Below are 67,820 nucleotides of genomic sequence, written 5' to 3' on the forward strand. Positions count from 1 at the left end.
AGCTCATTCTTGGTGGTGGAGATATCGGAGATGGTTGTCAACGACAATCTGGAAACCTTAGATTGGAGTGGGGGTGAAACTAGACTTTTTTAGAAGGCTTGGGGGGGAGGTGTCAATGCAAAAAATACGAAGGTTGTGTAAACCTTTGACTTAAGGAAAAAAATCAGTTTTTAAACCTGAGAAATTTGTCATCAGGGAGAAATTGTTAGTTTTTAAAACTAAGATAAAAAATAATTTTTTTAAATAAAATATCTAAATAATAATTTTATTCTCGTTAGTAACAGTGAAATTTAATAGACAGATGAATATTTAAATTTTTGATAATTAACAGATAGAAAGTTTTATACTATACCTTGGATGGGAAATAGTCATTTGGCTTAAAATTATTCAAATGTGCCATTTTCAAGTTGTTTTCCATCAATATCAACTCCATAAATTCTCATTAATCATCAAATTCAATGGCAAGATCCCCATTCAAAAAATTAAGATAAACGAAGAAAAAACAAGATCTTGACTCAAAATTTAAACCCAACAAATCAATTTTAAAATCCACCTTAATCACATCACTCTCTCAATAACTAATTACTATTTTTATCCTCCTAAATATTGGCTAACAAAATTTTAGTATCCCAAGAAAAATATAATAAAATAAATAAGCAATTTTACAATAGTACCCTCTATCCACTCCTCTCTCTTAGTAATGAGTATCACTGTCTCTTTATTGCCAAAAAGGATTCAAAATCTGATTTAACTCCCAAGTATAAATGAGCCCTTTAGAGAAGATTGTGTGCAGAAGTTCTAGTGTACTGAGCTAATGATCATGGAAGCTCAGCGAAGAAAAAGATACGGAAACTGAAAGATCTTCTCTTAACCCAACTGGGAAAAGAGAAAACTTCAGACTTTTTATTTTTTTTCACTCTTTCCGTAGTCAAAGGGTTGAAAAACAGTGAGTAAATCAGAAATAGCAAGAATTTGGTTGGTCCATTTGCTTTATAAGTTGTTCGATAAAAAGTTGAACCAAAATAGGAAGGTGGTTAGGGGTATTTTCTTTTGTTTTAGTAGTTTGAGTGGGTTACGAAGTTGAAAAGAGAGAGAAAGATTGAATTTTTATTTTTTTTTATTTGATTGAAAGGGAGGGAAGTGGAAGGCTTTTTGGTTTGAATTTGAGAAGGTGAGTTGAATCTTCTACTGTTGGTTGTGGAAATTTTGATCTATGAAATTATGACGACCTTTTTAGTTTTTACTTGCACTTTAAATTTTGTATGCTGCTTTGTCTCTAATTGTTGTTTTTGTGTTTTTAGTGAGATTTAAACCTTATTTTATAGTAATCCTTTTATGACATTTCTGAATCTTTCAGTGTCATCTTTTTGTCTTGTAATGCAGAGTTCTTCACGAGGTTGTGTCAGATTTTCTTTTCAAAATAAATCTTAAGAACCCCCCAAATGTTCATCCATTTTTCACTTTAAGGTTTCGATTCTTTGTTTAATATTATATTTTGCTCCAGACTGTTCTCATCAGTTCTCTCCTTGCAACCTGTAAAGATTCCACAGATCTCTCAGTCCTTTAAACACCACCTGTTTCTTTTGATTCAGTTTTTGAAACACATTTTGTTTTCATTTCTCTTGTTGCTTTCTTTTAAGCCCCGGCCTCTTATTTCTCAGGAACTCCACTTGTCACATTGTTTCAGTGCTTCACATTTTTTTATCCCCTCTAGTTTTGTTTCAGTGCTTCAAACTCTACATAAACAGAGGGAATAATAATGTTTCGTGAAATATTTTAACGTCTTCTTTTGTTTCTCTTGTAATCAAGTTCATCTTCTTCAGTGGCAATAGATATGGGCAAAGCTACAAGGTGGCTAAAGGGCTTGCTGGGGATGAAAAAGAAGAAAGAAAAAGACCATTTAGAGAACTCATTTTCAGATTCAAATTCAAGTTTCAGTGACAACAAGAAGGAGAAGAAAAGGTTCAGTTTTGGCAAGTCATTGAAAGACACAAGTGTGAATTCTCAGATTCCTCTCAACATTGCAGCTAATATTCCAGCCAGAGACATGGAATGGCTCAGGTCGTACATTACCGATTCAGAAAGTGAGCAGAACAAGCATGCAATTGCTGTCGCAGCAGCCACTGCAGCTGCCGCCGACGCAGCAGTGGCTGCGGCACAGGCAGCCGTGGCGGTTGTGAGGCTGACTAGTAATGGTAACAGGTCTCTTTTGAGTATAGGGAAAGAGACGTGGGCTGCTGTGAAAATTCAGACTGTGTTTAGGGGCTATTTGGTATGTGGGATTTTTCTTCTGATTCATTTTCTTGCTATTTTCTGCTCAAATTTGATTCCAAAAATAAATTTTTTCAAGTTAGTAATTTTATATTTCCAATGTTTCTTTTAAGTAAGGTATGTTTGTGTTACAGTGCATATAGTTATGGTAGTTTAGCTGATTTTGCTTAATTTTCTGCCATTAACGTACGGTAACTAACATTCAAATGGTAATGGAACAGTAAAAATGTGCTTTTTAACTTTCGATTCTGGTGCTTTTTAACTTGTTCTTTTACTTGGAATTGTAAGAATGTTTAATTCATGTTTGTGGTGGTGCTTTTCTTGATTTTTACTCTCATGTCTGCTCTCAAAAGCTGGAAATGGATTATATATTGTTGATGAAACACTACATATGCTTTTCTGGGGTCAATGTAGGAGATGGCTACTACTTTGACTTAGCCTAGTTTTTCTACTTCTTGTTTTCTGGTCCCCCTCCTCTCCCCTGAATTTGAATTTTTGAATTTTGAAGCCTTGTTTTCTGACTCTGAGTTTCTATTGTTGCTGTTTACTTTTTTGTTAATCATTTTGGCCATGATTGGTGATTTACAATGGCTTTGAGGCCTTCTGCCATTTGCTGATAAATGAAATAGTTTTGCATTTCTGTATATTTGATCTCATTTTGTTTAATTTCAGGCCCGGAAAGCCCTTAGAGCTTTGAAGGGATTGGTGAAGATTCAGGCTCTTGTTCGAGGGTATCTTGTCCGGAAACGGGCAACTGCAACTCTTCACAGTATGCAAGCTTTAATCAGAGCTCAAACTGCAGTCAGATCTCAGCGTGCTCGCCGCTCTTTCAATAAAGAGAACAAGTTTCAACCAGAGTTTCGACCACGAAAATCCATAGTAAGAAGCCTTCTTATTTAGAATCCGTTTATGTAGTAACATTCGAGTCTCATTCGTAGTTATTGTGATTGTTTCCAGGAAAGGTTTGATGAAACAAGAAGTGAAATGCATAGTAAAAGAATGCCTGTATGTCTTGAGAGTCCACTTAATGGATTTGATGAAAGTCCTAAAATAGTTGAAATCGACACATTCAAGCCAAGAACAAGGTCTCGTCGCTACAACGCTGTGTTATCTGAGTTTGGTGATGAGCTATACTACCAAGCAATGTCATCGCCTCTTCCATGTCCAGTTCCAGCTCGAATCTCCATCCCCAATCACCCAAAACATCCAGATTTCGAGTGGTGCTTTACTGGCGACGAATGCAGGTTCTCCACGACCGCACATAACACCCCTCGTTTTGTGAATTCCGTTCGATCAAGTGTTCCTCTAACTCCATCAAGAAGTATGTGTGGCGACATGTACACCAGGGCCTATTCCAACTTCCCTAATTATATGGCAAACACACAATCGTTCAACGCGAAATTGAGGTCCTACAGTGCGCCAAAGCAACGACCGGAACCAGGGGCAAAGAAGAGGCTTTCTCTGAACGAAGTTATGGCTGCAAGAAACAGCATAAGCAGTGTTAAAATGGAAAGGTCGTCCTGTATTCAGGTTCAAGAAGGATTGAACAAGGAAGCTTAATGATAAATTTGGCAAAAGTTTTTATTTTCTAGTTTTTATTTTTTTAATGTTAACAAGCAAAACAGGATAGAACAAAAAGTGCTTGTGTAAATTCTTTCAGTATTTCTTACTGAATCTTTGCCTTCTTATGAAATGAGAGAGCTTTCTAGTTTATGTTCCAACCAGAAGGCATTTGAATCTCAGGAAAAAAAAAAAAAAAAGTGAATCTTTTATTGATGATACGACTGCACCATCCTTGTTTGTTGTTAAAAGCATAATTATTAATTTTAAGAGGACTAAATATTCAAAAGTTAGCAAAACTGGTGATAAATAAAAATTTTTAAAAAGAAATTCTAGATTTGAATTTTTATTACACTTATAAAATTTTAATTTATTTTTTGGTTAACAAAAAAATCATTAAGGGGCATTTTGGGTATTAAAGGTGTTGACAAAATCCTTATCCAGTTTACTAAGGCCTTGCCATGCATCATCTATCCGACAGCATTTCGTGATAAGATCTCGACATTTTATCATGATTACATTTTTGCCCACGCTTTGTTGTTGTAATTGCATACAAGTGTGTATCCTTTGTTGAAGACAAGTCTTATTTCAATGCCTTCACATTTTATGATTTATGTTATGCTGTTACTATCTTTATATTATATTGTGTTTTTAACTTTACAATATAAATATTATTCTATTTTGTCGTATACTATACACAGTTATCTTATAGCATTTTATATAATTTATTATTTATTTAAAAAATAAATCATATCATAGATTTTTTAAAATAAATTATTTTTTTGGAAATAATCTGTCAATAAAATTAATTTTAAATATTTGTTAATTTGGGTAATTAATTGTAACAATACTCATTCTATTTATTTACAGAAATTTATTTATTAAAAAAGTTTGATTATTTACCAAATTTGTGCATAATTTTATCTACCATGCACTCATTTAAAAGAATAATTTAAATAATCATAAGAACCCATATTTTTTTAATAAAAAACAATTTTAAAAGAATAATTTAAATAAAAATTTGTAATTCCAATAAGGTGCCTCTCTCTAATAACAAACACCCCACTCATTGTTTAGAAATTTGAATACAAGAAAGAAACATTGATAATCTCTAAGAGGTTCAAAAGAATTAATTGTTTTTTGGAAGCACTTTTTACCAGAGCATTTAGGCTTATGCCATTCAAACAAATCTAGCCTAATTAATTATTAATTAATTAATTAATTAATCTAGGATTAGTGCTAGTGCCTTGTAATTTGGACCATTTGAAAAATGGGTTTTGTGTGGATTAGTATTAGATAAAATTTAAAGAGCCATAATTGCATTAATTACTATACAAGTTTCGAATGAAAACAGCTTATGACCTTTCTTTGACTATCTTGGAATGCGGTTTTGGACATCGTTGGAACTGAAGAAAAAACAACAATGTGGCGTGGGTGGGTTTACTGGCCTATCCATGTGTTAAGCACTACTTAAACCCTAATTAATATTTGGATTAGTTCTTAATTATTATTCCTATTTTTTTATTTTATTTCTAAGTAACTCTAAGAAAAAATTAGAATAATTGGAAGCATGAAATGGAATTGTCCGCATAGATTGGACCAAAATTGGCTTGTGTTCAGAGCCCTACAAGACTCAAAAGCATCGAAAAATATAATTCATATATGAAAAAAAGAAACATTTGATATTTGTATATATTATTAAAAAATTTCAATTATTAAAAGTATATTAACTTAATATAATTCGTCTCTTTATAAAATAAAATTTCATTTATCTTCATCCAATGAAAATTGTTATCAATATTTAAGTTTTGATAAGAGAAGAAAAAATTTGAGAAAATAATGATTGTTAATATTCAAGTTTTGACAGGAGAAGAAAAGATTTGAGAAGATTGATCAATGATCGAAATAGAGATAAATATTAGAAAAGGAGATAAAAACCGTAAGAAAAGTTGACATTTAAAAAATTTTTAATATAAAAAAATTGTTAATTTTTTAAATTAAAAAAAAATATAATAAAATTTTAATTTTTTAAATATTTTTAGTTAAATGATATTTTTATTTTTAATTTTGATAAAAAATTTTAATATTAAAATAATTATTTAAAATTTTAAAATTATAAGAATGGAACTTTGGGTAGGACCAAACCTTGGGTGGGAATAAAACTTTAGGCCTTGTTAAAACGAGGTTAACCTTGATTAGGAAAAACTCATTTGGCGTTGCTTTTTATCCTTTTTAATTTTCTAAGAACCGAGCCAATATTTTATTTCTCTAGGCCGGAGAAAATGAATTGACCGTTGGGCAACGTTCGAAAACGCATTCAAATTTTCAAGCATAAAATAATAATTTGAAAGTCACCAACGGTCATCTCATCTGCTGCAACAACAGCCTCTCGCTATGCCGTAACTATCTCCCTCCAAATTTGCATCCCTTTCACCTCGCTAAATTTTTTTCACTCTTTTCTTAGTCACTTCTGTTACTCTCTCCATATTAATCTGATTCTTCAGATTTTACAGATTTTATTACTGCAACTGAAGTTGACAAAAAAGTCAAACAAATGGAGGGTTCCGATGGCAAGAGTGTCTCATCAAAAGTCTTCGTCAATATCGATTGCTCTACAACAAGTAAGTTAGCTTCTCTTTTCTTTTTTGATATGTTTGTTTGTTAAGAAATCAGTTTGAAAATCAAATATATTGAATTAAATTTAAGATTTTTTTAGAAACATTTTTATTCAAGAAGAGTGGTTTCTTTGTATAGGTGCAGATGAGAATGATGAAAGTATGAGTTTGCCAAACTCAAAGAAACCAATAACAGGAAACCAGTCTAAGTCACCAACTATATCAACAGCTTCAAAAACCATTGCTCCAATACAGAACATTTTGGCTGAAAAGAATGAAATTTGTGAAACACATATCCCAAAACCTTCAAGTTTCACCTTTTCTGACAATTCTTTATCGTTTAGTGATGATTCATCCTTGAAATCGTATGACCCTTTAGCAAACTGTACCTCACCACCAAGGCCTAAGTTTCTTAGGTATAAACCTAATAGAAGAAGAGAGATAATCTTAAGGCATGAAAATAAGGTAAAAAAAATGGAGGAGGAGGCTAATATAGTTAGTGCTTCTCAAGAAGGTTCTATGAAGGAGGAAGTTGAATTTGAAGGAGGGGAAGAGGAAGAGGAGGAGGAGGAGGAGGAGGGGGAGGAGAGTGAGGGATTTTTGAGAAGATTTTTGAAGTTTGTTCTTGTAGTGTTGGTTTTGGTGTTCTCTATTTTGTGTGTTTCTTCAATGAACTCTCCAACATGTTCTCATGCTTTTCAAGCTATTGAGGTTCTTAAGGATAAGTGGTATCCTAAGATTCATGACGGTGTATATGACGCTATAAGGAGTCTCAGGGGTGCAGATAATTTCTTGAGAACAATGAAGTTTAAAGGCTTTGTAAAGATATTTATGGTTGGTAGTGAGTATGCGGGAGAATATATGGGTTTCATTAAGTTAAACCAGACATTTTTCATTGAGGGATATGAAGAAGTGATGGTTGATGATGTTAACTTGAAGAAAGTTGAAGAAGTGACTGATAATTTGGGTGAACTGGTGGAAATGCAGGGTGGAGAGACTAAAGATCTTGATGAAATGGTAGAGCTCCAAGCTGGAGAAAGTGAAAACTCGGAGGGTTTTGATCAGATGATTGAAGGTGTTAACTTGGTCAAAGTTGAAGAAGTAAGCGATAAACATGGTGAACTGGAGGAGCTACAGGTTGGAGGGAGTAAAGATTTTGGAGAAATTGTAGAGCTACAAGCTGGAGAAAGTGAAAACGTTGAGGGTTTTCATCAGATTCTTGAGACAGAAGGAAATGTGGCGAAGATTGAATCTTTTGGAGATAATCAAGGAAGTGACGTTGCATTGGAACAACTTCAAGAAGGTGTTGACAGTGAACATGTGACTGACGTTGAAACTCTCAATTCTGAGGCAGAGAGTAGTTTTAAGGAGGGGCTTTTGGAGCAAATTGAAACTGATAATACTTTTATGGCAGTGGTAGGTGTTGCTTTACATTTAGGGGTTATAGTATCTTTGTTAATGGTTTTTAACCTTAAGAAGAAGAGAAATACCATTGAAAAATCTCCTCTGATCATAACGCCTTGCCATAATGAATCTGGGGTAATACAGAAATGTATCTCAGAAACTCCTAAAGAGAAAGAGGAATTTCCTCATGTCAAATTTGTTGACTCGTTTTCGAGTTCTTTGAACTTGGTCAATACCATAGTGAAGGATTCTAAAGATATTTACCAGAACCGAGGGCCATCAATTGAGTTGCTACCTGAATTTGAGGTGGGGGAGGTTAGTTCCTCCCTTAGAAAGCGTGGCATGAAAAAAAGTACAATTGAAGAAAGTGCAGTGAGCAGGCATTCTATTCCCTCAGTTTCTAGTCGGGCTCAGTCAGATTTCTCAGAGTTCTCTAACACGAATTTCTTCTCCTGTGGAGACTTTACACCTGGGAAGAAAATTTTAAAGGAGGTAAGGTTCTATCACATGCTGCCCTTCAGTCTTGTAAAAGTTAACTAGTTTTCATTAAGAGGTTGTTTTGTTTTGCTTCATCCCCACACTCAAAATTTTTTTAACGTTTGTGCTGGTTAAAACCAATTTGGATTCTTGTTGTCTGTGTTAAAACAGGATGGTCGAGATGGAGAGGCAAAGGAGGTTATAAGTTCAGTGAGGAGATCAAGCAGACTCCGAAACCGTGCAATCACATCTCCATGAATTCTTCCCAATTTAAGCCATATGAATGTTGTTTTATATTAAGCCTGTTTCCACTGAGAATCATTGGAGAAAATGATGATTCTTAGCTGTAAATTTATTCTATTCTCACTTTATAGGAGCTGATTAATATTTCCTATCATTATATGATAATTAATTAATCTTCACTTCCTTCTAAAACCCTATTTACTAATCTTTTTCTTTTGCTTTTTGCAGAATTTTTCTTTTTATATATCTGAAGTTACAATGATTACCATAAGCTAATGTTGAAGTTGATAGGTTGATGTTGTTGTATATTGAATATTTGTGTGTGAAGTGGATTCCATGATCAAGTAGATAATGTTATAAAGAGAGTAATAAGACAAGGAGGAGAAGAACATTGTTTTAAGATGGTATTTATGCTAGAACATAGTTTCAGGTATAATTCAATAAAGCTGGAACATGGTTTTGAAAATGCTTTCTGATTCATATCTTGTGAGTCTATCTATCCATGTGTTTGATTAACTTTTTGGGTGGCTAACTATTTATAGCATACAATTAATTTGTTAGAAAGAAACAAACACCCATAAACCTTTACCTCAACAAGCAATGTTATGAATCTTAAACCTTTTTTACTTGTATCTATTGGAACAATCTAAGGATAAAGAGATAAACATTAAAACACCAAGCAATGTTAACTTTCTATCCAAGTGCTTGATTAACTTTTTGGGTGGCTAACTATTTATGGCATATAATTAATTTGTTAGAAAGAACAAACACCCATAAACTTTTACCTCAACAAGCAATGTTATGAATCTTAAACCTTTTTTAATTGTCTCTATTGGAACAATCTCATGATAAAGAGATAAACATTCAAACAACAAAATCATAATATCCTCAATAAATCATGCTTCAAATGATCTATATTTCTTTTTCATATTTTTGTTATTGATACATCAATTGGAGCTGATTATTATTTGATTGGAGAATCATAACATAAATATAAAATTCCTTGAGAACAAACATGGATGCCTTAAACATGATGATTACTTAATTTAATTGGAAAGACAGAGTGGATAATAAGCAATACTCAAGATTTAGCTAGCCTGCATATGTTTAGAGATTTTAGAGCTATTGAATGTATGTTTACAATCTTACCTTTTCCCTTTCATAATGGGACTTTATCGTAAAATTTGCAACTCACAACACTAATTGCTCTCAAATCATTCAAGTGGGATTAGTTTGATAAGTTTACAGATCAAAACAACCTGAAGTTCTTCTGTACAGGAGCTGGAGGAGGCCTACCGCTAGCTAGAAAAGTGCTTCGTTTACCAGGAAAAGATGAAGAAAAAGAACTTCTTGAAGACTTCTTTGATATGGTGGCCTTTGGTTCAAGAGTATATGATTTGTAACCATCCAATCCACCCCCATAACTTTTACATGCCTTCATTTTCTTTCTGTATGGACTTTCTTTCTTTGCCAAGTCTTCTATGCTCTTCAATCTTGACAGAGATGTGAAAGACTGAGACTTCCCTCGGAAAAAATTAGAAAGCCCTCTCCTGTAAAATACAAAACAATCATTCTTTAGCATAAATAATAATATATACAACTAAGTTTGTCATGTTATCTTTAGATTACTTACTTGATGGGGAGTTGAGCCATGAGGTCTGAGAATTCAAACAAAGATGTTGAAGAAGAAGCATCATCAACCAACTCTGAAGAAGAAGATGTTGATCCATTGGAATCTCCAAGTGATGAAGACGAAGAAGAAGAAGATAATGAGATGTTAGTATAGTCATCTTCATGATCAACTTCAACATCTTTACTCATAATCATCCAACGACCTTCATGTTTTGCACTTTTGCTGTTGTTATTATTATTATCATGCAGCCCCATGAAGCAGGAACTTTGCAGCAAATTTTGCCCACCTTCGGAATCCATGAATAGAGCATCCGATCAAATGATAACTGGAACATGAATGAATATATAGTTGTTTGAAGATCATTAACAGTATTTACACACAAGAAGATATGCCAAATGAGAACATGGATGAGGTTGGTCATTTTCTAAGGAAAATGCTTCCATCACACCTTGACAAATGGAGTTTCCATGCTTTTGAGATGATGTGTAGTATTTTTAATTTCCTTACCTTAAAAAAGCAATATTATGTCTTCACGTTTTTTAGTATTAATGTTTTTGAGATAGCGTCTAGTATTTATGATTTTTTTATTTTAAAAAAATAATATTATGTGTATATATTTTTTAAATATATAATTAGATTTATATATTATATGTTATCATGTGATTGGATATTATTTTATTATAATTAAAATTATTCAATATTATTTTATATTTATATATATATATATATATAGAGAGAGAGAGAGAGAGAGAGAGAGAGAGAGTTTTATTTAGATAACACAGAATTCTGATGCATCAAAGAAGAGGATTAGCTGAGTGATGTGTTTTAGGCATGTTAATATCATGGGCAAGGCCTTATCCAGGAGATTGGAAATGAATCTTCATGGTTGCGTTGCGTTTGTACTTAAAAAAAAGGATAAGCTTTATAGCTTTGAAGCCATCCGTTTAGTGTCACCATCTCTTATTATACCCACACATACACCGACCTTCTCTTTTCCTTTGTCAAATCAAAATCACCTCAAATACAGTTTCTTCTACATTTTAGCCCGCCTATGCCCAAATTGCAAAAGCAAAGCAAAGGTTTGGTACAAGGCAAAAACTCAGGATTTGATTGACACAACACCCACCACAAGTTCACATCATTTTTGAAGATGAACCTCTCATTTATGTCCACAATATTATAATCCTTAATTTTATCATACCAGATATTAAATTAAGTTCAATAATAGAGATTTTTTCGTGTGTTGAATAATTGATTGGATCAAGTCAAATATTATCCCAGATTGATTCTAGAATACAATGGATAAAGAAATGGGCTAATATATAATATTGTAAAAAAAATAATAAAAATTACTTTTTCATGTTATTATATACCCCATGTAATTGTAATAATTAAAAAAAAAAGGAGTAAGAGCATATCCATAATATTTAATTAATAAAACTATACATACACATATTTGATATATAATTTAGATATACGGATGATGTGTCATTATATGATTGAATGATTTTAATTTAAAGATAAAATAATATCTAATTACATAATGATATATTATTTATATAATCAAATTATATATAAAAAATATACACATATAACATTGCTTTTATTTAATTCATAGCATAATCTTGTATGAGGAACCACATCATATTATGAAATTAAGGAAATAGAGTTGATAATTGATGCAATTCAACAAAATTGGGATTAGGGTTTACCAATATATGGGTTGGAGGCCCAAAATCTGGCCCATTTAGGCTAGGCCTGTTTGGTTTCGTAAAAAATTTGGCTCAGTTTTTGAGCAACATTTTTTTTTAGTTGAACAAATTTGATATTGAGCTACCATTCTGCTCTGGTAACTGCGTTTGTGTTGTTTCTGCTTCACTTACAGTGAAGTTATGATTATTTAACTTCCCGTTAGCTGACGACAAAATTGCCGTTAACGTTAACAAAAATGAAATCGCAATTACCGTTTCCTAACGACACTTCGCCGTTAAATATGGTTACTCGTCCCTTTTAAGCGAATTTCGCCTTATCCACGTACTGGGAGTTAATTTAAAAAGAAAAGAAAAACGATAATAATAATAATAAGACACATCACACATGGAAACTCGTTTACTCAAAAAAATTCTCACCACATAATACGTAACAACAATATCCGAAGACACTCAACAAATTCAAAACTGCAATACAAATGAGCTTTAGGGGCGCATGAAGGAATTTGAGTGGAAGAAAACAAAAAACTAAATAACCAAAAATAATCACTCTGTCCTCACACACTTATTTATCCAGCAGCAATTATAGTAGCAATTCATCACCCAATATGGAAGAATACTAAGGAAACCATATGAATTTGATTTGGGGATCTACAGGCCCTGATCAACGAGATAATCTCCCAACCTCTCAACAACCATGTTACACTGTCCCGGAGTCATTGGTTCGTCATAGATCCCAAAGATCAGAGCTTGACCGGTTTTCTTCACAGTGACACCGCCAGGTCCCTGCAAAATGAATGATTGGAAGATTAATGAATAACATCTTCAAATCATTCTCAAGTTTATCATGCTAACCACAGTAAAATTGTCTTTTAATTCGCAATTATCCTCTTTAAGATAATATTATGATTCTTTTTTATATGACTAAAAGGACAGCATCCATAAGAAATCTGGTATGAATGAAACTTGGGATTCAATTCTTTTTTCTTTTGGGAACTTCGGATTCAATTCTCGCAGATCAGATGGGTCCAACAACACATGGAGAACTGATTGGCAAAGACTGACTGTTCCCATTTCATGATCAAAAGGCAAATGAAAAGGATCTTAGAACATAATTAGGTCTCCAAGCGTACCCACATCGAAATGAATGATTGATCTCTTAGTACACAATGAAGGATATTGAAAGAAAAAGCATAGGCAATCTGTCATCCATTGATTGTGATCTCTGATGCCAAGTGCCTTTCATCAATGAAGACTATGCAAATCTGTCCAAATGCAATTAAGGGCTCCTAAAGGAGGTCCCACAGTCTGACCCATGAAACTTTATTATTATTTTTAAAAGAAAATGCCTGGTCTTAGTATACAATCCACAACAATAAAGTCTTAAATTAGTAGTTAAAATCCCGTAGATTATAACAACTGTATAATTCAGAAGTTGCACGTATAAAACTTTATTAGACATTTCATTCCAAGTCTTTGAAAATCCTTGGGCATTTCATAGTTGTCATATAATGAAGAAAATTCACAACAAATAATATCACAATAAAACGCACCTTCTTTCCACGAATCACAGCTCCAGGCTCACCCTGGATTACCATGTACTTAGTGCCACCGAGGTGCAACCCAGTTGGGGCAAGAGAACCTGGTTCATCAAAATCTTTATTGATAGCGGTAATCTCTTCAGGGTTGAGCTGCATATAACCCATCAAACAATTAAAATCCTAAAACAATCACATTTAATGTAATATATGAAACCAAAAAAAAAGGCTTATATCACAGTCACTTCCTGACTCAAGACTATTAACTGAATTATAATCTGATCGTCAAAAATCACCATTTCTCTTCCAGATTCGCAAACTACTGCATACCAGCTAACATAATATAACAGATTAACGTGAATTTTAACATCATTTTAAATTTGAATTTTTCATACAGTTTAATCATATAATTTAGCCATAAGAAAATCATTTCTTAGATACTAAAACTTTACACGTATCTTTACGTATATATGATGTTACACTCATGAAACGTAAAAGCTTATAAATAATCAACACAAACACAAGATTTATAAATATAAATATAAACAGAATCGTCAAGCATTGTCAAAAAGATCAACAAATATTATGATTCAATTTATTTTTAATCCAAATCAAATGCTGATAAGCCAAACAAATAGATCCTCTAATATATTTTAAAATAAATTGAACCTATCAGATCCACTCAGCGTAACGTAATTAATTAATAAAATCAAATAATCCAAACAAAACAGATCGAAACAGAAAGGATTTCAGACCTTAGGGAAGTTGGCGCTCTGCGCCCAAACGCTGCCATCCAGGCCGACGATCGCCGCGGCGGTGAGATGATGACCTTCGATATCGCACATCAGATGCTCATCAACGTACGTTTGCCACGACATTTTCACCGATCAAATCCTTACCGTTGGTTAGGATTATTTGCTTGGGGAAAATTTTTTTCCGGTTTAGCTGTTTGGTTGAGAAATTCGGTTTGAAGGAGAGAGGTATTTATAGTTATTTTTGTGTGTGTCTTTGGTGGGGTCCAGTAAAGGATTATGAGTGATGATGGTGGTGAAGCGTTGTGATGTAATCTTGGCCGTACATTGAAACATGATTGAATGAGTGCCGTTCACGTTTGGCCTTCGTTTAAGGGGAAACTAAAGCGAACACGTGGTGGTAAAGGATTTTCATAATATTCAGTTAATATATGAAAATTGAGGAATTATCAGATGCTTCGACCAAATCGACTTAAAATCCACCTGTGCGTTAAATATAAATCACAATTAAAGATGATTTCTTATTTTTATTTTAATTCATAAACACAATTAAATAAATTTGAGAAATATTACATGCACGATTAACAACATATTATTATTTAATTAAATAATTTAAAATTTAAAATAAAATAATATCTAATTATATAATAATATAATATTAATTATATATAAAATTATACACATAAATAAATTTACATTGTATTTCACTATAGTGCGTAATACATTGGATTAGGCAGCTTAAACGTCCGATTGCCAGGATGAATCCCCAGAATATCAGCCCATTGATCGCCTATGTTTCCGATAATTCTGTACCTGTTAATCTCCTCAAGCTTTCTTCTTTCATTTGGTTTGTATAATTGAACTGTTGCATTTGCCGGATAAGATGATGCCCTGCGACGGAAAGGGTTAATTGAATGAAAATAATATAATTAGAAAATTAAGGGAATAATTAGTTGATTAAAAACTTTGGTTAATTACCTGAGGATAAGTTGCTCCCAAGTGTGGTATCCAACATTCTTTAGGTTGGTTGCAGTGACATTCCTGAACTCTTCATCTCTTCCTGTCAGAAACACAACTTTAATCCCAAGAGACAATAACTTTCTGTATAGCTCAAGACTCTCCGGCAACGCTGGTGCTTTGGCTTTGTTGACCCATTCGTATGCCGTCGTGATGTTAATCGGCTTTGTCCTGGAAATTTTCAATCAATCCTTTGCATTATGATGTAAAACATCTAAATGAAAAGTAACGTTATCTCATAATATAATTAAATACTTGACGATTGAATATATACCCGAATCCATGCTGGGCAAAAAAAGGCAAATTAGAGAGCGAGGTCTCATCTATGTCAAAAACCCATATGTTTCGGCCGTCGCTGGGTAGTTTCAGGCTCTTAACATAGCGCCAAGCTTCATCAGTGACGGCTTTGGAGTCTTTCCTGTACTGATGGCCTAACATGTAATTCCCCATGTACTCTCCACATTCATTAGGAACTGTTTGCCATCCTTTAATATTATTAGTTTCCACAGCAAATCGCCAACTCAGGCATGACCCATCTGAAAAAACCTGGCTACCATGGGACGTTGTAGCTAGAAGGAAGAAGATTAATACTGAAAATACTTTCATGTTGTGAAGCTGGCTATATTGATGTTCTTGTTACCTAGAATTTGCAGAAATTGCCTTGTATATATTGGCTAAACAAAGTGTATATTAGACCTGATCAAAGTAATGGGAATAAAAAATAGAGGAACAAGTTTCGAATTTGATAACTATATATGCAAATGTTGACTAATATTTTATGGATTTGAAATTTCCTCTAATCTAAGTTGTTACTTAATAGGAAAAATATCAGTCTTCATCAATAAAAGCAATATAATATAGAAAAGTATAAGATTATTTATGAAAAAATCTCGACCCTGTGTATTAGAAAATTCTCCAGGTCACAAGATAAGGTTGGTCCACGTTGTGGAAAAGTTGAATTATTTCTCTGGGCATGTAGCCATCAGTAGCACGCCATATCGGACCAATAAATATGAAGATTGAAACTGATATGAAACAAAAGAGCTGTTAGGTTTGCTGTGCAATTGGGTACATACATACGTTGAATTAGTTTAGATATTACGTATTACTCACTTATATTGTTCATTTTATTTCAGTTTAAGTTGTTAAACCTATTCATTTGGTTTTGTATTCTAATACTCATATATAAATATATTGAATTTATAAATGTAGAGATCAAAAATTATATTGTATAAAATCAATTGATTTATCTATTTATGTTAAAATTTAATCTATTATTTTTATATACTATCTATTTATATTATTTTTATTTGATGTAAAATTTTTTATTGTCTGATATAACCAGAAATAGGAAATTTATTTATTGAAATTTATTATTATTTTTCTCATTTCTGCTTGCTTAGTTTCCATTTCTTATAATACTTTTAACGATACACTCCTAAATTCTTCCTTCAATTCTCATATTGAAAAAATTAAATCATTTGCTGGATGAGTTTACTGATTTGGTGTTAAAACAAGAGGAGATGCTATTTGAAAAAGTAAAGTAGCAGTTAAATGGTAATAGTAAGCTACCGTTTATATAAAAGAAAGTATAAGGTGATTGAAGTGCACCTACTAAGAAGAGTAAAACGCACCGTTTTCAGAAGAGAAGAAAGTGCAAAACGCAGCGCTTTGTATACAACTCATTTCTTCCTCATCAGCTTGAAGAACGATTGAATTCAAAAGCTTTTCTTCTGCTTCCTCTACTGAAAGCAACAACAACTTCAACAAAGATCTGACGGCTCAAACTTGGTTTTTTTGTGTGCGTTGAAAAGATTATGAATGATGGCGATTAGTTTTTACATAGATTGTCATCCAAAATGGTTGTTTAAATAGGTTCTCTTATCAGTATGTCCCCAAGTTTGTAAATTTGTTTACGACTAGACATTCTGCATAATTAATTTTGTTAATTAATTAAATAAATAATTATGAATGTAGTGCAATTTTAGAGTCACATCCTGTAGAGACTATTACTCCAGGAAGCACATTAAGCTTTCAAATTACTATGAAAAAAAAAGCTATAAGATTGAAAACAAATCAATTAAATTATAAAATGTGTCACTGATCATTGACTTGAGTGCATCATCTTTGTTGTGCTGGTATCGCTTCTGTGAACTATGAAGACATTGATCTACAGTTGGGATGTAACTTGATGTCTATTAAATGTAATTTCTAGGGCAAGATAAACTCAGCTGAGGATTTTTGTCCACCCAACTTCGCAGGATTTGTAATGGTGACAATGAAGCTGTGATTTTCTTGAACAACCTCAACCTTTCTGGCTTGGTGCACCATTATGACAATACTTTCCCATCATGACTAGCTTGCAACCATTCACAAGAGTAACAATAGATTATGACCATTTCTGGGTATGCATTGAAATTCTTTATGGCAGTCAGGCTAAAAGTCCACTGAATCTATCTAGGCTCCAATCATGAATCAGGATTAAAGAAGCCAAGCCCAGGTCCTACTGCTGATTTATTAACAAAAACTGCTCTCCCGGGCACGGCATCTCATGTCCTTGCACTGACATGATGATATTGCCATGCCCGAACCCAACCTGTAATTGGATTCTGCCTCCGAACTCTGACTTTCCTGTGAGAACCACTCTGCAATCGTTCAAGCACTGCATATGTGATAGAATCAGGTGTTAATCCTTGTTGTTTCAGTTTTGCATAAAGATCCACAGCTTCTGCAGTTCTCCCACTTCTCTCAAGGCAGTCGAGTAAGATGTTGTATGTCACAATGTTTGGACAGCAGCCTTCAGCTAGCATCTCATCAAACAATCTGCAAGCCATATCAACTTTGTCCGTCTTGCCAAAGCACTCGATGAGTGTACTGTATGTAACAACATCAGGATTCAACCCTTTCTCTTGCATCTCCTTAAATCTCATGTGTGCTTCATCAAGATTACCATTCTTCCCAAGGCAATTGATCAAAGAATTGTAAGAGATGATATCTGGTTTACAGTTGTTGCTCTCAAGTTCTTCAAAAACTTTAACAGCTTCGTCAACATTTCCAGCCCTACCAAAGCTTGCAATCAGAATATTATATGTAAATATATCTGGTGAAGGGCCATCTCTTTTCATTTTCTCATAAAGATCATGAAGATGAGATATTTGCTTCAACTTGCCAAGAGCTGATGATACCGTGTTATACATCAGTGTATCAGAATCTATTCCCTTTTCATGAATCTTACTCAGCAGGTCCATAGCCTCTAGTGTTTTTCCCATACTGCACAGGCTTTCTAACATGGACATGTAAGCATCCCGATCTCCCCTATCATGTAAGCACCACATGCTACAAAACAATCGATGAGCTTCACTTACGTGGCTCAATTTGCTCAGAGTTCTAACAAGATATGCATAGATTGACTTAGTCATGTATTTCTTTGACACTTCAACAACCTCATCTAGTTTAGCAAGCTGCCCTTCTGCAGCCAGGACATTTAAAATGATACTATATGTAAATTCATTAGGCCGACATTCTCTTTCCACCATTTTAGAGAAGAGAAGAACGACTTTGTCAACCATTCGGCCATTTGCAAGTGCCTGGATCATGGTGTTATAAGCAATTAAATTAGGAGTGCAGCCCTTTGTTATCATTTCGTCAAAAAGTGCCAGTGATTCATCAGGTTTACCCATCTTTCCAGTCATTCTGATCATGATTGTGTATGTATACTCATCAGGTTCACAATGCTTCCGTTTCATGTCTTCAAAAACCCTGTAAGCTTCATCGACCTGCCAAAATACTGCAGATCAGATAATAAGGATCCATGAAACTGACAATAGACCACAAAGCAACCAGCAGGAAAATGCAGTTGTATGAATGAACCAAAACACACCAATCTTAAAGAAACATCTGGATGTAAATGAATGGTATATCAAAATGAGGCTTGCACATTAATTATCATCACGTGACATATTCCTATATTACTTTCATGGGTACTCTAAAGGCTACTCGCCTGGCAGTATCCAAACAAGTACTGACACAGCATGCCTCAAGATTTTGAACAAAATCAAAATGTTTTTCTACTTTTGACAATTCTAAACAGCCCTAATAGCACAAACTTATACCAATTCCATCAATTTCATTTTTTTTTTTTTTAAATTTATACATAAAGCACATTCCCTACTGACCCACAGATACAGGACAAGCTATAATACATGCTTTGAGCTCCATGGATAAATAATTATAAGACAGAATAATTAAACAAACATCAAAATTACAAAAAGAGAAAAAAAGGGTTAAAATTTCAAAATAAAAACCTTTTCATTTTTAGCCAAAGCGTCCAACAGCATGTTGTAGGCAAAGATGTCCAACTGGTACCCTTTCTTTCTCATCCCACTGTAAGCCCTGAAAGCCTCGTGCACGTCACGTGATCTCAAGTAAGCTTGCATCAAACACTTGTATGTGTAACAGTTCATCTTCAAGTCCCATTTTTTGACCAACCCAATACAATTTTTCAAGTCATCAGAATTGCCAAAAAAGCCGATCAAAATATTAACGGTTGAGATGTTGCCACGTATCTTGGCCCTCTCCATGTCGCCCAGTAATGCACGGACAATATCAAACCGGTCGGGGAGAATCGATTTAGAGAGGATTAATATGAGACGTGAGTAAGTAAAGGCATCATGGTGAAAATTAGGGGAAAGTGAGGGACAAAACCGGAAAAAATTAGACGCAAGACGAGGGCAGTTTAGGGATTTGAGAATTTCAGAGGCTTCGGCTGAAGTAAGAGGTGGAGACAGAGAGGAGAAGTAATCCGAAAGCGATGAAGTAGCAGTACGGGCTTTGATGAGACGAGTGGCCTTGCAGATTACAAGGTGGCGGAGGATTGGGTAGCCGCGAGAGTCGTAAGGGATTGGCTGAGGTGTGGTGACCTCAGCCGTAAGCGAACGGCCGGTGGGGGAGGCTGAGGTGATTTTGGCTATGTACTTTGTGGCGAAGTGACGGCGCGTGATGGTGGCAGGGAGGAAGAGGTGGTAGCGGGTTGGCGGCATTTTTTAGTCTGGGTTAGGAAGAAGAAAGAGAAGTGAGTCCGAGTGCGTCTTGCAAAATTGAAAGCATCAAAAATGAAACTGATTACTGTTATATATATATATATATATATATATATATATATATATACAGATACACACACACATACATACACACGCCCCCTTAATTATTATCAATATTCCTTCATTCAGAACGTCATAACGGTGAGAAACCATTTAGCCATTTCCTTTTTTTGTGTTAATAATTTTTCGAATAAAAATAAACTCTTGAATGTAATTAGAATTCTTTATTAATTTTAAATTTATTTGAGATTAGAAACTGTAAACTAATAAAATTTTACAAATTAATAAATTTTAATTAGAATTCATTATTTTTTAATCTATCGAGGAGTAACGCTTTCTTTATTAATTTGAAATTTAATTGAGATCAAAAACTGTAAACTAATAAAATTTTACAAATGAATACATTTCAGTTTCATTTGCAACTTTAACAAGCAATTTCTTATAAATGACAGAGAAATGTTTCAGTAGAACATCCAGCGTCCATACAAAACTCTTATCTTACATTTCATTTTCCTTTGAAATGAAATATAGATGTGTAAAATTTTTCATGATATGATCGTGAAGGCGAACAAGTAATTAGGTAAAACCCAGATAAAATCCCCGCAGGATCATTTTCTGCTGCTCTAACCCTAAATTTTTTTGATTCTATTTTATTTCAATGGGTGTTAACAAGTTGAAAGCATAAGAGTTGACATGGCCAGGGATGGGTGAGATGGAAAATCGATGGTGCTGGAAATGTTCTATCATTTCTGACAAAACTTGCTGCTAACGGATTCGTAGCTGGGGACATTTATAACTGTGTCAAGATAAGAAAAACATCATCAGTATCCAACAATAGAGAAATTAAGATTAGAGAGCTCTGTTGGAAATGAAGGAATTACCGTTGCCATAGGACGCCATTGCTAGAGGTGAAGAAATAATCTTTTGGCCAATGTTTGTAATGTCATTCAAAGTGACTGCATCTACTGCCTCTAGGAAATGGTCCACAGGCTTCCTGGTGAAATAAAAAAAAATCATGATCTAAGAAATAGATGTCAATTTTCAACACATTTTCTCTTTATTTCTTTCAATCTGTTCTCTTCATGACTTGCAACCAGACTCCAATCTTAACACATAATCTGAGGAGATGGCGGAGAATCTAAAGAATCAAGAAATCTTAAATGCATGAAGCTGGAGATGCTGAATTCATATTCTTAATTTTGGGACAAATCAGCAAGATCACTTGATATTCATCCAAAAGCTGACATGAATTTGCCGGAGGAATTTATCCTTTTTGAAGGTTGGTGTCTTTATTTGGTGAAAAACTTAGATTGACTTGAGTAGAAGAAGCGAAAATGGGAGAAGACGGTAAGAATGTTGTTAACGACCCGAATGTGTTCGAGAATTGTACACCATTGTTTCCTGATGTTGAATGGGAACCACAATTGGTGGCCCTAAGAGAAGCCACGGGACTGCAGTTGCCACCCCTTTATAACAATGATAACCAACAACTGCCCCCTCTTGAGCCTAGCCTCATCCACCCACTCAAGTCATTGACACCATCAACATTTCATCCTCTGACACACTACAACCCCACCTTAAAAGAAGGCTTGGTAGACCAAAGAGTAATACCAATAAACACCTCTTGTGGTTGTCGCCAGATTAGACTATCCATGCACAAATTCACCAATAAGGTTCAAATGTTGGACATATGGATAAGGTAAACCAACTACCCATATCTCGTGGATCCATGCTTTGGGTGAAGCTATGTACCCGGGTGGAGATGATTTGTCTCCAAGATGTTCTGCTCATCCAAGAATCTGATTGATCAGTGATTCGACCGACAACTCTAAGGGCATTAGCGCAGGCCTCCCATCTTACTGCAGCTATCTAGCAAAGCATATCATCGCTTTGTGTTGTTCCCTTAGGCATTGATGATTACTGATTCAAAGTGCTACAATAAACCGCCTCTCTGCAATGAGTTTTGCAAGTACCTTTGTTATTGTGCCTAAGTTGCCTGAGTCTTTTTATAAGATCAAATTGGGGTTGGTTTTGATTTTGAAATGGTTGTGCTGCCTTCCCTTTGTATAGTAAAGTAAGGCGTTTGGTTTAGCAATGTCACTCCAATCATATTCACCTCTGCTTTTGCTTTAACCTGAGAGGTCAAAGCGTATTGGGTAGTCAGTTTACCTTATCTATATGTCCAACACTCACACCTTGCTGACGAATCTGCGTATGGACAGTCCAATCCGGCGACAACCACAAAGGGTGTTTATTGATATTATTCTTTGATCTACCAAACCTTCTTTTAGGGTGGGGTTGTGGTACGTCTGAGGATGAAATGTTGATGGTGTCAACGACTTGAGTGGGTGGATGACGCTGGACTCAAGAGGGGGCAGTTGTTGGTTATTGTTGTTATCAACAGGTGGCAACTACAGCCCCTTGGCTTCTCTTGGACCCACCCCCATTCAACATCGAAAAACAATGACATACAGTTCTCAAACACATTCAGGTTGTTGACAACATTCTCACTAGCCTCTCCCTTTTTCGCTGCTTCTACTCAAGTCAATCCAAGTTTTTCACCAAATAAAGACACCAACCTTTAAAAAGGACAAATTCTTCAGGCAAATCCACGTCAGCCCTTGGATCAATATCAAGTGGTCTTGCTGATTTGTCCCAAAATTAAAAATATAAATTCTACGTCTCTGGCTTCATGCATTTAAGAATATGATCCAGGTTTGTATACTCCAGGCATACCTCTCTCCATATGTTAGAATCTGTCTGCCTATATCTTCTGAAATGATCATCTGCAAAAATAGAGCCAACAATAATTATAATAACAAGGAAAACGGAAACATGCACAAAAGAACAAGAAGAATATCCTACTGAAAGAGAGACAGAGCATACTCTAGATTCCAGATTCATCAACACTGCAGATTTTGTGGCCTCTTTGGCACGATTTAGCTGAACCTCGCTTACTGTCACAAACACACGACATTAGCGAAAATTTAGAACTTAATGGAAAGACTTGCTGCAGATTCCAGGAAACACCCAATTGTGATAATTACAAAACAAACCTTGGGCTGGTGTTGCAATTGCAATTAACTCTCTTACTGCCAAATCCACTGCTTTTGAAACAAAATCAGAATCCTGACACCATAAATTGAACATACTTGAACTTTAGTTTATTGCAAAAGGGAGACAAACAAAAATTACTCACAAACAGAAGAAATAACGTCAAGATGTGTCTGTCTGTAAGTGTCTTGGGATCTCAATGTAAAGATAATTATAATAAGAAAAATTGTTAGATGCATACTTAGTTTGAGTTTACGCATTTATGTTAACATCACTTGATGTTTGGAGTACACTTAATCCACCAACATAATATAAAAATGAACTATGAGCAATAGGTGGCTTACAGTGCTAGCATAAATGCCAAACAATCCAGTATTATTGAAGATACTATTGAATGCAGAGAAAGAGTGAATCTGCTGATACTCATTCAAGACGCGGAGATCTGCATTCAAATTCCATGAAATAGACAATTTTAAAACTTGAGAGGAACTCAGTTTTAGACCCAATTCAGAATTAGCACATTATAGAACTAAAAAGAAGAATTGACAAGCAAAAGAACAGGGTATCTATAAGCATAACTTACAGAGACGTGAGTGCATCCCTTTTCCAGGGCCTCCTGCTGAAAATGAACCACCTCCTCCCATAAGCATCTGCAGAGCTATCAGAATTGTTAATTTAATACACCATAATTAGATATCATATCAAGATATAGATATACTAGTGCGGTTGAATTTTGAAATGATAGGTAAATAAATAAACTAGTGTGACATGAGAAACAAAGTAGAAAACCTATTAGATATCTTGAAGAAGCCAAGTAAAAAATGCAGCACCTGAAGAACAGTCAAAGTAATAGCTTCTTTCTCTTTCAACCAGCCACCTGGCAATTCAAAGGCAAGAGCAACATGTGTGCTCTGATAAAAACAAGGCAGTTAATGAACCTCTAAGGGATTGAGAGCTGAAGAAGAAGAAAAACTTTTTCTTCCCTTGCTTTGACTGGGGCAAAGACAAACTCATTAACTTAAATGTAATTAATAATTCATACCTGTGAATCAGCTTGCTGACGATAATCCCCTCCAATGTAAACAGATTTTGGCTCTACTGGACATGATACTTTTGGAAGGTCTGAAAGAAGTGGCTCTGCAATTGGTAAAAGCTCATCAAGATCAACCCCGGATGCTGCCAGGACCATACGAGGAGCAGTGTAGTTCTCCTGAAAATCTCAGATCAATCACCATCCAACATAATAAAACATATAAAAGAGTAAAACAAAGATCTAACTAAAACTATGGAAATCAAACATGATTTTTTTTTTCTTACAGCAATAAATTCCTCCAAAACTGTGCTGTCCAATCTGTTCAGCATCGATTCAGGAGCCAAAAGAGGATTTGCTAATGCACCAACATAACCGGCAGAGTGAATTGCCTCCAAGAGTAGACCTTGCGGATTGTTACGAAGTTCCCCAAGCTCCGATTTCAATTTGGACAGCTGTGTAAATGCAGAGAAAATCATAGCAACAAAAAAGTATATGGCAGGAATTCAACAAGAAAGAAGAAAAAGACTTCGTAAAGGCTACAGCTAACAGACAACAACGTGAATTTTTTAACAACCTAGGGCAACGACATGGAAATTGTTCATGTGATGAAATGATGGAAATAAAATACTAAATTAGAATCAATTCCTTGGATTCCAAATTAGAGGTCACCTGATTCAATACAAGAGTTCAAAAAGTGCAGCAAGCATGCAAAAATATGCTACTACCCAGCAGTGGGAAGCACCAAACATGACCAGATGACGTATAGAGTAATGAAAAATGTAAGTGACATGTAAAAATGTAATTGAAAAACCTGCAAGATTCTCTCCGCCAGAAGACCTTAACAAGTTAACAGAAGAAAGGCAAGATAAAAAAGCCTACCTCTTCATTGACTTCCCAATCCAAGAAAACAGGGTTCCTCACACAGTCCACAAGCAACTCTACCATTTCAGGGACATAGGTCTTCAGAGCATCAAAAGTGTACCCCATCTGCTCCCGAGATGCAGAGGCTGATGTGTTACCTCCGATTGCCTCCACTTCCCTCACAATGCGCAAGTGGCTCCGGTTTTTAGTGCTCTTGAAGGCCATCCTCTCCAGTAAGTTGGAGGCCCCAAATGACTTTGGCGTCTCATAAACAGAACCACAATCAAGATATATCCCTATGGAGGCTGCTGGGTTCTAATTAACCAAACAAACAACACTCATTAAATATAGCAAACAAGAAAACAACAAGACAGTAAATGACTTCCAAATGGCAATTAGGAGTTGAACAAAACAAAGCATAAAAAAATGTCTGCAACCCGCACATACATTTGATGTTACTGAGGCAATTCTGACTCCATTGTCAAGAGTAGTAACCTTAACCTTTCCTGGTTCGACATAATCAGGCAGTGCAGGCGGAAGGGAAACACCTTCAAGTACTGTGTCCAAAGGAGGAAGAGAACTAGATCTTTCTCCAGTTAGACAGCTAAAGAGCCCTGCTGATGATGACCTCACAGCAGCTGCACTCGAAGTTGCATACCGTGTTGCTTGGACATTGCTAAGAAGGGCCTGCTCAAATCAATTTATAACAGAGAATAACACATTCCACTTTGGTAACTGTGTAGGTACAACGAAAGTAAAAAACAAATAAGAGAAGAACCTCAAAGAGAAAAGTTCCTCCCCAATAACCAATGCTACCATTTGCCAGACAATTTTCTTAAAATAATAAGCGATACTGATATATACAAATATCAGCATTCAAAAAACCCAAACAGTTCTCATTTCATTATAGAATAAGAATAAAAAGGAAAAGAAAGAAAATAAATATATATGGTCTTTCAAGCTACAGAAACAAATCTAAATGCAGTAGAATGTATCACAAATAAAGGCATACCCATGATAATGAAATCGAAAGAAAAGAAAGAGTTACATTTGATCATCAAAAATAGACTAAATAACGATAATCCCCATAAAAATGCAAACAAATATAAGATCCAAAACCCATAAATATAATCCTCAATAACGCAAGAAAGTGAAGGAAAATATAAATTTTCAATCGGTTTATTCAATCTAAACAAAACTTTCCTTCAAACCCAGTTCACAGAAAACCTAAACCACTTTTTTATTCTTAGTTCGAGTTAATGCGTTATCTGTAAAAAACAAATAGAACGAAAAGATTTTTTTTATATGACTCAGCTTACACAGACCTTATGAGACCTAAGTCTCGAAAAAGCAGTTCTGTACATAGTCACTGCTTCTGGAAAAACCTTAAAAAGTTTATCTCGTTCGTGTTTCCTTCTACGTTTGAAGGCCTGTGTAAGAGAGAAAACTGAACAAAGGCCGCCTTCCCTCGAAGAGAAAATATTTTCTGTTAGGTTTTTTTTTTTTTTTAATACCGGGAAAAGTATGTTGATATTCTCTGCTATGAGGCGCATGATTTCTTCTGTGGTTTCTTATGTGAACTTGCCATGTCAGTATCTCCTGGTATTTACAAATCGTATGTCGTTTTCCTATAACCTAGAGGACGACAAGTAACTTGCCTAAGAGACAAGTAAATGACATGTCGGTGGGTTGAAAAAGATTTTCTGACACTCCTATTACTTATATTATACTATATTAAAAAATTATTAATAATTTTTTTTTATTATTATAATTTTATTTTTATTTATTAATTTTTTATTATTAAAATACTCTCACTTTTAATTAGTATAATAAATAATATAAAATATATTTTAAAATAATTATACTTAATGGTATTTAAATAAAATAATATTTTAATATCGTTTTATTACCTCCAATTAAATATAATAATTATTTATACCTACAAATTTTAATAACTAGTAATCTTTAAAGTAACTTATCATTGCGATAATCATTTATATTTGGTATTAAAACATTATCTAAATCAATCACATATGAGGAAGACAATAAATCAATTTGTTTACCTCAAAATTCATTACCTATATTTTTCACCGTCTTTCCTACGTCTATTAGAGCACTCTAAGAAAGAATAATATTTTTAAAGTAAGGGTGTTCAAAACCAGATAATTAAACCGATTCAATGTTTTTTCTTTTCCACTTAAAAAGAAAATCGGTTTAGTCAATATGTCAAATAAAAAACCAAACCGATTTAAGTTGAGTAGACATTAAATTGAACTGAATAGATACCCAAAAATTTATTTTATGTACTTGACTTTGAATTGAATTTCAAAATTGAAATCATAATCCTATACCAACTATTTAAAACATGAGATCTGTGTTGAAAAAAACATTTGTTGGGCTGGTTCAACATCAATTTAGCAACAACATCAACATTGATTAGGTTTAGAAATCAATTAAAATACAGCAAGAAGAAATCTACAAATTCTTCATTTTGGGGGCTGAACCAATACAAAATGTCATAAAGACTTGGTCTCAATCATATTATCTATAATCAATACATCTAATTAATCAAAATTTTACAAGTTTAATATAAAATGGTTTCAAATTTATATTTTATCAGTTTTATTACTTTCTGATATGGTTTTGTCATTTTCTCATTTCCCACCATTTTTTAACCGGCCATGACATTTTCTATCTCTACTGCTTGCACCAAAGATCAAAACCATGGGAGCCAAAAAAATGGAGGGCAAGTGCCTCCGCCGGAGCAGCTACTGGAAGTCTTCTGTGAACAGAAAATTAGTACTTTGGATGCCAATTACTTCATTGAGGTTTGTGATCCCTGGTTTTCTGCTTCTATTTGAATGTGGGCGTGTCATGTGTGCTATGAACTTGTGATTTATGTCCGCTGCTAGATTGATTTTACTCTTGCTGGCATGACAAAAATAACTTGACTGCGGATGGGTGCAAATTACTCTGAGGTAGCGAGTCTGCAAAACTCCCCTAATTTCGTCCAATGGAGCAACTTCTGGAAGTCGTGCTATGTTAAAATCTTCTGTAAGCAGCAAGAATAGAACTGGGAAAATTGTCCACCGCCTTGTCAATAAACTTCAGGTTTGCGATTCTTAGCTTTAATTTTGTGAAAAATTATCAGATGTTAACGGAAGATGCAGCTCTGTATCTGTGTGAATACGAGCTTTACGCTATGAACTTGTAATTTATGAATACTAAGATAACTGGACTGCGTAAAACAGATCAAATTCTGTGGCTAAACAAGCTAACAAGAACTCACCAAATTCATTTGCTAAAAGCTAACAACACGGTTCAAGTCTTGAAGAGGGCAAATGCTAGGAGTGCAGATGGTAGTGTTGCTCTGCAAAAGTCTGTCGGCAGCATGAGCTACTTACCAGTGGCATAACAAATTTCCACTCCTGGTTCTGTCAACACAATTTCCCCTTATGTACAGCTGATTTGAAAACATCAGCTAACGTGCTTTCAACTTTTGGATATTTTAATTTTAGGCCAAATGACTATTTCCCACCCAAGGTTCGATGTTTTCTCAAGTTTTTATCTTTTAACTATGAAAATACCAAACACCCACCCATGACCGATTAGATTTAACAAAACCCTAACAGTGGTAAATTTAATCTCATTTTTCCCCCTAAAAGTTTAAAAACTAACATTTTTTCCCTCAGCTAAGTTTGAAAAGATTACATTTCCCCCCCTAGGGTTTATTTCCAAACCCTTTCACTTTCTCCGACGCCATCACCGGCCATCTTCCCCTCCCGAGGGTTTCTCTTCCACCGACGGCCGCTCTCAACTCTTGCACTACGCATCCGACGCAGAGAGAATTCGTCTGGGAAAAGAAATCGTCTTCCCAGACGACGAAGACGAGATGAAGACGACTCGTCTTCCCAGACGACGAAGATGAGATGAAGACGACTAGTCTTCCCAGAGGACGACGAGTCGTCTCGTCTTCGTCTGGGAAGACGATCGTCTTCCCAGACGACAACGAATGGGAAGACAAAGAACTTCGTCTTCTCCGACGAAGTTCTTCGTCTTCCACGGCTTCTCTGACTCCGATTAGACGTCCAAATGAGAGGAAAAAGTTCACCGGAAGAAGAGGAAGCGTCTTCCCAGACGACAACGAATGGGAAGACAAAGAACTTCGTCTTCTCCGACTAAGTTCTTCGTCTTTCACGGCTTCTCCGACTCCGATTAGACGTCCAAATGAGAGGAAAGAGTTCACCGGAAGGAGAGGAAGCTGCGGGAGGGAGAGGCCGTCAGCAATGGAGTCGGATATGTTGTCAGAGATTTCAAAACGAAACCCTAGGGTGAAATGACGATTTTTTAAAACTTAGGCTGGGGGAAAATTTTAGTTTTTAAAGTTTAGGAGGGTAAAATAGATTCTATTTTAGTTTATTTTTAATATTATAGCAAAAATGATGATTTTACCTTTACCACCGTTAGAGTTTTGTTAAATCTAACCGGCCATAGGTGGGTGTTTGATGTTTCCATAGTTAAAGGGTGAAAACTTGAGAAAACATCAAACCTTGGGTGGGAAATAGTCATTTGGCCTTTAATTTTACTGTCAAATGTCACTTGGAGGGACCAGTATCAGTGATAGTTACTGCCAGATATGAAATGTACAGCATTTAGATATTTTCTTGACTAATATGACATCCTTGTTTCCTTTCCGTGTTCATTTATTACCAATGCTTGTTTGGTTCTGGAGATAGAATAAGGCTTTGCCAGTTTTTCAAATGGGATTTAACTTCATCTTCTTCCTTTTATCCTTTTTATGATTTCCTTTCTACTTGTATGTCAATTAGATCTTCCTTAATATTAAGGCAAACTGAATAAAAATTTTCCTCATCAACATAATTAATACAACAAGCTTTTGGTTTTTAGCGTTCAGACAGCCATCAAATGGTAATACACTTAAGACATCTTAATTGATGAATTATCAACTAGTAGATAAAATATAACATTAATTTTAATTTGGGACTTGGTATGCTCTTCAAATGAGAGCAAACCCTGCAAGAACCAATGCATCAGCAAGAATCTGATTAGCAGCCTGAGATGGATGAACACTGTCCCAAAACACATACTGTGAGGCATTGGAACATGTTCCTGGTGAATTTGGATTGCACAAAAATACTGTTGTCTCTACGGTTCCTGTTCCGCAGCAGCCTCTTGTTGCTTCCACAAAACCTAACAAAAACATAGTCGTATATTAACAGTCATAATCAAATGCTCATTGATACAACATTAAACAAGTTCCTCCACTGTACTGTACCTTGAGAAGAAGGATTTTTGACAAGATCATAGAGTGGCTGAAAAATATCAAAGATCACAAGTCTTAGATCAGGAAGTTGCTTTTGGAGACTTGCTGCCGAAGAGTTGAGCTTCTTGTTAAATTGTTGGGCATCTGTGTTGATGTTAGACACACACCCCTTCCCATGAAACCCAAATAAAGTTCTTGCTAGAGGAAGACAACCCAGTGGTGGCAGTGAAGTAACTCCAAATTTCCTTGCTCCTAAGCCATACATGGTCTGTTTTCCAATCAAAGAAGCCAATAAGCCATAATTTTCTTGCAGGTTTTCTCGGGAATCATATCATTTAAAGTTCAGATGGTACCTTAATAAAACTTGAGAATATGCCGACAAGGATTGAGCTGTATTGTTCAGGAGTATAGGCTTTGTTAAGCAAAGGATTGACATAATAGTTCTGAAGAAAATCTCCACTCCCTGCACCCAAAACATATATTGCATCCTTTATGATGGAAGCTGATTTTGTGCTTCCAGCTACCTGTGCTAGCTTTGACTGATACTCCTTATAGTACTGCAACTGCTGAGACAACGGGATTGCATGCTGCAATACAAACCACAGTTCATTTTTTTCTGCAATAAAGGTCATTCTGGATAACAATACACTGTCAAAATACTTACGTTTAAGGTGGAAGTTTGGTCATCATAACCACCTCCAGCTGAAGCAAAATTGGCTCCAATAAGAAGGTTCTTCCCTGAAGCCTGTGGACTGAGATATGCTGGTGCATAACTTGTAAATTGTAGAGTATCAGCTGCAAGAGATATTGAAAGCAAAAGAAATTAATACTCTTAACTTAATAATTTAGACAAGATTAAATTTGCGTACTACATACCAGTGATGTCAGTGACTAATTTTCCATTGCAAAACCTTCCAGTTGGTTGATGATTGATGAAGTCTTTTCCATAAGGAGGATAATTAGCCTTGAAAAGAGTTGGAATATAGTTGTTGTTACCAACATCAACAGAAGAATCACCAAAAGTGATGATGGCAGGAACAAGAGACTGTGAATACCCTTTGCTTCCAAGAGCAAACGCAATAACTAACAAAAACATTACCCTTCTGCAACTCATATTCATGGCTTCCCTCACAAATGGTGCATGAGAAACTTAAAGCTTGACTCTGAGCTTATAATAGAAAAGACATTGACCCATCTAAGGAGGCCTTAAAGGAGGAGGATAGAAGTTGAGAGTGCCTCATAAATGTAGTAGTTCAAGTGATTACATTAGCATTGAAAGCCTGTTTTTCCCTACAGATGTAACCAACAACAGTTCATCATGCACTTAAAGCTTTGTATTGTAATCTTTTTCTCCATTAAGATTTTTTTCTTATGCCTGCATTACACAGAAACCACAATTATGATTGCTTTTGTATCTTGGTAGTTGAGATGTTTATTATTACGTGATGACATTACTATGGCGACTAGAGAACGCTGCATGTGCTTTAATTAAATTCTATGCTATAGACATTGCTTGCATGCAACCACTTGACAGACCGTAGTATACCAGTAAATGTAATGCATTGAAAACAGCAAAAATTTATAATTTCATGTTCATCGGCAGAAATAAACGATTAACTCCACTCCTAAAGCCAAAAAAAAGACATTTTCCAATCCAACGTGAAAGTGAAACACTATTAGTGACAAGATAGACACGACAATAATACTCTTAATAACTTTTAATATTTAATAAAGATAAATAACTTTTTATCTTTTAATCTTTATTAAATATATGTTCACTTTTATTTTATAAAAATTTAAATTTTAAAACTTAAAATAGTGGTAAGCGAATGAAGGTCGCCATTAAGGTTGGACCCAAATCAAACTGATTCAGATTCAAAAGTTAGTTTGATTCAAATTTGTTTACTTTGAATATGAACTGAGTTTGAGTTAAGAGGTTTGATTCGTTTTAAAATCGAGTTAAATTTGAGCTATAAAGAGTTTAGTTCAGTTTAACTCACAAACTAGATAGATAGTTTGATTCGGTTTAAACTTGACTTATAGTTTGATTTAAAATTATGTTAAATAATTATTAAACGACGTCGTTTTGTTAATGAGCTATAAATTCAAACTACGAATTTGAACCACATATTTGACCCATAAATTTAAGCTAAACTCAAACTGAAATTAAGTCATTTTCATTTGAATCGAACTCAAACCAGTCTTAATGTTGACTCAACAAATTCAAACTGAGCTATTTTTCATTCGAATTGAACTCAAGCTAAGGATTGTTTGCGCTTGGCTCAGTTCGTGTCCACCTTTAGTTGCCATCAACACTGGAATCATACTGGATTTGTGCTATTTCAACAAAAAAATTGTACTATTCTGATGTAATTTCAATTGGAATTGCATCAAAATGGTATAATTCCAATACAATTTTAACTCTAATTTCAATTATAATTGATTCATTCATGAATTTGGGACTATTTAAAGTTAAAATTAGAGTTTTGACTTTTTTTTAAAATTGAAAATAAGAGTTTAAGTAATAAATTTTAAAATTGATGAGAGAAAATCATAATTTGCTTGTATTTTAGAGGTATAAGTGATATTATTTTATAATATGTTATATATTTTTTTTGGAGCAATGATATGCATACACATTTTTGATACATAATTTGGATATACAGATAATATATCATCATATAATTAGATATTATTTTATTTATAATTTAAAATTATCTGATTATATAATGACACATCATCTGTGTATTTAAATTATATATCAAAAGTGTATACATATAATTTTATTGATTTTTTTTATAACATCATTTAACCGTTAGAACTAACGTTTGACTTTTAATAAAGCGTAGAAAAATATCATTTTGAAATGTTATTTTGCAACTTTAAAGGCAGGAACTTGTTGTTTTGGCATAGTTCGGATGTTGAAATAGTCTTTTGCTATTTAGGAAAATACAATATTTACTTGATCGGACAAGGTTTGGTCTACCACTATCTAATGGTTGGACCTCACTTAAATACGAAAGAAAAACAAAAAAATGTGACAACTGGGATCAAAATGAGATCTATTACGTATCCATTGTAGATTAGAAGTAAATATGAGAGGAGAATTCAAGGTAATATAGATTGAATGGTTGTGTACCTTACTGATGTTGAGTTCCTTGAATACTTTGTTAATTGGCTATTGGGGTTTTTGCATTTAATTCATTTGTTGGATATTGGGTTTCCTCAGTAAGTAATATTTCCAGAGACCACACTCAACCATCGGTATCCTAGGAGTCCATATTCTATGCTTGAGGGGACCTTCTAGTTTCTAAAAAGGATGAGTCACGCCGCACATAGCTTTAATCTTTTGATTCACCGTGGCTTATTGACCGGCCCACACTAAATGCCCTCTCTCTTCTTTCTTTTCGATTTGACTGATGCCATAAATCATGCTTGTTAAGCAACCTAGTGTTATAATATTACCAACTGCCTGCTTCTCTTGTTCAAGCTGGTTGTCATTGTCATTTACAGCTTGAAACTTGAATGATTCTTCACAACAATCTGCAGGCGCGCATGGTTAATTTAGAGGTTCGTCATTTTTGTATAATGTTATAGAACGGGGGACAATTCCAGTCCTCTTTTTTGAAATCCTGTGAAAGTACCATAAATGGCTCTAATTTTGTTATGCAAAGACTTCATATTTCTAGTTTAATCTTTGGGACAGTGTGCTTTGCCCCCAAAAACACTTTTGCAATATTTGATGATATAAATAACGTATTTTTTAAATCTAAAATCAAATTACATTAATAAAAAAAACCCGAAACAATATTAAAAAGTTAAATTATTCTTAATTATTTTATTTTTAAAAATTACTATATCATTCCAAATTAGCAAAATTAAAAAAAGATTTAACTAATATATAATTCGGCTTTCACCATAACTACGTTAGATTAGGTACTGTGGGACTTACCAAATTTATTGTTAGGTAAAATTGGTCCTTTGATATCTTTAAAATTTGGGCCTGAGCCTGACAGTAACTTCGGATATATTTCTTAATATGTTTTTTCCAAACAGAACTTTGTATTTGATATATATGTATAGGAGAAAAGTCAATGGTAGTGGCAAGCACAAAAAAGAAATTTGAGTGGAGAAATGAGAAGTTTCTCTGTTTCAAGACGATGGATCCATATCAAAATAGAGAAATAAATGGAGAAGATTTTATTGAAATCAACTCTTAGAAACCATGTTGAAAACTTTTATAATTTAGTGATGGAGATCCTTTGTTTGAGTGAGCTAGGGTCAACTGCAAGGGCAGCATTTACCTGGTGGTGCCGGTGCACAGCACACACGTTCTGGGCAAACCTTGTAGCAACACTCGATTCAAACCTGTAAATTTAAGAGCCAGCATATCAAAATGAAACCCTAACATCCGCGATCACTTAGCCTAAAAGCTTGATCAACTTTGTAAGTAAAGATTAACAAATAGGTAATTTCAGAAATCACCAATAGAAATTTATTGTTTCCCAAGTACCACGTGTATTAAAATATCTTAATTTTTTTTTTTAATAACGAATAAATCAAAATTTAATTAAATCAGACTACCCTAAATATCATTGACTTGTATTATAAAATAGGGAAATTTTAAAAAATGGCCAAAATGCCCTCCCATTAAGCAAAAATACCCAAGATCACTATTTTCAAGCCAAAATGCCCAAAATCACTGTTCCAAAAAAAAAAAATGCCTATGCCTTTTTTTAATACCAAAACTACCCTTTCCCTTATATTTATATAACTCTCCCACTTACTATAGGGTTTTAATGTAATTTTAGATAAATATGAGGGGTTTTTGGATATTTTACATTATAAAGGCATTTTGATATTTATTTATTTATTTCAAACTTTTTCTAAAATACCAAAATTACCCTTCCCTTCATTTATATAACTCCCCTCACTCATTATAGGGTTAAAATAATTTTAGATAAATATGAGGGGTTTTTGGATATTTTACATTGTAAAGGCATTTTAATTTTTCAACTTTTAGAATTCGAATTTCAGTTCCGTTTTTTGGAATTTCACCGTTTTACGATATATCGATTCGTATTTTTCAGATTTCTGAAGGATTTTCCGTTTGTTGTCATTCTAGGGTTTTTCAACTTTTACAATTCGAATTTCAGTTCCGTTTTTTCGGATTTCATCGTTTTACGAGATATCGACTCATATTTTTCAGATTTCCGAAGAATTTTTCGTTTGTTGCCATTCTAGGGTTTTTCAACTTTTAGAATTCGAATTTCAGTTTCGTTTTTTCCGATTTCACCGTTTTACGAGATATCGACTCGTATTTTTCAGATTTCTGAAGGATTTTTCGATTGTTGCCATTCTAGGGTTTTTCAACTTTTAGAATTCGAATTTTAGTTCAGTTTTTTCGAATTTCACTGTTTGACGAGATATGGACTCATATTTTTCAGATTTCCGAAGGATTTTTCGTTTGTTGCCATTCTAGGGTTTTTCAACTTTTAGAATTCGAATTTCAGTTTCATTTTTTCGGATTTCACCGTTTTACGAGATATCGACTCGTATTTTTCAGATTTCTGAAGGATTTTTCGATTGTTGCCATTCTAGGGTTTTTCAATTTTTAGAATTAGAATTTCAGTTCCGTTTTTTCGAATTTCACCGATCGACGAGATATCGACTCGTATTTTCAGATTTCTGAAGGATTTTTCGATTGTTGCCATTCTAGGGTTTTTCAACTTTTAGAATTTGAATTTTAGTTCCGTTTTTTCGGATTTCACCGTTTTACAAGATATCGACTCGTATTTTTCAGATTTCTGAAGAATTTTTCGATTGTTTCCATTCTAAGGTTTTTCAACTTTTAGAATTGGAATTTCAGTTCCGTTTTTTCAGATTTCACCGTTTTACGAGATATCGACTCGTATTTTTCAGATTTCTGAAGAATTTTTCGATTGTTTCCATTCTAGGGTTTTTCAACTTTTAGAATTGGAATTTCAGTTCCGTTTTTTCAGATTTCACCGTTTTACGAGATATCGACTCGTATTTTTTAGATTTTTGAAGAATTTTTCGATTGTTTCCATTCTAGGGTTTTTCAACTTTTAGAATTCAAATTTCAGTTCCGTTTTTTCGAATTTCACCGTTTTACGATATATCGACGCGTATTTTTCAGATTTCTGAAGGATTTTTCGATTGTTGCCATTCTAGGGTTTTTCAACTTTTACAATTCGAATTTCAATTTTATTTTTTTGAATTTCATCATTTTACGAGATATGGACTTGTATTTTCCAGATTTTCGAAGGATTGTTGGATTTGGTGTTAATTTATTTCATTATTACTATATTTTCTCTAATTTGTTTCAAGTGTGTAAATGTTTGAGTAATTATACGTTTTTATTGTTTTTTTATGACAAGATTATTTAAAAAATGAACTCAAATACGATACACATCCATATATAACCACAAATAAAGTATATCATATACATATGAACATACAATAAATATATACATCTAAACATAGGAATAACGATAAATATACATCCGTGAGCTACTCGATACAATGAAAATATAACTGTGTCGCTAATCGTCGACGCATAGAGGTAGACGACTCTCGGGGAAAAACGTAGCTCCGTGCCAACGCCAAACACTCAAAAAATCGCAACATAAAGACGCCACAGTCACCGGAGCCCAAACCCTGCTGAGGGACATCCGACGCTCGATGTAAAGTGAGGGGATCACGTCGTGGAGTCCTCCTAGAAGCTGTCCAAAAAGTCGTCGCCTCTAATAACGCGGGAATAAAGGTCATGTACGGTCGCATGCGCTGCTCCAGAGTCCCTATATTCCCCGAATATGAAACATCTGAATCGTACACCGTAATCGACCACTCACGGAAATCTATAACTCCGGCGACCCAATGTGCGTTCTCGAAGTTTATAGGGATGAAAACCTATAAACAATGAGACATTTTAGTTACTTATCGTTGTCGTTAACCAATTGAATATAACAGAAATATATATAAACTCTACCTGATCGACCATCCCCCATGGTTTGTACATCAATCCCGGGGTGTACGATGCATCAACCATCCTCGTGAAGAGCCCCGAAAACTCAAACTCTCCAATCGGTGTGGTCTGCCAACTCTTCCAGGCCATCTCAATATGGCCTCCGAAGAATGTGTGGGCAGTCGTCCAACGCTGTGAGATAGTCGACTGGTGATCATCCTGCTGCCGACGTAATAAAGCCAAAAAGGAATCCACATGCTACAATGGTATAAACAAGTTCGCGTGTTAGTTATTAATAAATATATCTAGCTTTTTATCAAATTATATAGTATAGACAACTCACATCGTCGGTCAACCATTCGCGCAACTCTACAACAAGCCTCCAGAAGCTGTCCTTTGACTTCGACCCGATGAAGTAGACATCATGTGAGTCGGAAGCCGCGGCGCTGGTGTACCACGTGAGGAAAGATTCCTCACGCTCAGAGGCAGAGGATGGAATGGCCGTAGGTCGTTGCCGTTTCGCCCTCCCTTTGAGTGGATTCGTATACGGGGTGCGAACCAGCGGACCCTTCCGGACGATCCGGCCACGTGCTGTACGAATCATCTGCATGATCCCAAAAAAATAATTAATTCATCATTCATATTACGCAACAATTAACATTAATCGATTTATCTTACCTTCTCCACGTATGCGGGAGGAGGTTTAGCTGGAGAATCTTGAAACACGGTCAAGTCCACCACGCGTGCTCCCTCGGCAGACTAGAAAATACAAATTTTGAACATCTCAATGACCAGTATATACAACTATTTATATACTAAGTATAATTGATATACCTCAATAGGGATGGCCTCAAAATCGTCCTCCTGGAAGTCCTCCTCCTGTGAACCAATATCCACAATTTTTTTTGTCGAGCTCGGGATATCAGCAAGTAACCATAATCGCTCGTCCTGAAAAACAGTCAAAACATCATTAAATAAATAATATAATTGAAAAGACAGATCAATCAATGACAATTTAAAAATAAAGTTAACCTGAACTTCCGGGGAAGGTGTTCGGGGAGAACCCTCGATCGATGCAACAGAAGGACTAACCGGTGCGTCCTCCGGGCCACTACCCTAAGATATTAGTAATAATAACTTAATTAGTGACATTTCATATATAACAATACCATAATATAATAATGACATTTAACAATAAATATAAATTTGAAATATCATACGGACCTCGTGTGGGTGACGGGATGGTATTGCGGTATCAACAGGGGATGTCGGTGGGATATCCTCGTCTCTCTCCTGTGCGAATGTAATAATAGTTGTCAGAATAATAACACTGTAGACATTTTATGTAAGTAATAAATTAAAAGTGGTTTTACAACCTGAGCGACGGAGGCTGGATATGAACGCGTGATGATGTCCTCCAAACGAGTCATACGATCCTCTAATCGAGTCATCTGGGAAGAGACATCGTCACGTAATCGGGTCATCTGGGAAGAGATATCGTCACGAAAACTGGATATCTCACGTAAAATCGTAGCACTCCAGTGTGCTAATGTAGCATCTAATGTAGCAAAACTGGGTGATGCGAATGGGGGAACAATCGAAAATCCTTCGGAAATCTTAAAAATACGAGTCCATATCTCGTAAAACGATGAAATACGAAAAAACGGAATTGAAATTCGAATTCTAAAAGTTGAAAAACCCTAGAATGGGAACAATCGAAAAATCCTTCGGAAATCTGAAAAATACGAGTCCATATCTCGTGAAACGATGAAATACGAAAAAACGGAATTGAAATTCGAATTGTAAAAGTTGAAAAACCCTAGAATGGAAACAATAAAAAAATCCTTCGGAAATCTGAAAAATACGAGTCCATATCGCGTAAAACGATGAAATCCGAAAAACGGAATTGAAATTCGAATTCTAAAAGTTGAAAAACCCTAGAATGGAAACAATCAAAAAATCCTTCGAAAATCTGAAAAATACGAGTCCATATCTCGTAAAACGATGAAATCCGAAAAAACGGAATTGAAATTCGAATTCTAAAAGTTGAAAAATCCTAGAACGGGAACAATCGAAAAATCCTTCGGAAATCTTAAAAATACGAGTCCATATCTCGTAAAACGATGAAATACGAAAAAACGGAATTAAAATTCGAATTCTAAAAGTTGAAAAACCCTAGAATGGAAACAATCAAAAAATCCTTCGAAAATCTGAAAAATACGAGTCCATATCTCGTAAAACGATGAAATCCGAAAAAACGAAATTGAAATTCGAATTCTAAAAGTTGAAAAATCCTAGAACGGGAACAATCGAAAAATCCTTCGGAAATCTTAAAAATACGAGTCCATATCTCGTAAAACGATGAAATACGAAAAAACGGAATTGAAATTCGAATTCTAAAAGTTGAAAAACCCTAGAATGGAAACAATAAAAAAATCCTTCGGAAATCTGAAAAATACGAGTCCATATCGCGTAAAACGATGAAATCCGAAAAACGGAATTGAAATTCGAATTCTAAAAGTTGAAAAACCCTAGAATGGGAACAATCGAAAAATCCTTCGAAAATCTTAAAAATACGAGTCCATATCTCGTAAAACGATGAAATCCGAAAAAACGGAATTGAAATTCGAATTCTAAAAATAGAAAAACCCTAGAATGGAAACAATCGAAAAATCCTTCGGAAATCTGAAAAATACGAGTCCATATCTCGTAAAACGATAAAATTCGAAAAAACGGAATTAAAATTCGAATTCTAAAAGTTGAAAAACCCTAGAATGGAAACAATCAAAAAATTCTTCGGAAATCTGAAAAATACGAGTCCATATCTCGTAAAACGATGAAATCCGAAAAAACGGAATTGAAATTCGAATTCTAAAAGTTGAAAAATCCTAGAATGGGAACAATCAAAAAATCCTTCGGAAATCTTAAAAATACGAGTCCATATCGCGTAAAACGATGAAATTCGAAAAAACGGAATTGAAATTAGAATTCTAAAAGTTGAAAAACCCTAGAACAGAAAAAACGGATATAAAATTCGAAAAGTACACAATCAAAACCCTAGATAAGAAAAATCTCAATTTACCCCCTCATGAAAACTGAAAATCTAAAGGTCCACTGAAAATCTAAGGAATTTCCCCAGCTTCCCAATATTTTAAAAAAGCTACTTTTCCCCCCCAAAAACAGCCAATCTTGGCTGCACGTGGACTGGACGATTTTGACGTGGGAAACACTGTTCCCACGTCGGACTGCCGATCTCTTCGGCAGTCATTTTCGGCCAAATTTTGGTCGTTTCAGCCTCCGATTTTCACATAAATCAAATCTACACCTTGTCTAACACAAAACCCCTCAATCAATTTAACAAAAACAACCAAGAATCAAAACATTTTAAGCATTATTCAAACCGTAAACCCTAAAATTTCAAACCGAAAAATCTCAATCAAATCTCAATAATATGAGCAATAATTTGATCCAAACAAGATTAAGGGAGATATACTAACCTTCTTTGCCATTTGTGGGTGCCGGAAATCAAGAAAATTGACGGAAATCGACGGAAATCGGATCGCCCGTGGGATGAACGTGGGTACGTGAAATTTGAGAGAAATTTTAGGGTAATTTCGTAATATTAACGTGGGAAATAGCAATTTTTTCTGTGTAATATATATGGACATTTTCGTAATTTTGCAAAACTCGCGTTGACGTGATAAATTTCAAAAAAACCCCACGTGGGATAAGAATTTCCCACGTCACCCCAATTGTTTCAAAAAGCTATGTTTCCCCCCCGAAATTAGGCTGAACGTGGGCTTATTGATTTTAACGTGGGAAACACTGTTCCCACGTCGGACTGCCGATCTCTTCTGCAGTCTTTTCCGGCCAAATTTTGGTCGTTTTAGCCATCGATTTTCACATAAATCGAATCTACACGTTGTATAACACAAAACCCCTCAATTAATTCAACAAAAACAACCAAGAATCAAAACATTTTAAGCATTGTTCAAACCGTAAACCCTAAAATTTCAAACCTAAAAATCTCAATCAAATCTCAATAATATGAGCAATAACTTGATCCAAACAAGATTACGGGAGATGTGATAACATTATTTTCCATTTTCGGTTGCCGGAAAGCAAGCAAATCTGCGAAAATGACGTTCCCCGTGGGATTCCCGTGGGATGCGTTAAAAATTCGAATTTTCTTTGAATTGCACAGTGAAAAATTGCTGTGTTTATATATGGGGGCATTTTCGTCATTTCACAAAACCTGGGTATTTTTGCTTAAACCTTAATTTTTTGGGCAATTTCGCTTAGACCCCTTTAATTTTGCCTAATTTTTAAAATTTCCCTATAAAATATCACAAATGACATGTAAATAGTAATTTCTTTGAAAGAGACAGTTTTTATGTAGTGTGTGTGAATGGTGTATGTGCAAAACCATGGTGAAGATTTTGCATTGTTGATTACCATGGTGAAGATATTTATTTTTTTTAATGAAAAATCTTATTTTAGTTGGATAACTATTTTGATAGTCAAATTAATCATATCAAATAAGACAAATTTTGAATCTAATAATTAATTTCACAAGTATTAAATTAAATAAATTAAAATTTTGATATTAATATTTCGTTAAGTAGACTTATATTATATTTTTTAAATTAAAAATTTATAATGACAAAGTTTTTGAATCAAAATTCCCACTAATTATTTAACTAGATTTCAGCTATTTTCGTACCATTCAAGCTGGCAGATATTTATATATAAACGTTTTAATTTTTCATTACAATATTATGTGTTTGTGATATTTCAATTTAATTCCTAATTAAAATTTCAAATTATGTTATCCTTCCTTAATTATATATACTGTATCTTATATTATCAATCATAGTATATTATGTTACTACATATAGATTGTATTCTCCCAAATTAAAAGAAACCATTTTTGCTTGACGGAGTTTTTTGATGGTGACTTTCATTTGTCAAGTCACGATCTTGAATGAATTATGATGGTGGCCAACCTGAGGTATTCAGAGCTTGACCAACGGATTCCACACTGTAAATGAACAAATGGAATACAGGTATTTATTGGAAACAAAGAAATAGATACATAAACAAACTTCTCACTCAAACAACAACATTTCACTTTTATTTTTCTTACAAGATCAACAAACTAGTTATCTAATTAACAATAGCGACATCTCAGAATGCCATCCCTCTTCCCATCTTCTAGTTCTAACTCTTCCAGGTATAGCTACTGACCCATCAAGCTTCAGAGATTCAGGATTTTCACCATTTTAGCTTCTCTGGGAAGTACTGTAATATCACCATAACAACTTCATGTTAAGAACAAACAATGTATGAATGTGACACAGGACTGAAAATCTGGAGGTGATAGCTCACCTTTTCAATAAGGGAGAGATAGTATGGCTTGACCTGTTCCACATCTATCCGGATTTTGCTCTTGCTGTAAAGGTCATATTTGCTATACAGGATTGAATAAAAATATGGATAAGATAAGCATATACAATTAACATTGCCATAAGCAATTGAATTTTCAATACAAGTTATCAATAAATTTACTTGAAAATCTGCAGCCACTTCAGATTCTCAACATCTTCCTGATTCATTAAGTGCTTATATGCTTCTGATCTGTGTAATGCTGCAATTTGGTGAAACTCAAATGTATTAATATCACTTAATCACTTAAATCTAAACATTAAACACGTTTACATAGTCTAAATGAAATATCTCTAATAGTTACCATAGAATGAGTGGTATCTGATAATGAAAAGTGCCGCTGAAGGCAGAGTAGTCTTATTCTCCTTGGCCACCTAGTAATTTTACAAGCTAAAAGTTAGCTCAAATTCTTGTAAATTTATGAACAGCATATTAAATTTGGTTAAGGCTTGAAAATGTTACCAAGTACATGTAGTCGTCATGCCCCCACGACATCAATACGCTGTTTAATCCGCATCCTTCCTTGTAGACTCCATATTTAGTATTATAAGCAGAATTGTTATAGTCTGGATTTTCTTTGAAGTACTGTCACAACAAAGCAATATGCATCAGAATTAGCTTAAGGCCATCAAATTAGATACTCTAAAGCTGAATTATAATACCTTGCGGTGAATGATTGATTCATCGAAAGCACAACCGACAGGAAATGTATCACCTGCAATATAGATTTAGCCAGCAACAACTTAAAAATGGTCATATTCATAGCCGCATTTGTTAACTGGGAAATATGCAACTTACCAACAACAGCCCATTGTGGAAGCCCTCCAAAGCTAGGAAGAAGCAGCACCTTGCCAAGATCTGAAATCCACGAACAAAGTTAGCCTGCACGCGCAATTATGCTAGAATGTGATCAAACAGGAAAAGGAGTATACCATGAATGAGGCCAGTCAAGTGCAACCAATCTTCATCCGGGTAGTCTTTTCGAATAGCTTCGGCAGTTTGCAACAGGTGCTCAATTTGAGGTTCATCCAAGTCAGGATCGCTCTCATCAACCACATTGTTTAGAAGCTCACAACATTCCCAGATGCTCATTTCAACTCTGTTTAATTTGCCATATTCTGCTCTCATCCTCTGAACCTACAGTGAGATCAAATAACTTGCCACAATTAGAACATTTACAGAAATAGAAACAAATTAAAATAGAAATTAATGAATTGCTTACAAAGTCATATGTCTGGTTAATGTGATTGGTTTTGTAGAAATTCTCTACCCCTTCTTGTCTCTCGCTTTCAGCATCATAATCTCTGTGCACATGCGTTCATTTTAGATTCAATTAGAACCAGGTTGGGAAAAACAATTAGAAAAAAACAAGATTTACCGGCTGTAAGCCACATTTGGAAAAGAAGATATGAAAAAATGGGGATCAGGCCCAATAAATGTTCATTGTGATTGACAATGCAACAAGTAAATCGAATAAAAATTAAAAAAAAAAAAGTGCCCTGTTTGGGGGACAAAAACAATCAATTAGATGACTTGTTGCCAAGACTTATATGCTGTATATTACTGGAAATATTCAACTTATTTATATTCCAATGACAGATTTTATTAATAACAAAATTCCTGTTAAATTTCAGGTTCCTGGGTGTCCAACATCAAGTTCAGGATATTCAAATCAAGTGATATGGGGCTTTGGCCTTCGAAATGATACGTTCAGTATTATTTATAATCCTTGATTAAGGAAAGGAGCATAATTAACTGTAGATTTATTAAGTAATTAATTAGGAAAAGTGATACCTAAAGTTTTGGCCAAAAGAATTGGTATGTGGCACCAGAAATCCACCATTTAACAACAGTTCATTCTCATCTTTAGACACATTCTCTTCATCAATTGGGACTTTCTTTTCCTGTTGCTCAACTCCTGATATTACAAGGAAATTTGAATAAAAGAACCATCATGGAAATAAGAATAATTCAACAAATACTGCATAAAACAAAATGCTATTTCAGTTTACAGACTCTTTGCTGAAAAAAAAAAAGTTGAACGTGTAAAGCAAAACTTATTTGCAGAAAAAAATGAACCCAAAGAAAACCCAGAAAGCTATTTTAATTTTTCAAGTAAAAAAAAAACCCATAAACATGCACAAAAAAAAATTTACCAAAACAAGGCTGATCAATGAGGATGATCATCCTGAATCAAAGCTCAAGGAGCCGAAAATTTCAACAAAGCAAAGAAAAAAAGAATAGAAAACAACCGTAGTGCTGAAGAAGAAGAAGATATCAAGTGAAAGTTGCATCTTTGGGTGAATAAATGGGAGGTATTTATAGTTGGCCGGCGAGTCCTTCCCTGAGAATTTGGAGCTCCCGAGTCCTTCACTGAAAATCCAACTTTCTAATTATATGATAGCTATATTTTTATCAATTTTATATTCATCAGATCTTTCTTTGATATTTGTCATCAAATTGGATTACTGACGTATCGCATGCAAGTTGGCCTCGCAGGAAGACAGAACTGAAAGGCCGCGTTTGGGAGTCAGAAAGTGTTTTTTTCCAAATAAGGATTATGATGACAAGAGTTTTTTTTTTTTTTTTTTCAGAAAATATAATTCAATAACAGTTCTGGCGTACTATCATGAAAATTTATTTTAAAATTGAAATTTCTTCTAGTATTTTCAAATTTTCCACATTAAGTTATTACATTATATATTTAATAATTGATTCCACTTGATATTTAAAATTTAAAATAAAATCTTTAAGGCGTTTAATTATATTAATTCTATTGGGAATTCGAATGATTTGTTTCAAAGAAATTAATATTCATGAAATTTTTTTTATAAAATATTCATTCAATGGGTTGGGACAAGTTAAATGCACTTAAATGATAATATTTAGTCTATAATAATTTTAATGTATTATAAATCAATTTTTAAAGCTTAGAGTAAGGGTTGACCCAATTAAAAATTTAATTTCGATCTTTGTTATTGTGATCGGGTTGATGAAGCTAGCATAACCTAAAAGCAACCCTCTCTCGCTGCACCACCCTCTTCCCTGGCCACGCTACCCTTGCCCCCGTGCCACTGGAGCACTATGTTCCACCAAATTTGTCATGTCATATCTTCACCATACATCTTGTTTCTTTTGTTACCTTAACTCATTACTACCAATTTGCTATCAAATCTGTTGTGTTTCTCCACAAACTCTTTATTCATTGCATACTGTAGCATTACTTGGTGCACATCATCCAGTTCAACCTAAGTCAATTTGTTTCAATAATTTAAATAAATTTTAAAATTGATCTAAATTTGATTGGTTATTGAGTCTCATCGAACTTGTTCAACCGATTGGTTTGATATAGTTTTAAAATAATTAAATATTATATATTTTAGTGTAAACATATATTAAAATCAATTAATGAATTAATTTGAAATAGCTATAAAAATACCTACCCTGAAAAACATATATTTATAATTAATTATTCAGTGTAATACTAATAAATAAAATGAAATTATATCTAAAAAATTGTGTTTATAATTTGATTATTGAGTGCAATATTATGGGATATATATACTTTATTTTATCTTCTTTTGTGTGTGTGTATATATATTAAAAAGCAATCCAAACAAAGCCTGAGTAATATTTAATCAAATAAAAAAGGTCTAGTGGGAAATTAAAATTTTGCTTTTATCATGTTGAGTTGGATGCCACAATTTCAGCGGTTCACGTGACCTATTTGTGAGGGTCCACTGACGTGGCACGCGGTGACTTTTTTTCCTTCTTTTGTTTTCTCCGCTCCTTTTGCTATTTCCAGTCTTTCTTTCTGTGATTACTTCCACTTCATCCATCTGTCTACCGACCGACGCAAGAATTTGTTTGTCAGATTGCGACGTCTCTCTGCAGCATTTTCTGACACGTGTATTCCGCAGAAACACACGTACGTTTGGCCTTGCTAAGGAGACAGCCTGTATGAAGAAATTTTTCTTCTTCCTTTAGAAGGAAAAGTCACATGTACTTCTTCGTACATTTATCAAATAATAAACGGTAAATTATTTTTGACGTAATCTCTCCGGATCAAACCTGAATCACATTGGGTATTATACGCTTGGTCCAAGGATTCCAACTAACCAAATTCAAATTAGATTTAATTTAAGGGAAATTAAATTTAAATTTAAATTTATTTCAAAATTATTTAAGTTTAATTGGCTTAAAAAAATTGAGTTCAAATTTGAATTTAATGATATTTTTAACCTCGATTCAGTATTATAGTTAAACAATAAATATTAAAATAATATCATTTTGATATATATTAATTAAATCAATTTATATTAAAATTTTTTATACTAATTAATTAAATCAAACTTATTTAATTTACACTCGTATTAATACAAAACTTATATTTTAGATAAGATAAATTCAATTCAAATTTACCTCATCCGAGCATTCAATAAAATCTCACATTGATTGGTTTTTTCATGCTAAATTCATGCAAATAATCAACCATTGTTTGAAAAAACAAAATATAAAATATAAAAATTATTAAGAGTACGTTGTGTCGAAATCTTTTTCAGTAGTTATATTTTCGAGAAAATTTTGTAGTTTAAAAATTAAAAAGTGGAAATAATAATTTACTAATATTTAAAAATAAAAAATAATTATTAAGAATATAAAAAAATCCAAAATTATGATGACACAAACTAATGGTACAAGATAATCATGGGTGGGATTATTATAGCATTCATATGGACGATATAAATAAATATTATTCAATTAAATAAAGAATAAAATAAACATTTAAAACTAATATTGTGAAAAAACTTAAATCTAAAATTTTTTATCGAATATAAATGGGATGAATTGAGTTGATGAATGAAAGTTACAAAGACAAATGCTCTTTAAATATAAGGAAAACAAGTTTGAATAGAATTAAAGTCTTAAATTAATTTATATAACAAAGAAACTTGAACTCTAAAAATTAAACTTTATCAGATATTTTTGTAAATACAAATTATTCTTTTTATTACTTTAATTAAAATGTTTTTTTAATACAAATCACACCTATTAAAACATAACTTTTAAATATAAAATATTTTTAAATTCAAGATATATTTTAATCACAAACTTTGGCTATTCATCTCTTGGCAATATTATTAAAGGAAAGTAAAATTATATTATTATATTATTATAGCCTTTGTCAATTTGTTGCTTTCCTTCTTGTGGTGGAATGCACTTCAACAAACTCAGCATTTTACTTTCAAGGATTCCATTTTCATCTATTTGTTTTCTTCAGGACAAGCCCTTCTTACAAATTATCTACTTGTTATTGCCTCTTTAACAGAAAAAAAAAAAAAAAAAAAAGAAGAAGCAAGATGATATATGCATTGCCTATGTTTGTCGTCAGAAAAATTATCATATAAATATTCAATTTTTATCATAGATATTCCAAGGCCATACTACCCCATCAATGTAATTAGGTTACTATCGATAGGGCTGGACTCGAATTGAACCTATTTGAACCTGAGTCTTATTCGAATAAGCCCGAAACAAGCCAACCCTATAAAAACTTGGTCGAGCTCGAGATACTCGTCAAATTTTTTAATTAAATTTTTTAATATAAAACGATATCATTTTAACCAATATATATTAAAATAATGTCGTTTTAATAACGAAATAGTTTAAAACTCGAGCTTGAAATGAGCCGAATCGAATTCGAGCCCAGTTCGAGTTTGACTTTCACGAGTTCGAGCTTGAATTCGAGCTCTGGTATATATAAACCGAGCTGAGCTCGAGTCAAGCTTGACTTGGCTCGAATTCAGTCCTAACTATCGATAACATTTTTGGTCCAATAATCTGGTTTATTATGAAAATATTATCTGCTTTAGATATATACTCTATCATAATTTTGTCTCTGAACTTTGTAACCTAAAATAGCTCTTAACAATTTGAGAAGCTTACAAGTTATTTAACTAGTTAAATTCTCCTCCACCTAACCAATGTAAAATATATAGATAAAGTACAAACAGACTTAACATCTTTCTCGTATTTTGTTTATATGAGATTTGTTTAAGGGTCTCATATTATCCAAGTTTTTTTTTTTTAATGATCATAGAATCCTATTCAACTTCTTGGAAATGTAAACTTTAAGGTGTGATGATTGAATTCACAATTATTATTTCGAGTAATTTAGGATTTTAAACCCTAACTTTTCATAAACCACTCAAACTACCACTACATAGGGTAATGTCGAGAGATTGCACTGTAGTGATTGAAGTAGAACAGTGAACCGCTGGTATATGTCCAAATGATCCAAGAATCCAGCATATGATTCATGATATAAAATCTGAGTTTGTCAAGCTGTAAAGGCATGAAAGCTTTATTGGGTGAAGATACGAAAAGATTTCATTCACTGATAACCACAAGAATCAAATTGTTTTTGTTCTTCATTCATTAATGGCCACAAGAACCAATCATGAATCTTCTTCATTAACCAATCACCACAAGTTTCAAATCATGCATCTTCTCAAGTCCAATATTGTAAAAAGCTGTCAACAGAGAAGGAAACAGTATTAGCTCTCATATTTCATAAGCATCCTCCTGAATGTAGTAAACAATATTGTTTCAATGAATTCAGACCTTAATGACAAGCTTGACACAGTCTACTTCCATTTTAGCATCGTTACAAGAATAAAAAAATGGTTACAAACCGGGTCACTTTACTGTTCCATAAGATAAAGAAAAGGCTAGCTATTCAGCTTAATTCTGCTGCTGCGCGGTAACAGCAAAACATAGAACATTATTTTGCTGTGAGTTGGTGCTGAAATAGGGTCGAAGCTCTTTCTAGAAAGGAATTTCTTGTCTAAGGAACACGATAAGGAATGACACCCTATGAAGCGAAAGTTATAATAGCAACAGCCAGGCACATTTTTGGCATAGCTTGGCATGTGGGTAGATAATTATCCTATCTCCCAATATAAAATGGAACTGGAATTTGATTCATAATTTAAATTTGAATGAATGGCAAATAATGGTCTAAACGAAGATAAGGGGGAGTTGGTTATCTCGAAAAAAATCCTTAGAGCTAAGCCCTTTTAAAGACATTTCCCTAAAACTTTCACAAAGATAAATACAATAATGGTAGACATTGACTCCTCCATCAATGGACCAAATTATATTTAAAAGTCCTGTCGTGTTTTGTTCATTTATGTTGTCCTGGTTCACCTAAAATTACAATATTTTTTAAGATTGTAATTGTGACAATTTTTATCATAATATATTTTAAAATATTGTGACGATATGACAAATTTAAAAGTCCTCACAATAAACTTAAAATAACGAGTTTCTTTTATAATGGTGTTTGATAAAAAAATTTATCATTATATATGTGGTATGATGAAAATTGGATTTATTGTGGCAAAAAAATCTGTTACAAGAAGCGAAATATTTTATAGTGACTGAAGCAGAATCTAACCACGATAAGCCCACACCTTGGAAGACTGCTAGGTCGTTGAGATCAACCTCCCCTGGATCAGTTCCATAAACTGCAGCCAAAAAAGCAAGAAAAAGGTTCTCATAGGTACATGTCTTTCCTTTCTCCCTCCAGATACATGAGAAAGATTCAAGAACTACATTTGTCATAGATTCATGCTGTGTGAATAATGAAAATAAATATATGACTTCAATGATACGACTTTAAGGCCTTGGTTAACATCTTGAGAATGACAATAGAGAATCTAATGACATCTTCCCAGACTTAAGTGTGAAAGTTACATGCTAATTTTATTCTCTATCAAAGTATCTGGCAGAGCTAGGGTTCATCAAGATTTAAACATCATCGCCAATGAGATGGCATACGGTTTTCCCTGTAACCCGTTTGTTTCTTTATTAATATATTTTTAATTACCAAAAAAAAAAAAAAGGGAAACAAAGATTATGGCAAAAAATTTAGAGATGGTCATTTATTTATCATGTTAATAAATTTTTATAACATTGGATTGTCTTGAATTTATATATGAAAATATGTTTCAAACTTTGAAGTCAAAAAGATACATCCCGATACAATAATAGATAGTGTGTATTACTATCACATTTCTCGGATATTTAGTATTTCTCAAAAGAAGAGTCTTTTTGACTTGCTTGTTGATTAATTTTAAACCTTAAGAAATGCAATTCAATGGTGGAAATTGCAGCACTTGCCATTAAAAAATAGCCTGCCAACCTTTTTTCTCCCCTTCTTTGCGACTTAGAAGGATTTTTCACATTTTTATATATTAAGAATTATCATGTTAGATCGGAAAGGGCAAAAGGAAAAAGGAGATGGTGGGTTTTTTCTTTTTTTAATAATAAAATTGAAGCATAAAAAACTTTTAATATTATTGGGATAAAAACATGTTAGTTGGATGGTGCATGCATTCTCTCTGTCAGACAGATTTTATTTCATAAAAAAAAATATATATATAGTGACAAAATTATTTTCAAAATAAAGAATCATGATATAGAATGAATATACAACCAATTTGTGTTAAAATATTTGTGAGTATTCTAACTTTGACTATAAACGCCGGAATATTTTGACTATCAATAAGAAAAGGAAAAAAAAGAAATCATTCAAAACATTATTCCTGTTAATGCCTAAGATCACTGAAAGTTTGAACTTCTCAATGATGGGATGCTAATGAAGAACTGCTTTTAAATGAATATAGATACTTCTAAGATACTGACTTAAACAAGTGATTAATTTTTAATTATTATATAACAATCCTAAACTTCTATGCATATATAATTTCCAAGACGGTGATGGGCACCTCGCTTTCCTGGTTATGAACTTAATGAAATATAAATATTTATTTATTAATATGTTCAAGTGTTTCCTCTTTTCAGTTCTAGCTGGTTTAGCTCTTGCGGTTTCTCAGGTTGTTGCCCAGGATCAGACAGGTTACTTAATTTTGCAATTGGATAGCACAATTTGATTGCAATTTATTGGCCATCTTTAACTAAAAATCTTTGCGTTTTTTGATTTTTCATAGGTTTCATCAGTCTGGATTGTGGGTTACCAAGTGATTCTGAAAGCTACAATGAAACAACAACGGGGTTACATTACATTTCAGATTATGATTTCGTTGAAACTGGAGATAGTAAGAGTATATTGCCCGAATTTCAGGCGGGGAAGCAGCAGGAAACGTGGCACCTCAGAAGCTTTCCTGAAGAACTCAGAAACTGCTACAGATTCAACCTCACACAGGGCAATGAATATTTGATCAGAGCGGTATTCCTATATGGTAACTATGATGAGCTTGGAAATTTACCCAAATTTGATCTGTATTTGGGGCCTAATAAATGGGAAACCATATCATTAACAAACGCATCAACTGTTTCAATCAAGGAGCTCATCCATGTCCTCCCAAGAAGTTACTTACATGTCTGTCTTGTGAATACTGGTTCTGGGGTTCCTTTCATTAATGCTATTGAGATCAGGCCTATGAACAATGGCATTTATAACAACACTGAATCTGTATCCTTGAATCTCTTTGCTCGGCTAGACGTTGCTTCAGAATCCAATCAGACAATAAGGTGAACTTATAATTTTTGTTTTTTTTAACTTATAGAACGCCATAGTTTTACCAATTCTCTGTATTTGAAAATGATGCCTCAGGTACAAAGATGATGTCTATGATCGAATCTGGATCCCGTATAATAAAGATGAGTGGAAACAGTTGAGTACGAATCTTACTATTGATTCTGACGGTGACAACAGTGGCTTCCAGCCTGCATCTATTGTCATGAGGACTGCTGCGGTGCCCAAAAATGTTAGCGGATCTTTGGATATTTCATTGAAAGTTGATGATCCCAGCCTTCAATTTTACACTTATGTCCACTTTGCTGAAATTCAGAAGCTTCAGGGTAACGAGTCCAGAGAAATGAACATTTTTCTGGGAGAAGAATATTGGTATGGACCTTTTAATATTGATGGTTACTTGTCAACAACCACAATATACAGCATATCGGCGTCGTCTATCAATGGTGGAAATTATACAATATCAATTCAGAGAGCTGAAAATTCAACTCTTCCTCCCATCCTCAATGCCATCGAAATCTTTTCTGTGAAAGACTTCTTGGAGCTGCAAACCGACGAAAATGATGGTATTTTCTTCCTACCATGTAACACCACTAAATTTCATTTTCAGTGTAGTTCCTCTGTCTGTCCAAATATATATACATACTAAGATTCCTGTTTTTTGTATGTTGTGAACATATTAGTTGACGCTATAATGAAAATCAAGTCCAGTTATGGGCTAAAGCGAAATTGGCAGGGAGATCCATGTGCTCCTCAAGCATATTTATGGGATGGTCTAAATTGCAGCTACGATGGTAATGACCCACCTCGAATTATATCCTTGTAAGTATATGCCTAAAGAAAATCATTTTCTACAGAAAGTTTTTAGATTAATAAATACAAACTTCTTACTAATTGATATGAGAACGAGTTCTTCAGGAACTTGTCCTCATGGGGTTTGATTGGAGAGATACTTTCATACTTGATCAATCTCACATCGATAGAGTATTTGTAAGTTCATTTATATCATCGTGATCAAATTATGATTTTTCATTTGTATATGATATGAAAACTTATCATTATCATTTTAGGGACTTATCACGCAATGATTTAACGGGATCAGTTCCAGAATTTCTAGCTAAAATGCCATCTTTGACTGCTCTGTAAGTAAATTGAATTTCATAGTAGCTGTAAATGAAATTTTCCAGGAAGAAGTGTGAAGAGAATCATTTTTGCTACGATCTACAATGCAGAAACTTAACAGGAAACAACCTCACTGGTTCACTTCCGGTTGAACTCATTGAAAGATCAAACAATCATTCACTATCATTAAGGTATTATATAATTCTGTTTTTCATTTTAAGTTTTGAAAAAATCATAGCACATACTGCAGGAATTAAGTTGATTATTAAAGCTAGTTGATTATGTGACGTATTCTAACTTTAGCTTTCATCTGGTGTGATGAAATTATTAAGTGTTTCTGGAAATCCACATCTTTGTACATTGGTGTCCTGCCAAAGGAAAAGCAAAGTCAAGTTTGTTATTCCAGTAGTAGCAACAGCCACCTCATTGTTTGTCATCTTAATAGCATTGGCTATTTGGTGGAGTCTCATAAGAAGAAAACAACAAGGTATAGGAATATCAATTGTTGCAGTAATCAATATAGAAGTTCTTACTCATAGAAGACATAAAATTTCTTCAAAATAAGATCCCTGATACATATATGCGTCGTTAAACTTGTCCGGTTATATCAGCTTTAGGAGACAATGCAAAAGTTGCACTTGAGTTTGAAGGTCGACTATTCACATATTCGGAGGTCTTGAGGATCACTGACAACTTCAAGAGGGTTCTTGGCAGAGGAGGATTTGGAACAGTTTACCATGGCAGCTTGGATGACAGTACTCAAGTAGCTGTGAAACTGCTTTCTTCCTCTTCAAGGCAAGGACATAAAGAGTTTCAGGCAGAGGTATGGAGCAACTGTAACTTATTCTAATATTTTCCTATTTTCATTTTTACATTACAGTTGTGGCTTTGAATTTCAGCTCAAACTTCTGATGAGAGTACATCACAGAAACCTTACAAACCTTGTCGGGTGCTGCAACGAGGGCGCTCATTTGGCCATTTTATATGAGTTCATGGCTAATGGAAACCTAAAGCAACATCTTTCAGGTGGGTTCCCTTCAAACTTAATTTTAATTTGTTCTTACCATGAAAGAAGCGAGATGATGTTGTATCAGTTTTCATAAACAAATGCAGATAGAAAAGAAACTAGTTTGAGTTGGGAAGACAGATTGCGGATAGCAGTTGGTGCTGCTCGAGGTTAGTGTAAATTCCTTAAACAAGACCAATAGCATTCAGTTTACCTGATGATAATAGTGAGTAAAATTTTTCTGAAAACGTAGGATTGGAATACCTACACAAAAGCTGTAAGCCACCCATAATCCACAGGGATATTAAGTCCACAAACATCTTATTAAATGAAAAATTTGAAGCCAAATTAGCTGATTTTGGCCTATCCAGAATTTACCCCTCAGAAGGTGGCACTCATGTTTCCACAGTAGTTGCTGGAACCCCTGGCTACCTTGACCCTGAGTAAGCAAATTTTCATTGCTCATCTTATAAAATTCTAATCAAATTGTTTCATAAGCTTTGACTTTATTTTTTCTTTTATGTTTATCCAGGTATAATATAACAAATCGGTTGAACGAGAAGAGTGATGTTTATAGTTTTGGGGTTGTTCTTTTGGAGATAATCACGGGCCACCCCGTGATAACAGAAGTTGAAAATGAAGATAAGCACATTCACATCAGTCAGCTGGTTACTTCCATGGCTTCAGAAGGACATATTGAAGACATTGTTGATCCTTGTTTGTTGGGAGAGTTTGAAGTTGTTTCTGCAAAGAAGGCTGTTGAAGTAGCACTGAAATGTACATGTCATACCTCCTCCAAAAGGCCAAGCATGAATGAGGTGGTGGTAGAATTGAAAGAGTGCCTGGCAATGGAGTTAGCTCGAAAAACCAACAGCCGTGGCATTGGCCCTCATCTTGCAAGAGAAATAAACAGTATGAATTGGGACAGCGAGTCTTCTCTCCAACCAAGATAGGGCGCTTAAGAAAATGCAGTACTATGACAAACAATAGCAAATCTTTGTTCCTTCTTTCCTAAATGATATTCTGAAATTGTCAAAATTAAAGTCAGAGATAGAAATAAAATTGTGGACAATTGGGCTGACAGACTAATGTGTGTTTTACTGATAACCAGAGACCGCAATGTGAACGACACCCTTCAAAATAAGAGAATAACATTCAGTAACACCCATTTCATTTGTGAGTTTTTACAAGATGATATAGCCTTTCTAGTTTCCTTAAGGAAAAAAAGTCTATACATATATAAACATAAACTAAACACTTTCTGTCCATTACTTTTAAGCTTCTTTCGCATCAATGTGGAATCGAACCAAGTCGACTTGGATAACAGAGAAGATATGTGAAGTTTTACATATTTTCTCAATTTTCATCACATCTTCTCATTCAATCATCATCATGTGGTTACACCTATGAGAGTTTCTAATAACTTCACAACCATTTGTGGGTTTTTTGGTGTCTTCGTACAGATGAATAATCCAAGTCTTTATCCTCTATGAAGGAGATCTCGAATTTTATTTCAATTTGTCCCTTGTTTTCGGGGCAACTAATTTTGTTTTTGGCCCTTACTAGAACCCTTCAATTGTATTCTTTGTAAAACATAATAATATCGAGTAATTCTTACTATTGAGGGCTCAATCGACCAAGTCAATAGACAGTGTACTACAGCACTTGTACTTCTCAAGAAATAAACCTCTCATTACCACGTTAGAGTTTGGACTCTGAGTCAACCCGCCAGTCCACGTTAGAGTAATTCTTAGGTCTTTTATTAATATTTCTCTTCATTACATTTATTTTGTTAGAATGGTCAGAGTCAAGATATATACCAAGTGCCTACTTAGGTTAATTTTGAAGAAAGCAATGGCATCCTCTTTCGCTGCACGACACAACACAATATACGTTACAAAATTGCTTGTCGAACTGAGAGGACATCAGACCACAGATAATGTTGAAACCAGCCAGTTTTTCTGATTGTTCAATTAGCAGTATTAGACATATAGGGACCATATGAAAATGATTTTTTTGTTTGTTTTTAATTTTAACGTGAATTTTACTTAATGCATTTCAATTACTTATTTTCTACGAAGATTCAACGTTAATTTAATTGTGAAATAAAAAAACTCAAAGGTAAAGACGTTTATTTATATGTAAGAAGATCCAATCAAGCCTTAAATTCAGGATATTAAAATTTTTATCATAAAAAGCGTGTGTATTTATACAAAAATATAACACATTTAACTCTTGACTTTGTTGACTGTTTATCCATGAACCAACTTTTGCAACCGATAGTTTGAAAATCTAATCATACAAAAACTCAAACATTAATTGTTGAGGGTAAATTATTTTTCCCGGTTGATTGTATGATTAATTCATTATTGATAATAGATGCATTATTTTGTCAAATTTAGAGTTTGAAAATGAAAATAAGATTTGATTTATTGGTTCTAAATTAGTTCATTAGAGTTAAAAAGTGAAAATCAGACCATAACAGATTGGCAATATATATATATATATATATATATATATATATATATATATATATATATATATATATATATATATATATATATATATATATATATATATATATATATATATATTATATGGCCAGCCAGCGATTTTATATTATAAAGATAAATTAATACATTACCAATATTGAAAATATATTGTCTTAATGTTGTGTAAGAAATTATTCCTAGTTTTTAAATATTTTATAGCTGGCAAATCGTCATTACTTGACAATAATAGTGTAATACATTGGAAATTAACAATAAATCACAAATTATATACTTTGAATTGTCAAGCCTTGAACAGAGTATTTTAAATGTGGGAAATTTTAAAAAATGCCCTCCCATTAAGCAAAAATAGCCAAAATCACTATTTTCAAGCCAAAATACCCAAAATCACTGTTTCAAAAAAAAAAATGCCTATGACTTTTTTTAATACCAAAACTACCATTCCCCTCATATTTATATAACTCTCCCACTTACTATGGGGTTTTAATGTAATTTTAGATAAATATGAGAGGTTTTTGGATATTTTATATTATAAAGGCATTTTGATATTTATTTATTTATTTCAAACTTTTTCTAAAATGTCAAAATTACCCTTCCCTTCATTTATATAACTCCCTTCACTCATTATGGGGGTTAAAATAATTTTAGATAAATATGAGGGGTTTTTGGATATTTTACATTGTAAAGGCATTTTCATTTTTCAACTTTTAGAATTCGAATTTCAGTTCCGTCTTTTCGAATTTCACCGTTTTACGATATATCGATTCGTATTTTTCAAATTTCTGAAGGATTTTCTGTTTGTTGTCATTCTAGGGTTTTTCAACTTTTACAATTCGAATTTCAGTTCCGTTTTTTCGGATTTCATCGTTTTACGAGATATCGACTCATATTTTTCAGATTTTCGAAAGATTTTTTGTTTGTTGCCATTCTAGGGTTTTTCAACTTTTAGAATTCGAATTTCAGTTTCGTTTTTTCGGATTTCACCGTTTTACGAAATATCGACTCGTATTTTTCAGATTTCTGAAGGATTTTTCGATTGTTGCCATTCTAGGGTTTTTCAACTTTTAGAATTCGAATTTTAGTTCAGTTTTTTCGAATTTCACCGTTTGACGAGATATCGACTCGTATTTTTCAGATTTCCGAAGGATTTTCTGTTTGTTGCCATTATAGGGTTTTTCAACTTTTAGAATTTGAATTTCAGCTCCGTTTTTTCAAATTTCACCGTTTTACGAGATATCGACTCGTATTTTTCAGATTTCTGAAGGATTTTTCGATTGTTGCCATTCTAGGGTTTTTCAACTTTTAGAATTCGAATTTTAATTCAGTTTTTTCAAATTTCACCGTTTGATGAGATATCGACTCGTATTTTTTAGATTTCCGAAGGATTTTCCGTTTGTTGCCATTCTAGGGTTTTTCAACTTTTAGAATTTGAATTTCAGTTTCGTTTTTTCAAATTTCACCGTTTTACGAGATATCGACCCGTATTTTTCAGATTTCTGAAGGATTTTTCGATTGTTGCCATTGTAGGGTTTTTCAACTTTTAGAATTCGAATTTTAATTCAGTTTTTTCAAATTTCACCGTTTGACGAGATATCGATTCGTATTTTTCAGATTTCTGAAGGATTTTCCGTTTGTTGCCATTCTAGGGTTTTTCAACTTTTAGAATTTGAATTTCAGTTTCGTTTTTTCAGATTTCACCGTTTTATGAGATATCGACCCGTATATTTCAGATTTCTGAAGGATTTTTCGATTGTTGCCATTCTAGGGTTTTTCAACTTTTAGAATTCGAATTTTAATTCAGTTTTTTCGAATTTCACCGTTTGACGAGATATCGATTCGTATTTTTCAGATTTCCGAAGGATTTTTCGTTTGTTGCCATTCTAGAGTTTTTCAACTTTTAGAATTTGAATTTCAGTTTCGTTTTTTCAGATTTCACCTTTTTACGAGATATCGACCCGTATATTTCAGATTTATGAAGGATTTTTCGATTGTTGCCATTCTAGGGTTTTTCAACTTTTAGAATTCGAATTTTAATTCAGTTTTTTCGAATTTCACCGTTTGACGAGATATCGACTCGTATTTTTCAGATTTCTGAAGGATTTTCCGATTGTTGTCATTCTAGGGTTTTTCAACTTTTAGAATTTGAATTTCAGTTCTGTTTTTTCGGATTTCACCGTTTTACGAGATATCGACTCGTATTTTTCAGATTTCTAAAGGATTTTCCGATTGTTTTCGTTCTAGGGTATTTCAATTTTTAGAATTCGAATTTTAACTTTTAGATAAGGATTTTATTGTTTTTTCATGACAAAATTATTTAAAAAATGAACTCAAATACGATACACATTCATATATAACCACAAATAAAGTATATCATATACATATGAAAATACAATAAATATATACATCTAAACATAGAAATAATGATAAATATACATCCGTGAGCTACTCGATACAATGAAAATACAACTGTGTCGCTAATCGTCGACGCATAGAGGTAGACTACTCTCGGGGAAAAACGTAGCTCCGTGCCAACGCCAAACACTCAAAAAATCGCAACATAAAAACGCCACAGTCACCGGAGCCCAACCCCTGCTGAGGGACATCCGACGCTCGATGTAAAGTAAGGGAATCACGTCGTGGAGTCCTCCTAGAAGCTATCCAAAAAGTCGTCGCCTCTAATAACGCGGGAATAAAGGTCATGTACGGTCGCATGCGCTGCTCCAGAGTCCCTATATTCCCTGAATATAAAACATCTGAATCATACACCGTAATCGACCACTCACGGAAATCTATAACTCCGACGACCCAATGTGCGTTCTCGAAGTTTATAGGGATGAAAACCTATAAACAATGAGACATTTTAGTTACAATTCGTTGTCGTTAACCAATTGAATATAATAGAAATATATATAAACTCTACCTGATCGACTATCCCCCATGGTTTGTACAACAATCCCGGGGTGTACGATGCATCAACCATCCTTGTGAAGAGCCCCGAAAACTCAAACTCTCCAATCGGTGTGGTCTGCCAACTCTTCCAGGCCATCTCAATATGACCTCCAAAGAATGTGTAGGCAGTTGTCCAACGCTGTGAGATAGTCAACTGGTGATCGTTCTGCTGCCGACGTAATAAAGCCAAAAAGGAGTCCACATGCTAAAATGGTATAAACAAGTTCACGTGTTAGTTAGTAATAAATATATCTAGCTTTTTATAAAATTATATAATATAGACAACTCACATCGTCAGTCAACCACTCGCACAACTCTACAACAAGCCTCCAGAAGCTGGCCTTTGACTTCGACCCGATGAAGTAGACATCATGTGAGTCGGAAGCCGCAACGCTGGTGTACCACGTGAGGAAAGATTCCTCACGCTCAGAGGCAGATGATGGAATGGTCGTAGGTTGCCGTTTCGCCCTCCCTTTGAGTGGATTCGTATACGGGGTGCGAACCAGCGGACCCTTCCGGACGATCCGGCCACGTGCTGTACGAATCATCTGTATGATCCCAAAAAAAATAATTAAATCCAAAATTCATCCTACGTAACAATTAGCATTAATCGATTTATCTTACCTTCTCCAAGTATGTGGGATGAGGTTTAGCTGGAGAATCTTGAATCACGGTCAAGTCCACCACGCGTGCTCCCTCGACGGACTAGAAAATACAAATTTTGAACATCTCAATGACCAATATATACAACTATTTATATACTAAGTATGATTGATATACCTCAATAGGGATGGGCTCAAAATCGTCCTCCTGGAAGTCCTCCTCCTGTGAACCAATATCTACAATTTTTTTGGTCGAGTTCGGGATATCAGCAAGTAACCATAATCGCTCGTCCTGAAAATCAGTCAAAACATCATTAAATAAATAATATAATTGAAAAGACAGATCAATCAATGACAATTTTAAAATAAAGTTAAAATAAAGTTAACCTGAACTTCCAGGGAAGGTGTTCGGGGAGAACCCTTGATCAATGCAACAGAAGGACTAGCCGGTGCGTCCTCCGGGGCACTACCCTAAGATATTAGTAATAATAACTTAATTAGTGACATTTCAAATATAACAATACTATAATATAATAATGACATTTAACAATAAATATAAATTTGAAATATCATACGGACCTCGTGCGGGTGACGGGATGGTATTGCGGTATCAACGGGGGATGATGGGATGCTGTGCACGACATATCGCCTCTGCACGGAAGTATCTGGTCTCGTCGGGGATTCGCAGCTCGCTGTCAATCCGTCTTCTTTTGCGAGAAATATCCTGAGACAATGTAAAAAATTTGTTAGACATGAGTAAAAACAAATATGTAAACAAATGTATACGTGAAAAAAACATAAAAAGATGAAAAATAAGAGTCCATATCTCGTAAAACGGTGAAATCCGAAAAAACAGAATTGAAATTCGAATTCTAAAAGTTGAAAAACCCTAGAATGGGAACAATCAAAAAATCCTTCAGAAATCTGAAAAATACGATTCCATATCTCGTAAAATGATGAAATCCGAAAAAACGGAATTGAAATTCGAATTCTAAAAATTGAAAAACCCTAGAATGGGAACAATCGAAAAATCCTTCGGAAATCTGAAAAATACGAGTCCATATCTCGTAAAACGATGAAATTCGAAAAAACGGAATTGAAATTCGAATTCTAAAAGTTGAAAAACCCTAGAATGGGAACAATCGAAAAATCCTTCAGAAATATGAAAAATAAGAGTCCATATCTCGTAAAACGATGAAATTCGAAAAAACGGAATTAAAATTTGAATTCTAAAAGTTGAAAAACCCTAAAATGGAAACAATCGAAAAATCCTTCGAAAATCTGAAAAATACGAGTCAATATCTCGTAAAATGAATTCTAAAAGTTAAAATATTTTTAATTGTAAAAAAAATTTAATTGTAAAAAAATATTTTTATTATTTTGGTCAAATATCTTAATGAGTTTTTCATATCAAACAGTTTGTTTACAATTTTCTCTGGGCATTGTAATTCAGGTTCAGCTCTGATTATGGGTTTACACCTATATAATGGTACTTACATTTATTTATTTACCATAGCAAGAATTTACTAAATTTTATAAGAAATATTCAATTAAATTTGTACTATTATATATTTATTGTTCTTAAGTAAATAAAGACCTGATCAATCTTGGGCTGGATCAATTTGGGCTTCAGTCTGGCAATCTGCCCAAAAAATGGAGTGAACCCCCAATTTGCATTGGGTCAGTTTCTTTGATACTTATAATTCTCAGCTCTCACATTTGTTCTCACTGGTGTTTGATTGAAGTGTGGATGGCAATCCCTATCTTTGCGCTTCAGTTTCATGCGCCAAGAAAAAGAAGAACAATGTTGTTGTTCCAGTTGTAGTAGCATTCGCTGCCTTGTTCATACTATCAGCTGCATTGGCTATTTTCTGCAGAATTAAATGTCCAAGACGAGGTATCTTTTTGCATTGCTAGCTTTAGTAACCCCAGAGTCCAGAGCACATGCACCTGAAATTTTCATGTATTTTCACATGTATCTTAGTATTATTCTTACTCTGATTATTGATTTAATCAGGACATATATGGGGAAGAACCCCAAGAAAATCATCATATGTGTTAACGGAAAAGATCAGACGATTTACATATGCTGAGCTCTCGATGATCACCGGCAACTTCAAAAGAGAACTTGGTAAAGGAAGTTTTGGAAGTGTTTACCATGGTTACTTGGATGATGATACTGAAGTTGCTGTGAAAATTCTTTCTGAATTATCAAATCAAGGATATGAAGAGTTTGAAGCAGAGGTATCATGTGAATCATAATAGAACTTGCATTTAGTCTTTTGAGCTTGCTTACTTATTATGTGCGTGCGATGTGAAGTCTAAAGAGATTTTTTTAATTTACAGGTGAAGCTTCTTCAGACAGTGCATCACAGAAACCTCACACCCCTTTACGGATATTGCGCTGAAGGCAAGCAAATTGGGCTCGTCTATGAGTACATGGCCAATGGAAACTTGAAACAGCATCTGTCAAGTTAGTTTTTTACTAGACCATTTGATAATTAATGACTTCATTTTCTGAAACTTTCAAACCAAATGGATGACAAGAGAGATAATCAAAAAGAGAAAACTTAGAATCAGTTGTAAATTTATTTGTTTTTCTGTGTGGATGTAGATAAGAGTGCAGATGTCATGAGTTGGGAAGGGAGACTTCGTGCAGCGGTGGAGGCAGCACAAGGTTAATCAATTTGCAAGTCTTTCGTTTAGCTTTCATTTAGTTTCATATTTGTGCCTTTAGGTGAACTTGGCTAAGGGAATTTGAAATGCAGGATTGGAGTATCTACACCATGGCTGTAAACCACCCAGAGTACACAGGGATATCAAGTCTGCAAACATCCTATTGAGTGAAAACTTCCACGCCAGAATAGCTGATTTTGGGCTCACAAAAACTTTCCCAGTTGAAGGTGGCACTCATTTGTCAACAGATGTTGCTGGTACCTTCGGCTACCTTGACCCTCAGTAAGTAATTTTCTTCATCTCATACTTGAAGTGATCAAAAGAAAGAACACGTTAATAAAGTTGGTTTAGCAAGATTTACCCACCTTTTATTTTTATTTTTTATGGAGTAAGTAATCTTTTTGAACTTGCAGGTATTGTCAAACATATAGATTAACTGAGAAGAGTGATGTTTATAGTTTTGGGGTCGTTCTTTTGGAGTTGATCACAAGTCGACCGGTGATTGCAAATAACAGTGGGAATAATCACATAAGCCAGTGGGTTGGTTCCATGATTGCACAAGGAGATATCAAAAAGACAGTCGATCCAAGGTTAGGAGGAGACTTTGACATCAACTCAGCCTGGAAAGCTGTTGAAATAGCAATGCTTTGTGTGTCTCAAACTTCCGATGAAAGGCCAAGCATGAATTATGTAGTGAGGGAACTGAGTCAATGTTTAGAAATGGAGATTGCTCGGAAGGAAAGACGTGGGGTTCAACCAGGAAATCATTATGAAATGGTGTCCCTAAATTTAGGAACTGATCTCATTCCTTCAGCAAGGTAGTACTTTCAGGTCAGCAAATTAAGATGGCTTTTCGAGTCTCACTGCTTCTTCAACTTCAGATGGTGTCTGAATTCTATGAAAAATCAATTAAATGTAATGGTTTTGGTGCCTCAGTCAATCACATTATATTCTGTTACAACTTTTACTTTAGTGCTTGAACTGTGATGTTTCTATTTGTAATCACAATCTTATATACTATGAGTGTTTTGTATGATTGCATTACAGATTTCAGGTTTGCTTTATATCCTTGGTTTATGCCTTTTATTTTATCACATTGGTGATAACAATAGCATTAGCATATCAATTGTAAAGTTTATTATTTTTCGTTTTTTAAAATTAACAAAATTGATAAAATATTAAAATTTAAAAAAAAATTTAGATTCAAATCTTCTTTATATTTATAAAACTTTAATTTATTTAATATAATCCGACTATTATATTTTGAGATTTATTCATTTGACCAAATTAGAAAGAATTTTCCCTTACCAAAACTAGTTTTCTGGTTATCTATCTATAAAGTTAGACAAAAAGTTTTAAGATCACAAATTGCTTCAAATGTCATTTGGGAATTTGTGTCCAAGACTAAATTTCTGGAGCTACTAGCTTTTAGGGAAAGTGGACCTAACAAAAGTCCGACATCCGAAAGAAAAACTATCTAGGAAAAAAAAGGCCAACGGACTATTTCCCACCCAAAGTATGTGTTTTTTTCAAGTTTTCCCTTATTAACTTTGAAAATACTATTTACTCACTTATGAACTATTAAATTTAACAGAACTCTAATCCCTGAAAAATTTATCTCATTTTCCCCTCTAAAATTTCAAAAACTAACAATTTCCCCAACCCAAGTTTTAAAAAATAGCATTTTCCCCCTTAGAGTTTTCAATTTTTTAGAGTTAGTTTTCTGACACCGTTTCTTTCTCTCCAGTGACCTCTAAGCGACTCCTCTTCCTCTACGACGTGACCTTTTTCTAGCGATTATCCTAAGCACGATCGTTGAGTTGTCTTCGTCTCGACGAAGACGAATCGTTTTCATCATTTCGTCTCTGACGAAGACGAGATGAAGACTCTTCATTGACGAGGAGTCTTCGTCTTCGTCAGAGACGAAGATGACGAAAACGATTTGTCTTCGTCTTGGTCTTCGTCAATGACAGTTCCTATAACACCCTTCCCTAGAAGTACTATCCACCGAAGGAGAAATGTTACGAATTAATATCCGAAATATCTATTTTTTCTTTTAAAATACTTTAAAATAAACACATCACTAAAAGTGTTTAGAAAGTATTCCAAGAAAATTGAAAATCTGGAAGCAAAGAAAAGATGTATATACTTATAAGAAAACTCATCTGAAAATAAGGAGTAATTATATACAACTGTATAATCATCTCAAAAAGGTCAAAAGTCGACCAGAACATGTCACTGTATGTATGTAATATAAACCAGAGATAACCTGCTCTAGTTGGATCAATCTTTGCTGACCTAACCCTACCTCGTAGCTACCTCGATCACTTGTAGCTGTAATCAGGAAAGAAAAGGAAGTGAGAGATAAGAACACTCAGTAAGGGGAAAAAGTTAAGTAAACTATCTCCTTTTTTGTTCTAACTTACTTTCGGGGCTCAACCTCACTCATAACCCCCATAAGAACTCGAAGGGATAATCTAGTTCATGTTTTACTATTTGGGTCATACTTTGTCCCATCTGGTGTCTATTTGCTACTTTCTGGAAGCTGACTATAGAGATTTGACACTTTTTTAAGCTCGAGCTATCTTCTTTTCTCTCACTACACCATTTTTTAATTTAAATTGAGTTCCACTACGAGCATACTCTACTGCGAGTGGACCCTACTGTAGGTCTATGTCCTACTACGAACGTATTATACTACAGGCGGTGTAGTATAAAGTACCCCCTCATAGTTCATGGCATGCATGTATGTCTTATATCTTACTAATCTTGCTTCCATCTAAATCTATTTATAACTCACCAGACCATACTTTTGGGATGACCCCTGAATCTTGAGCCCCAAATTCTTTTCCTTGCTTTTCTTTTTTTTTTTCTTCTTTTCTTTTTCTCTCCTTTCTTTCCTTTCCTTTCTTTCCTTTCCTTTCCTTCTTTTCTTTTTTTTTTTCCTTTACTTTTTCTCCTCCTTTTCTTTATTTCTTTCTTTCCAAAAACTGTGAAATATTGTTTATAGAACAGTTATTTGGTAGGACAACCTTCTTTTTCATACAATTTAACAACCCAAATGATTTCTAATTCATACAAGCTATATATCGTTGAAAAGAGGATTCAAAGATATTTCCAACAAACTATAATAACACTCATAATTCAATAGATAAGATAGTCACAACGTGGAATGAAATCAGTGGCAAAAACTGTCTTCACTGTTTATTTGGTAAAACAGTCCTTTTGTTTCATACAATATTTAACAGTCCAAATGATCTCTAATTCATACAAACTATATATCACTGGAAAGATGATTCAAAAAGTTTTCCAACAAGCTATAATAGCACTCATAATTCATTAAATAAGACAGTCAAAATGTGAGATAAAATCAGTGGCAAAACTACCTCCTTTGTTTATTTGATAAAATAGTCATTGTGGTTTATACAATATTTAACAGTCCAAATGATCCCCAATTTACACAAGCTATATATTCCTGAAAAGAGTATTCAAAGAAATTTCCAACAAGATATAATAACATTCATAACTCATTAAATAAGACAGTCAAAACGTGAGATGAAATCATTGGCAAAACTGTCTCCTCTGTGTATTTGGTAAAACAGTCCTTGTGATTCATATAATATTTGTTAGTCCTTGTGGTGAAATTCAAATTCTAAAAGTTGAAATACCCTAGAATGACAACAATTGAAAAATTCTTTAGAAATCTGGAAAATACGAATCGATATATCATAAAATGGTGAAATTCAAAAAAAGAAAACTGAAATTCAAATTCTAAAAGTTGAAATACCCTAGAATGACAACAATCAAAAAATTCTTCGAAAATTTGAAAAATACGAGTCGATATATCGTAAAATGGTGAAATTCAAAAAAACGAAACTGAAATTCGAATTCTAAAAGTTGAAATACCTTAGAATGACAACAATCAAAAAATTCTTCGAAAATCTAGAAAATACAAGTCGATATATCGTAAAATGGTGAAATTCGTAAAAATGGAACTGAAATTCGAATTCTACAAATTGAAATACCCTAGAATAGCAATAATCGAAAAATTCTTTAGAAATCTGAAAAATACGAATCGATATATCATAAAACGGTGAAATTCGAAAAAACCTAAAATTTCATTTATAATGCTATTACAATGTTTACTATCAAAATGCCCCCCAATTTAAATAACATTTAATTTGACCTCTCAATTATCTATTCTTAAAATTTCATTGAGAAATTTATAATGCTCTTATAATATTTAATATCAAAATACCCCTCTAATTTTAATAAAATTTCATTTAACCCCTCATAATGAGTGAGGAAGGTTTATATAAATGAGGGGAAGGATAATTTTGCCATTTTAGAAAAAGTCATGGGCATTTTTACTTAGGAATAGTAAATTTGGGTATTTTTGCTTGAAAATAG

General features: G+C 33.9%; 12 protein-coding genes and 2 long non-coding RNA genes across 16 annotated transcripts; 6 read left to right on the forward strand and 8 right to left on the reverse strand.

Annotated features, from left to right (window-relative positions):
- The first annotated feature begins 718 nt into the window (after nt 1-718).
- Nucleotides 719-3,992, forward strand: LOC123210601 (protein IQ-domain 26-like). Of its 3 annotated transcripts, none has more exons than XM_044629060.1 (4): nt 719-1,171; nt 1,810-2,272; nt 2,944-3,150; nt 3,229-3,992. In XM_044629060.1, the coding sequence occupies exons 2-4, from the start codon at nt 1,835-1,837 to the stop codon at nt 3,829-3,831; spliced, it is 1,248 nt and encodes a 415-aa protein (XP_044484995.1). In that variant the 5' UTR covers nt 719-1,171; nt 1,810-1,834; the 3' UTR covers nt 3,832-3,992. The 3 variants fall into 3 exon arrangements, with proteins under 3 accessions (XP_044484995.1, XP_044484996.1, XP_044484997.1); XM_044629061.1 differs by having other exon boundaries at nt 1,824-2,272; XM_044629062.1 differs by having other exon boundaries at nt 1,833-2,272.
- A 2,222-nt stretch (nt 3,993-6,214) lies between these two features.
- On the forward strand, nt 6,215-8,970 carry LOC123210204. Its single transcript, XM_044628431.1, has 3 exons — nt 6,215-6,452; nt 6,586-8,342; nt 8,499-8,970. The coding sequence occupies exons 1-3, from the start codon at nt 6,386-6,388 to the stop codon at nt 8,583-8,585; spliced, it is 1,911 nt and encodes a 636-aa protein (XP_044484366.1). The 5' UTR covers nt 6,215-6,385; the 3' UTR covers nt 8,586-8,970.
- An 803-nt stretch (nt 8,971-9,773) lies between these two features.
- Nucleotides 9,774-10,574, reverse strand: LOC123210205 (uncharacterized protein DDB_G0271670-like). Its single transcript, XM_044628432.1, has 2 exons — nt 10,204-10,574; nt 9,774-10,120 (listed from the first exon to the last, which is right to left on the reverse strand). Exons 1-2 carry the CDS (start codon nt 10,500-10,502, stop codon nt 9,820-9,822), a joined length of 600 nt encoding a protein of 199 aa, XP_044484367.1. The 5' UTR covers nt 10,503-10,574; the 3' UTR covers nt 9,774-9,819.
- Nucleotides 10,575-12,311: 1,737 nt separating this feature from the next.
- Nucleotides 12,312-14,422, reverse strand: LOC123209964 (profilin-3). Its single transcript, XM_044628075.1, has 3 exons — nt 14,206-14,422; nt 13,466-13,603; nt 12,312-12,698 (listed from the first exon to the last, which is right to left on the reverse strand). The coding sequence occupies exons 1-3, from the start codon at nt 14,326-14,328 to the stop codon at nt 12,564-12,566; spliced, it is 396 nt and encodes a 131-aa protein (XP_044484010.1). The 5' UTR covers nt 14,329-14,422; the 3' UTR covers nt 12,312-12,563.
- Nucleotides 14,423-14,882: 460 nt separating this feature from the next.
- LOC123209963 (acid phosphatase 1-like) lies at nt 14,883-15,996 on the reverse strand. The gene is made up of 3 exons (XM_044628074.1): nt 15,494-15,996; nt 15,181-15,390; nt 14,883-15,093 (listed from the first exon to the last, which is right to left on the reverse strand). The coding sequence occupies exons 1-3, from the start codon at nt 15,823-15,825 to the stop codon at nt 14,910-14,912; spliced, it is 726 nt and encodes a 241-aa protein (XP_044484009.1). The 5' UTR covers nt 15,826-15,996; the 3' UTR covers nt 14,883-14,909.
- Nucleotides 15,997-17,232: 1,236 nt separating this feature from the next.
- LOC123210572 (pentatricopeptide repeat-containing protein At1g51965, mitochondrial-like) lies at nt 17,233-20,419 on the reverse strand. Its single transcript, XM_044629013.1, has 2 exons — nt 19,524-20,419; nt 17,233-18,995 (listed from the first exon to the last, which is right to left on the reverse strand). The coding sequence occupies exons 1-2, from the start codon at nt 20,256-20,258 to the stop codon at nt 17,769-17,771; spliced, it is 1,962 nt and encodes a 653-aa protein (XP_044484948.1). The 5' UTR covers nt 20,259-20,419; the 3' UTR covers nt 17,233-17,768.
- A 309-nt stretch (nt 20,420-20,728) lies between these two features.
- Nucleotides 20,729-26,758, reverse strand: LOC123210386 (mitochondrial-processing peptidase subunit alpha-like). Its single transcript, XM_044628712.1, has 13 exons — nt 26,592-26,758; nt 25,714-25,953; nt 25,285-25,581; nt 24,690-24,857; nt 24,415-24,582; nt 24,203-24,283; nt 23,956-24,022; nt 23,717-23,814; nt 23,375-23,447; nt 23,205-23,275; nt 23,055-23,104; nt 21,200-21,312; nt 20,729-21,114 (listed from the first exon to the last, which is right to left on the reverse strand). The coding sequence occupies exons 1-13, from the start codon at nt 26,628-26,630 to the stop codon at nt 21,062-21,064; spliced, it is 1,518 nt and encodes a 505-aa protein (XP_044484647.1). The 5' UTR covers nt 26,631-26,758; the 3' UTR covers nt 20,729-21,061.
- Nucleotides 26,759-30,147: 3,389 nt separating this feature from the next.
- Nucleotides 30,148-31,703, reverse strand: LOC123210808 (GDSL esterase/lipase APG-like). Its single transcript, XM_044629296.1, has 5 exons — nt 31,427-31,703; nt 31,215-31,345; nt 30,904-31,137; nt 30,563-30,818; nt 30,148-30,477 (listed from the first exon to the last, which is right to left on the reverse strand). The coding sequence occupies exons 1-5, from the start codon at nt 31,668-31,670 to the stop codon at nt 30,284-30,286; spliced, it is 1,059 nt and encodes a 352-aa protein (XP_044485231.1). The 5' UTR covers nt 31,671-31,703; the 3' UTR covers nt 30,148-30,283.
- Nucleotides 31,704-38,451: 6,748 nt separating this feature from the next.
- On the reverse strand, nt 38,452-39,007 carry LOC123210329. The gene is made up of 3 exons (XR_006501254.1): nt 38,763-39,007; nt 38,571-38,654; nt 38,452-38,486 (listed from the first exon to the last, which is right to left on the reverse strand). It is a non-coding gene; the product is annotated as an uncharacterized LOC123210329 (long non-coding RNA).
- A 3,579-nt stretch (nt 39,008-42,586) lies between these two features.
- Nucleotides 42,587-45,275, reverse strand: LOC123212093 (inositol oxygenase 1-like). Its single transcript, XM_044631133.1, has 11 exons — nt 45,140-45,275; nt 44,778-44,901; nt 44,206-44,287; nt 43,916-44,120; nt 43,782-43,841; nt 43,646-43,698; nt 43,446-43,568; nt 43,288-43,357; nt 43,107-43,185; nt 42,927-43,008; nt 42,587-42,839 (listed from the first exon to the last, which is right to left on the reverse strand). The coding sequence occupies exons 1-11, from the start codon at nt 45,168-45,170 to the stop codon at nt 42,813-42,815; spliced, it is 936 nt and encodes a 311-aa protein (XP_044487068.1). The 5' UTR covers nt 45,171-45,275; the 3' UTR covers nt 42,587-42,812.
- A 6,500-nt stretch (nt 45,276-51,775) lies between these two features.
- LOC123210992 (LRR receptor-like serine/threonine-protein kinase IOS1) lies at nt 51,776-53,539 on the forward strand. Its single transcript, XM_044629491.1, has 5 exons — nt 51,776-51,905; nt 51,998-52,541; nt 52,624-53,111; nt 53,229-53,367; nt 53,464-53,539. Exons 1-5 carry the CDS (start codon nt 51,791-51,793, stop codon nt 53,537-53,539), a joined length of 1,362 nt encoding a protein of 453 aa, XP_044485426.1. The 5' UTR covers nt 51,776-51,790.
- A 76-nt stretch (nt 53,540-53,615) lies between these two features.
- Nucleotides 53,616-54,148, forward strand: LOC123211041. The gene is made up of 3 exons (XR_006501314.1): nt 53,616-53,687; nt 53,778-53,858; nt 54,000-54,148. It is a non-coding gene; the product is annotated as an uncharacterized LOC123211041 (long non-coding RNA).
- Nucleotides 54,149-54,291: 143 nt separating this feature from the next.
- LOC123211040 (receptor-like protein kinase At3g21340) lies at nt 54,292-55,797 on the forward strand. The gene is made up of 5 exons (XM_044629555.1): nt 54,292-54,490; nt 54,567-54,693; nt 54,781-54,843; nt 54,927-55,116; nt 55,206-55,797. The coding sequence occupies exons 2-5, from the start codon at nt 54,579-54,581 to the stop codon at nt 55,624-55,626; spliced, it is 789 nt and encodes a 262-aa protein (XP_044485490.1). The 5' UTR covers nt 54,292-54,490; nt 54,567-54,578; the 3' UTR covers nt 55,627-55,797.
- A 6,662-nt stretch (nt 55,798-62,459) lies between these two features.
- LOC123211039 (probable LRR receptor-like serine/threonine-protein kinase At1g51880) lies at nt 62,460-64,474 on the forward strand. Its single transcript, XM_044629554.1, has 6 exons — nt 62,460-62,631; nt 62,752-62,978; nt 63,081-63,207; nt 63,349-63,411; nt 63,503-63,692; nt 63,824-64,474. Exons 2-6 carry the CDS (start codon nt 62,835-62,837, stop codon nt 64,230-64,232), a joined length of 933 nt encoding a protein of 310 aa, XP_044485489.1. The 5' UTR covers nt 62,460-62,631; nt 62,752-62,834; the 3' UTR covers nt 64,233-64,474.
- Nucleotides 64,475-67,820: the final 3,346 nt, after the last annotated feature.

Source organism: Mangifera indica, chromosome 3 (assembly GCF_011075055.1).
Source record: "Mangifera indica cultivar Alphonso chromosome 3, CATAS_Mindica_2.1, whole genome shotgun sequence".
Lineage (NCBI taxonomy): Eukaryota > Viridiplantae > Streptophyta > Magnoliopsida > Sapindales > Anacardiaceae > Mangifera > Mangifera indica.

Coding starts and splice junctions, on each gene's coding strand:
- LOC123211039 (XM_044629554.1), top strand. CDS start 62,835: ATGATCACCGGCAACTTCAAAAGAGAACTTGGTAAAGGAAGTTTTGGA. Junction 62,979..63,080: donor ATGAAGAGTTTGAAGCAGAG/GTATCATGTGAA, acceptor TTTAATTTACAG/GTGAAGCTTCTTCAGACAGT. Junction 63,412..63,502: donor AGCGGTGGAGGCAGCACAAG/GTTAATCAATTT, acceptor TTTGAAATGCAG/GATTGGAGTATCTACACCAT.
- LOC123212093 (XM_044631133.1), bottom strand. CDS start 45,170: ATGATCATCCTCATTGATCAGCCTTGTTTTG. Junction 43,699..43,781: donor TCCACAATGGGCTGTTGTTG/GTAAGTTGCATA, acceptor TCTATATTGCAG/GTGATACATTTCCTGTCGGT. Junction 43,569..43,645: donor AATCAATCATTCACCGCAAG/GTATTATAATTC, acceptor TTGTTGTGACAG/TACTTCAAAGAAAATCCAGA.
- LOC123210386 (XM_044628712.1), bottom strand. CDS start 26,630: ATGTACAGAACTGCTTTTTCGAGACTTAGGTCTCATAAG. Junction 24,583..24,689: donor TTTTGGAGGAATTTATTGCT/GTAAGAAAAAAA, acceptor TGAGATTTTCAG/GAGAACTACACTGCTCCTCG. Junction 24,023..24,202: donor TTACTTTGACTGTTCTTCAG/GTGCTGCATTTT, acceptor ATAGCTCTGCAG/ATGCTTATGGGAGGAGGTGG.
- LOC123210601 (XM_044629060.1), top strand. CDS start 1,835: ATGGGCAAAGCTACAAGGTGGCTAAAGGGCTTGCTGGGGATGAAAAAG. Junction 2,273..2,943: donor CTGTGTTTAGGGGCTATTTG/GTATGTGGGATT, acceptor GTTTAATTTCAG/GCCCGGAAAGCCCTTAGAGC. Junction 3,151..3,228: donor TTCGACCACGAAAATCCATA/GTAAGAAGCCTT, acceptor GATTGTTTCCAG/GAAAGGTTTGATGAAACAAG.
- LOC123210572 (XM_044629013.1), bottom strand. CDS start 20,258: ATGCCGCCAACCCGCTACCACCTCTTCCTCCCTGCCACCATCACGCGC. Junction 18,996..19,523: donor CTTTGGCTAAAAATGAAAAG/GTTTTTATTTTG, acceptor GTATTTTGGCAG/GTCGATGAAGCTTACAGGGT.
- LOC123211040 (XM_044629555.1), top strand. CDS start 54,579: ATGAGAGTACATCACAGAAACCTTACAAACCTTGTCGGGTGCTGCAAC. Junction 54,844..54,926: donor AGCAGTTGGTGCTGCTCGAG/GTTAGTGTAAAT, acceptor CTGAAAACGTAG/GATTGGAATACCTACACAAA. Junction 55,117..55,205: donor CCTGGCTACCTTGACCCTGA/GTAAGCAAATTT, acceptor ATGTTTATCCAG/GTATAATATAACAAATCGGT.
- LOC123210992 (XM_044629491.1), top strand. CDS start 51,791: ATGAACTTAATGAAATATAAATATTTATTTATTAATATGTTCAAGTGT. Junction 53,112..53,228: donor GCAAACCGACGAAAATGATG/GTATTTTCTTCC, acceptor TGAACATATTAG/TTGACGCTATAATGAAAATC. Junction 53,368..53,463: donor CCACCTCGAATTATATCCTT/GTAAGTATATGC, acceptor CGAGTTCTTCAG/GAACTTGTCCTCATGGGGTT.
- LOC123210205 (XM_044628432.1), bottom strand. CDS start 10,502: ATGGATTCCGAAGGTGGGCAAAATTTGCTGCAAAGTTCCTGCTTCATG. Junction 10,121..10,203: donor ATGGCTCAACTCCCCATCAA/GTAAGTAATCTA, acceptor TGTATTTTACAG/GAGAGGGCTTTCTAATTTTT.
- LOC123209964 (XM_044628075.1), bottom strand. CDS start 14,328: ATGTCGTGGCAAACGTACGTTGATGAGCATCTGATGTGCGATATCGAA. Junction 13,604..14,205: donor AGAGCGCCAACTTCCCTAAG/GTCTGAAATCCT, acceptor GGTTATATGCAG/CTCAACCCTGAAGAGATTAC. Junction 12,699..13,465: donor CTGTGATTCGTGGAAAGAAG/GTGCGTTTTATT, acceptor TTCATTTTGCAG/GGACCTGGCGGTGTCACTGT.
- LOC123209963 (XM_044628074.1), bottom strand. CDS start 15,825: ATGAAAGTATTTTCAGTATTAATCTTCTTCCTTCTAGCTACAACGTCC. Junction 15,391..15,493: donor TTTGCCCAGCATGGATTCGG/GTATATATTCAA, acceptor GAAAATTTCCAG/GACAAAGCCGATTAACATCA. Junction 15,094..15,180: donor TGGGAGCAACTTATCCTCAG/GTAATTAACCAA, acceptor TTTCCGTCGCAG/GGCATCATCTTATCCGGCAA.
- LOC123210808 (XM_044629296.1), bottom strand. CDS start 31,670: ATGAATATGAGTTGCAGAAGGGTAATGTTTTTGTTAGTTATTGCGTTT. Junction 31,138..31,214: donor ACCAAACTTCCACCTTAAAC/GTAAGTATTTTG, acceptor TTTGTATTGCAG/CATGCAATCCCGTTGTCTCA. Junction 30,478..30,562: donor CAAAAATCCTTCTTCTCAAG/GTACAGTACAGT, acceptor TGTTTTTGTTAG/GTTTTGTGGAAGCAACAAGA.
- LOC123210204 (XM_044628431.1), top strand. CDS start 6,386: ATGGAGGGTTCCGATGGCAAGAGTGTCTCATCAAAAGTCTTCGTCAAT. Junction 6,453..6,585: donor TATCGATTGCTCTACAACAA/GTAAGTTAGCTT, acceptor TTCTTTGTATAG/GTGCAGATGAGAATGATGAA. Junction 8,343..8,498: donor GGAAGAAAATTTTAAAGGAG/GTAAGGTTCTAT, acceptor GTGTTAAAACAG/GATGGTCGAGATGGAGAGGC.